Source organism: Pituophis catenifer, unplaced genomic scaffold, assembly GCF_029215685.1.
Source record: "Pituophis catenifer annectens isolate HBS135680 unplaced genomic scaffold, rPitCat1.0.hap2 SCAF_1, whole genome shotgun sequence".
NCBI lineage: Eukaryota > Metazoa > Chordata > Lepidosauria > Squamata > Colubridae > Pituophis > Pituophis catenifer.
This window is the reverse complement of record NW_027256881.1, coordinates 40,382,748-40,449,215: the sequence shown is the minus strand read 5'-3', so window position 1 is coordinate 40,449,215 and position 66,468 is coordinate 40,382,748. Positions and strand designations below refer to the sequence as shown.

At 39.8% G+C, this 66,468-nt stretch overlaps 2 protein-coding genes across 4 annotated transcripts; one reads left to right on the top strand and one right to left on the bottom strand.

The window, feature by feature from the left end:
* Positions 1 to 7,964: 7,964 nt before the first annotated feature.
* Positions 7,965 to 21,314, bottom strand: LOC139320111 (GTP cyclohydrolase 1-like). Its single transcript, XM_070948264.1, has 6 exons — positions 21,002 to 21,314; positions 17,246 to 17,355; positions 16,810 to 16,865; positions 10,738 to 10,769; positions 10,005 to 10,089; positions 7,965 to 8,190 (listed from the first exon to the last, which is right to left on the bottom strand). The coding sequence occupies exons 1-6, from the start codon at positions 21,312 to 21,314 to the stop codon at positions 8,064 to 8,066; spliced, it is 723 nt and encodes a 240-aa protein (XP_070804365.1). The 3' UTR covers positions 7,965 to 8,063.
* A 24,047-nt stretch (positions 21,315 to 45,361) lies between these two features.
* On the top strand, positions 45,362 to 66,258 carry SOCS5 (suppressor of cytokine signaling 5). Of its 3 annotated transcripts, none has more exons than XM_070948235.1 (2): positions 45,362 to 45,521; positions 62,575 to 66,258. In XM_070948235.1, the coding sequence occupies exon 2, from the start codon at positions 62,587 to 62,589 to the stop codon at positions 64,168 to 64,170; it is 1,584 nt and encodes a 527-aa protein (XP_070804336.1). In that variant the 5' UTR covers positions 45,362 to 45,521; positions 62,575 to 62,586; the 3' UTR covers positions 64,171 to 66,258. The 3 variants fall into 3 exon arrangements, with proteins under 3 accessions (XP_070804336.1, XP_070804344.1, XP_070804353.1); XM_070948243.1 differs by having other exon boundaries at positions 45,375 to 45,390; XM_070948252.1 differs by lacking the exon at positions 45,362 to 45,521 and adding an exon at positions 45,927 to 45,990.
* The last annotated feature ends 210 nt before the right edge of the window (positions 66,259 to 66,468 follow it).

The window sequence follows — 66,468 nt, the reverse complement described above, 5'->3', positions numbered from 1 at the left end:
TTGTAGAATTCAGCAACCGAAAAGGAAAAATTCGTTTTGGGAAAAACAGGTTGCTTTTCCAGGTATGGTATGCAGGCTTATTATTATAGCCACATATAACATAACCATTGTTTTATTCCTCTGACATAAGCAATATTATGCAAATCATAGAAAATATGTAAGAAGTAATAATTTAAAAAACTAAAGGAACATGAGTCTGATCTAGTTCACATCAATGTCAGGTATCAGGTTTTTTGAAAATGTGTTCTGCAGAATTCTGGGATTCTGCAAGATCTTGATGAGGTTCTATAAGACATTAAGAGCCAAATAAATTTCAGTTGAATACAGCCAATTTTCTATCACAAAAGTGTTGCTCTCAGGATCAGGAATCCTGGGATTTTTAAATTTAAATTACAGGTTTTATAGCCTGAAAAAGTTTGAAGCCTTGCCTTATAACACTCCAGGCTCTTCTGTTCTTGGAAACCGTTCTTGCTTCTACAATATTAATTTTTCAATTTCATATATTGCCTTTGAACTTCTCACCTCCTTTACAGGATCTTATCAACTCCATCCAACCAAAATTGTCTTATTTTCCCTTTCCTCTTGACCTATGCAGTTTTATTAATTCGTTTTGTAATTTAATCCTTATTCAATCCCTTTATGATGAAAACATCTCAACATACCAATACATCTTTCGTATTCAGCCCACATTCTGTCCCTTCTTGTTTTGCAACATATCCCTCTTACCTATTCCTTTCTCATTCTATTCAACTTATTTGATGTTGATATGACACATCCAGGTTTTGCTTCCATATAAAAAGGAGTGAAAGCGTGTCCAAATGCTATTGTGTTTATTTCTTTAGACCCGTGGTTCTCAACCTTTTCTTCACCACGGACCCCTCTTTAAATACCTTTTATGGGCATGGGCCCCCAAGACTTAACTCAAGGTTTAAATCATAAAATTTCAACCAGCCTTCGTGGACCCCCTGTGACATCGCAGACCCCCAGGGATTTGCGGACCACAGGTTGAGAATCACTGCTTTACACAAACATTTCTCACAACAGCTCACATACTGCTCACTATTTTTCTTCCAGCATTTACATTTTTAAAATATCTCAGTTTCCTCATTGTTAGTAAACATTCTATGAAGAAACACACATTCATATACTTTATATGCATAATTTGCCATCGTTCATTCCATTTTCCCAGTCAAAACAACCTTCATCCACGATATATTACATTTCAAAACTATATTCCTGTTTGTGTAATACAATTTTAGAGTCACTGCAAATAATGTTTACTGTAATAACAGGACCTGTTAAGTTTTTAATATTTGCATTGCTGGCTTGAGGAAGCAACTTTAATATGAATTGGGAAGAGGAGGAATAACAATAGTGCAATCTAATGGTCAAAAGTGGAGAGATGGTTTGGTAATGGGAAGAGTTATGTCCTCATTCAGATATAACTTTGAGCCATTTTGCAAGCTAATCTAACTCATAGGTTGTTTTGAGATTAAAAGGGAGAAGGACATAATACACATTATTCTGCTGGATACAATAAAATAAAATTTAAAAACACTTAATAAAATAATTATTCATTTAAGCTTTAGAAAGCCTTGGATCTGCTTTTCAGTTTGGAAAACAAAAAAATCTTAAGACATAATATATATTTCAAAGAGCCTTGGTGGCGCAGCAGACTAAAGTGCTGATAAGTAGCACCAGCTGCCTGCAATTACTGCAAGTTCAAATCTCACCAGGCTCAAGGTTGACTCAGCCTTCCATCCTTCTGAGGTAGGTAAAATAAGGACCCAGATTGTGGGGGCAATAAGCTGATTTTGTATATAAAAGAACACAACTTAGGGGGGTGGGGCGAAAGCCCTACTAAGCAGGTATATACAAAAGTATGAAGGTTATTGCTTAACGCATTGTAAACTGCTCTGAGTCTCCGGAGAAGGGCAGCATATAAATCGAACCAATAATAATAATAATATTTTTTAAAAAGCCGTTGAGAAAGGAAATATTACAGGTGCAAGGTGGTACCCAGGTTCTATCTGCCATATGCCATGGTCTGGTGATTCAGAAGCTTCTTTGCAGACTAATTTGTTTAGTCTGTACAAATTGTACAGAAACATCCTGCAATAAAATTGCATTTAACTGATTTGATCTTATGCTGATTTAATGTAATAATAATATAATACAGCTAAAAATAAGAGGCAAGGAAACACAGCAATATGTGATGAGATTTTTTTTTATCATTTGAATACAATGGCACTGCTTAATAAACTATATTTTTAAAGATGACAAATCAAGCAGAAATGTAAAATAGATTTTGTATTACAAACATTTTATACTTGCAGAATATGATGATCTAAATAAAGTAGCTATGTGCATTTTAGCACCACTTTGACGCAATCATATTAATAAAACTACTTTAAAGAACTTGGTAGCTAACAGAAAAAAGAGAGGCCCTCACATTTATGAATAGGACAAGTGTTTCTGGTGGCTAACATGTGCAGTTCCCGGTGTATGGCTATGCAGGCAGACACTCTTGTAAAATATAACAGTAATATAACAGTAGCCCTATTTTCCTCTAGCAAGTAAATTGTAAAAATATAATTATATATTGAGAGCCCTCCCCTTCCCACAAACAACACAGTTTTGCATTTAAGAAATGTCAACATTTTTTGCATCTTTTTTGCATGGAGTCTATAAGGCACATTTCAAGTTGTATGACAGTTTTTCTGAGGATAATACAGTAATGTTTACAGTACTTAATAACACAAAGATCTAAAGGTCAAAATGGGGATAGCAAAAATACTTAATATTTTTTGTTCCTACTCAGAGGCGGGTTTCAGCAGGTTCTGACCAGTTCTGGAGAACCGGTAGTGGAAATTTTGAGTAGTTTGGAGAACCGTTAAATACCACCTTTGACTGGCCCCACCCCCATCTATTCTCTGCCTCCCAAGTTCCAGCTGATCGGGAGGAAATGGGGATTTTGCAGTAACCTTCCCCTGGATTGGGGAGGGAATGGAGATTTTATAGTATCCTTCCCCTGGAGTGGGGTGGGAATGGCGATTTTTCAGTATCCTTCTCCTGCCACGCCCAACAAGCCATACCACGCCCACCAAGCCACAGAACCGGTAGTAAAAATTTTTGAAACCCACCACTGTTCCTATTGTTGTTTTTTTAAATGCCATTATGCAAAAAGTAACTGCAGTTGAAAACTTTTCAACCCCAAAATCGATATTCAGCACTCTCCAATATGTCTTAGAGCAGTGGTCTCCAACCTTGGCAACTTTAAGACTTGTGAACTTCAACTCCCAGAATTCCTCAGACAGCAAAGTCAGCAAAGCAAAGCAAAGCTGGCTGAGGAATTCTGGGAGTTGAAGTCTTAAACTTGCCAAGGTTGGAGACCCATCTTAGAGGTCCTCTATGTCCTCTAAGATATACAGTATGACAAGTTTCCTTCCACCTGTTCTCAGAATAAGACTATATACTAACTAGCACAATCTGCTTCCCAAATTTATCCCCTGGATTAAAAGTGCTCAGGACTGCTAACCACAGGCTGGCTGAGCACAGCAGCATAGCAGATATCTTAGTTTCAACTGTGAAGGAACATCCCTTCCAACACTTGTTCAATAACGTGAGAGGATGCTATTGCATTCATGTTCCACTGATGGCCTCTACAGATATATTTGGATGGCTACTGTGGGAAAGAAAAGCTAGACAAGACAGTGTTTTAAATCTGATTCAATCTGATTCTTACATTCCTAACATAAATGCTGTAGCTCTACAACATTTGAAAAGTTGAATTTCACTTGGTTGAATGTAGAGTGACCTAGGTTTGAACTGACAATGCAGCATAACTCAAAATATATCTTGGTAGATTCAAAAGAATTTTTTAAATGTGCTGAAGTCATTCACTCTACAATTCTTAACATCCTTCTCCTCCTATAATTCCCAAGGTTTCTTAATCCTAAATCAGTAGTTTAAGCTGCTAATTAAAAAAAATCTTTGTGAAAGGCAGATGTATTCTTTTGACATCAATAAGGGAAGTATGTATGCCACTATACATGACCAATCCAGGGGTGAAATGTAAAATTTGTTACTACCGGTTCTGTGGGCGTGGCTTGGTGGGGGGTGGGTAATGTGACTGGGTGGGCGTGGCCAATTTTTTTTTAACTTTTCAAAGCATTTTTTCTAATGCTTTGAAAAGCCTCTGCCAATCAGGCAACTCAGCTTTTTAAAAAATACCTCTCTGACGATCTCAGCTGAGTTGTCTGCTTGGCAGAGGCTTTTCAAAGCATTAGAAAAAATGCTTTGAAAAGTTAAAAAAAAAAAAAAAAAAGGCAGGCAACTCAGCTGGGATCGTCAGAGACTTTTCAAAGCATTTTTTTTACCACCTCTTCGGCCAAGAGGTTGCAGAAAAAAATGCTTTGAAAAACCTCTGAGGATCCCAGCTGAGCCGCGCGATCATCAGAGGCTTTTTTTTTTTTACTTTTAAAAGCATTTTTTCGTCAGAAGAGGTTGTAGAAAAAATGCTTTTAAAAGTAAAAAAAAAGCCTCTGATGATCGTGCAACTCAGCTGAGCATGGTGGGGGGGTGCAGGGATTTTTGCTACCGGTTCTCCAAACCACCCGCCGCCATTGCTACCGGATCAGGCAATCCATTCTGAACCGGGAGCATTTCACCCCTGGAAGAACATATATAACAACTTGGACCCTAACACCCATCAGTGTTGACCAATGAGGCTGATAGTAGATGTAATCAGAATGTCTGGAAGTCACCAAGATGAGGAAGGCTGGTATCTAGGAAGTTGCCTTACTCAAGGCAGATTATTATCCATCTAGCCAAATACTATGTATTATAACACCTTTCCAGTCTCGAACAGAGAAAATGCTTCCAGCCTAATATTTGATGTTTACACTGAACATGTTGTACTTGGGATGATTTACTTACAAAAGAAATGTTTTTGCCCCACTCTCTTTTTCATATTTGAAGTCATTATATCAAGGTCTTAAATCAAAGACCTTTTTTAATCAGCCCTATCATATTGAGGAAATGGACTGATCATCTAATATATATAACGTTTTACCAGGCACAGATGTCTCAGAAATCCAAATACTCATTCCTTTTTTTGAAACTTGGCATGATTAATTATGAATTAATCATAATTAATTCAGGAAAAAATCAAACCACATATTGTGCAGCACACATGAAATAAATCAGTATTCTAGGCTTTAGGTTCTAGGCTTTTTCTCCCACTTTAATAGGTATTTGGCTACTTTTGTTTTGTTTTAATAGTTTTGGAAGGCACCCTATTAACATATGGTTCTGTTTAGCCAGGGAAATACTGGGTCCTGCCTAATCAGTTTCATTCATTGCACGAAATGTTAAATAATAGTTTTCTTTTTTACTAGATGGCTTCGAAATAAATTGGCTTTAGTATACCATACCTCTTTCTAGATTTATAATTGCCAAGAATAAACATCTTGCCCTTTATCCCCTAGAAAGTGGAACTTGTTAGGACACCAACATTCTTGTGGTTTTCTTTAAAAAAGGGAGTAGCAATAACTGCAAGCTAGAGGTAGCCCTGTGAAACTTAAGGAATTATAACAACAGAGAAATGCCCTGCATGAGATTTATGTTTTTTAGTTTTACTATTTTGCAATCATCATCTATTTTTCTCCCTATGGCTTTGTTTTCAGAATGACTTCACTGGAACCCTAGATCTCCCCTAATCTCACCATCCAAACTTTCAAACTGAGAGTACCAAAACCAGCCTTCCCCAACCTAGTATCCTCCAGATGCTTGGACTAACTCTCTTAATCCTAAAACAATATGGGATTTAAAGTCTAGTATCTCTGATGGGCTTCAGATTGGGAAAGCAGATCTTATACAATTTTCATTTGGGAAGTGGGATAGGTCTCGTATTTTATTCTCATTTGCGGGGAGGGCCTTCTCTGTGGGAGCCCCAGCCCTGTGGAATGAACTGCCCCCGGAAATACGTAAGATCTCCGACCTCCGGGTGTTTCGTTGCGCATTGAAGACCCTGCTGTTCCGCCAGGCCGGGCTATCAACATAATGATTTTAAATTGGGGTATTTTAAATTTTTGGGGTTTTAAACCGGCCAAATCTATTTAATTATTTTAATTTTTAATCATTGTTGTGTCTTGTGTTTTTAAATTGGCTGTACACCGCCCTGAGTCCTTCGGGAGAAGGGCGGTATAGAAATAAAATTATTATTATTATTATTATTATTATTATTATTATTATTATTATTATTATTAGTTAATCTTTAATGAGATTCACAGCCTTTGAGGCTGGTTAATAGCTCAGCAGCTCGAGTCCTAACCAAGGACCTAGGAACTGTTAAGGTATCGTCGGAGGATGTAAGCTGTTCCGAGTAAGGTGGTTTTTTGTAGAGTCAAAATGTTCAAGTCCAGCAAATTTAGAATTTCTAAATAGCGGGGTAGCCCTTTGGGTATTGCTCCAAGGGCTCCAATTACAATTGGGACAACACACAATTTCTTTTTCCACAGTCGCTCAACTTCAATTTGCAAATCCCGGTACTTTGTGATTTTTGCTTGCTGCTTATCTTCAATCCGTGCATCACCAGGTATTGCAATGTCAATGAACCATACTTTTTTTCTTTTCAACTATTGTTATGTCAGGTGTGTTGTGGACCAAGTGCCTGTCAGTCTGAATCCTAAAGTCCCACAAGATCTTGAGTTTCTCATTCTCTAAAACTTTCTCAACCTGATGTTCCCTGTGGTTTTTGCTGTACTCAAATCCAAACTTCTGGCACAATTTCCAGTGAATGATCTTAGCAACACGGTCATGGCGTTGTAGGTAGTCAGTTTGTGAAATTTTGCTGCACCCACTGATCAGGTGGTCGACTGTCTCATCTTTCTCATTGCAGAGGCGGCATTTGCTGTTGGTGGTAACATGCTGAATTTTTGCCTTCATGCAGTTTGTGGCTAGGGCTTGTTCTTGAGCTGCCAAAATAAAGCTTTCTGTTTCTTTTTTCAGTACTCCTGATCTTAACCAGTTCCAAGTTAGTTTATGGTCAGCTTTGCCTTCAATACTTTTCAAGTGTTGGCCATGCAGAGCTTTGTGTTTCCAATTTTCAGCTCGCTGCTCAGTTACTTCTTTCTTATATTCTGCTTTTGTTTTAGTTGTCTTTAAAAGGCCTCCTTTATTTACTTCCTTAATCATTGGTTCTTCACTTTTCTGGATGTAATCATTCAAGCTGCGTTTTTCTTCTTCCACAGTCTGCTTTACTTGTAGGAGTCCTCGACCACCCTCTGCTCTTGGTAAATATAATCGGTCAACATCACTTTTAGGGTGCAAGGCATGATTCATTGTCATAAGCTTCCTTGTTTTTCTGTCCAAATTGTCTAACTCTATCTGGGTCCAGTCAGTTATTCCTGCAGAGTATCTAATCACAGGTATAGCCCAGGTATTTATGGCTTTTATGATGTTTTCTCCACTCAATTTGGACATTAATATCTTACGAATTCGCCGAATGTACTTGGCTGAAGTTAATTCCTTGACTTTATTATGCATTAAGTCAGAGGCTTCTAAAATCCCCAAGTACTTGTAGCCTTCTTCTGATTTTACTGCCTTCATCATTTCTTCATTCTCTAGTTCTATTATTATTATTATTATTATTATTATTATTATTATTATTATTATTATTATATCAAAAGATGCAAGGAGATCTGTGCGATCATATCATATATGCTGCCATATGAATAGAATCAATTTATTGGTATCTGCACTGCTTGGGTAATATTTCAACACAATTCTTGAGTGTCTTTCCTCAAACTTACACACCTCAGAAGTGCTAGGTATAAGTACTGCCATTCCCAAGGGAGCCAATTGCAGAAGGCTATTAAGGGTGTTATGCAAAAATGGGAACAAAGCTGTGATACAAGTATGAACTCTGTTTTCTCTCTCTCTCTTTTTTTTTAATTATCCAGCTTCTAAAATAATGGCTCATATAAGGCAATTATAATCATCAATTGTATATGCTCCAAACCATTGATATATCCACAAGCTGCTGCTGCTGCTGCTGCTGTTTAATTCTTGATCAAGGCAAGAAATTCCTCCCTTGCTTTTGAATCTTCCCGGAGGATGCCGAGCATAGTGCTAGTGAGTGTTGTGCTGTTCATTTTCTGAACCCCCCTCATGATCATGCACATGTGTCTGTCAAAAAATGTTAAAAGAAGCATTTTTAGAACATTAGCAAACACTGTGAATCCAACAACATTCAAGCCTCAAACCCTTGATACAAGTCTGATTTAAAAAACAATAATAAAACCAATAGCAAAATTAAATATAAATTCTAGGACTACATTATCCCAGAATGTAGAAGCATGCATGTATTTTAATATTCTTCCTAATATAAAACATTTTTTTAAAAAAGTAAAGGAGAATATTTGTAGCTCAGGGTTGACATGAAGGGTCCTTGATGCTCTCTGAGCTTGTTTGTTTTCTTGCAGATGTTTCATTACTCAAACTAGCACTGATTAACACTGATGATATTACCTAGTTTTGGTAATGAAACATCTGCAAGAAAACAAGTAAGCTCAGAAAGCATCAACAATCCCTCATTTTAAAAAATCCATGTTTCCTAGGAAATCTACAGTATCTTGGTGACACCACAGTTCATATGTAAGGTAAAGGTAAAGGTTCTCCTTGTACATATGTGCTAGTCATTCCCGACTCTAGGGGGCGGTGCTCATCTCCGTTTCAAAGCCAAAGAGCCAGCGCTGTCTGAAGATGTCTCCGTGGTCATGTGGCCGGCATGACTAAACGCCAAAGGTACACGGAACGCTGTTACCTTCCCACCAAAGGTGGTCCCTATTTTTCTACTTGCATTTTTTATGTGCTTTCGAACTGCTAGATTGGCAGAAGCTGAGACAAGTAACGGGAGCTCACCCTGTTATGTGGGACTAGGGATTCGAACCGCTGAACTGCTGACCTTTCAACCAACAAGCTCAGTGTCTTAGCCACTGAGCCACCACTTCCCTTTACAGTTCATATGTAGGACTACTTAAAAACAAAGCTGAGTTTGATAGAGTTCAATGGAAGTCATTCTCAGATGACATATTTTCTTATTATCAGATATAATAATAAAGAATGGATAATTGCCCCCGATACTCTTGTTTCCATGATAGAAGCCTATTCTGGATCAAAGTGTTTTCCTTCAGTGAAGGAGCACCAGATGAAGTAAGATCAATTGTGAAAATGTTGAGATTTGCACTTCTGGGTTGCATAGTAATACCAGGCTACACACTTTGACACAAAACTGGACTCACTGAATACACACACTGTTCCACTGTAAATATATTTCTATTCCTGTACTTCTATGCTTTTGAAGCGCTATTGCATTACTTTTCAATAGTACTGAAAAGGAAATGGAAAGGAGAATAAATAAATTGGTAGTACAGTGGTTTAATGCAACCTGTTATTAACACAGCTGCCTGCAATTTCTGCAGGTTCGAATCTTACCAGGCTCAAGGTTGACTCAGCCTTCCATCCTTTCTAAGGTAGGTTAAATGAGGACCCAGTTTGTGGGGGCAATAAGCTGACTTTGTATACAAAAGTATGAAGGCTATTGCTTAACGCATTGTAAGCCGCCCTGAGTCTCCGGAGAAGGGCGGCATATAAATCAAATAAAAAAATAAAAATAAAAATTGAGAGCTACCTGGATAGCGCTTACCGACCAATTCAACCCTTACACACACACATTAGAGAAAAGTTTTGAGGGGTCCTTGGTCCAAGAAAACAAGCTCAGAGAGTAGTTCAACTCTGAGCTACAAATATTATCCTTTATTGGAGAATAATTTTACAATCTGGATGTTAAAATGCTTCCAGTAATGGGGCACCCAATTAACACTCTGCACAAATGTCTTCCAGTGCAATTAGCAAAGTGGTGTGTGTTACTCCTTGACTGATTACAGCAGAGGGAAAGAATTACAAATTCAACTAAACCAAATAAGGAAAGATGAACTTACGAGGCTTCTATCACCACAGCCACTCCAACAGGTTTCAGAACCTCAGTAATTGCTAAAGCAATCTGTTTTGTAAGTCGCTCCTGGACTAGAAATCAATTAGTGATTTATGAAAAATTAGTCAGAATGAATTGACAAAGTAAACGCAAAATTGTTCGTTAAGGATAAGGCATACAATTCACACTGGACTGAGTCGGGTCGAAATGTCTTCAAAAAGAACTTTTAATCCAATAAAAGAGAAAACTGTGAAGGAAGGGAGAGGCTTCCCTTCTTGCACATTCTGTCGGTGGAAACAAAACTCATCTATTTCAGTTGCTATTACAAATTTTGAGTTTTTCAATAAAAATAATAATTTATTTAAACAACTTATATAGATCTCCCATCCTGTGGCACATATATCTGGGTGGCTAACAATAATAAAACACAAGCAATGAAATCAATGCAAAAATTAAAAATCCCTGGAACCTTTGCCTTGGGTTAGCACAAGTTTATGTCCTGCCTTAAGTTATTTGTTTCTGGAATGAAAACTTGAGTTTTCAGTTTCTTTGCACACAGATCAACTTCTGGATTTCCATTCAAACAGGCTAATTGGAGAATGGAGCCTTTCTCCTGGTCAGATAAAGTTGATGATATTTTACAGAGAACTGTCAATGGGTCCTGGTCTGCCTTTAGCCCATCCTGCTTTATGAATTGTGGAATTTATTAAGCAGAGCACAGTGCCAGAAAAAGTACTAACCTTGGAGCCTTCTGCTAAACATTTCAACAATTCTGGAAAAAGGAGAAAAAAAGATGCATTAATGAGAGAGGGGCATTGATGGAAATGCAAATCAGAAAGTGATTAAGTTTGGAGTTGTTCGGATACCAAACAAGGAGAATATTCCACAGCAAAGAAGATAGAAAGGAGAGAGGAGTAGAGCGTAGGAAGAGGAGAGGGAGGGAGAGAAATGGAAGAAAGGGAAAAGGAGAGGAGGGAAGGGTAAGGGATAGGAGTAGGAGAGAAGGTGAGTAGGGGGAAAAGAAGAGAGGAGTGGGGGAAAGGAAGGGGAAGTAAGATGAGGTAGGAGTGGAGGGAAGGGAAAGAGGAGAAGAAGAAGGGTTGTTGCAAAATGAGGGAAGAACAGGTAGAAGAGCAACTCCGAATGTAATTAAAATGCCTTATTTTAATGCTTTCTTTAAGGAAAACATGTATATGTAGGATTAATTATGTATAGTAATTATGTATTATATGGACAGGGTTCTGGGTAGGATTAGTGCCGCCACATGTTTATTGGACCCGTGTCCCTCCTGGTTGGTACTGGCCTCTTGGGAGGTTACACGAGGCTGGCTCCAGGGGATTATAACTGCTTCTCTGAGTGAGGGTGCCTTTCCTGCCGCCTTGAAAGAGGCAGTGGTGTGGCCCCTCCTCAAGAAGCCTTCCCTCACTTCCGGTTTGCTGCTTGTCCCCGCTGGACGCTCCTTCGGGATCGTCGAACCCACTGCCTGTAAGAGCCGCCTTTTTCAGCAGAATGGCGGCTCGAAAAAACTCCGTTTCCATTAGGAAACGGAGATAGAGCCGGCTGGGGTGGGTAGAGTCCTCTGCCTAATCCCAAAAGTTTTTTATTTACTTTTGGGAGGGAGCGGAAGAGACTCCCCGTATCCCCAGCCGATGCTCCGGGCTCTGGGAAATCTCTGCTACACGCAGAGCTAGGGGGCAAAAGCAAGCCTGTAAATCTGTCAAATAAATTAATTAAAGAAGATATGAGTTGGACCTCTGATCCTGAAGCGCAAGTATTCTTTTTATTCTATTTTGCCTAAGAAGTGAAGTGAAGGGAAAAAAAAGTTTTTTTTTTAAAATGGCGATTGCTGCTGCGGCTTGAAGAGAGGCTGAAAGGGAAACTCCTTCCGTTTTCAATTACAAAGTAGCGGAATGAATATTTTTGGCTGTAACTGAGGCAAAATCTCACTCTCACTTCTGTTTTTTTTTTTTTTTTTTTTCTTCTATTTGAGGATCTGATATTGATCTTGGTTGGAAAAAAGTTGTTGTTTTTTTTTTCTCTCTTTTCCAGTAAATTTTGTCTGCGTGGAAAAATGGCACTGAGACTTATAAAACTAGACAAACAGGCAGTGGGGGGGGATTCCCCCATTAATAAATTACATCAACAAGTTTTAACTCTCCAGTCTCAGAAACCTGACTTTAATATAATAGAATTTCTTCTTGAGGAGATTGTAAGAAGGGATGAGATTGTGAATCAGCAACTTGAAAAATTTAAGTTGGAAATTAAAGAAATTGGTGAATTGGTGAAATCTAAGTTTGGCTTTTTGGATCGAAAGATTCTAAAAGTAGCTAAAGTCTTAGCAGACTTTATGACTCAGTTGGAAGCAAATACTAACTCTAAAATGAAAGAAACTGAGGAGAATTTGGATGACAAGATCCAAAAAATTAAAAAGGATTTGGTAAACATTCAGGATAATAGTTCAGAAGACAAACTTAAAATGGAGGCTGATCAAAAGTCTGTTAATGAAGAAAATGTACAATGTACAAATGTACAACAGAGGATTGAAAGAGAAGTTTTAATGATCCAATACAATTTTACAGAATATGCAATTAGACTGAGAGGTTTGCAGGAAGATGACAGAGATGATTTAAGGAAGATATCCTCTGAAATTCTGGCTGGGATTTTAAAGGTTCAACCTGATGAAGTGTTTTGCAGGATTGACAGAATTTATAGAATAAACTCCTGGTTGGCAAAACAAAGGCAATTGCCTAGAGATGTGGTGATTTATTTTACAGACAAAGAAATTAGAAATAATATTGTCCAGAATTCTTATGATTCTGCTTTGCAATTTCGTGGAAGAAAGATTTGGATTTTTAAGGAACTCCCGCCCAAGATGTTAATGGAGAGGAAGAAATTTGGTTTTCTAGTGAATGAGTTAAAAAAAAGGAATATTCTATTTAGGTGGGACGTCCCAGTTGGTTTAATATTGAGATACCAAGGAGTAAGATACCAACTGAATACTGTCGAAAAAGCGGAAGAATTTTATCAAAAAATTTTAAAAATAAATTTAACATCTTTAGGCATAATACAGGACAAGCAAAAGGAGTTGGAAATAAAGGGAAAACATCAAATTACAGAGGCTGTGGTAGATAAACTGTCTTTGGACTCTTTGGATACCCCAGCTGGACTGTCTATAAATTTGAGAGCAGTGTCATCTGATTCTAATGTGATGAACTATCAACTTACAGACAAGTGCGCAAATCAATTAGTTGATATACAAGTGATGGAAAAGACATATGAGATAATAAAACAAAACCAACAAGATCAATCTACAAAGCAGAATGACAACCGAACAGCTGATACACAACTTGTAGGAAGGAAATCTGGATGGAAATGCAACCCGCAAAAGAAAAAGAAAAGAAACAGATCTCGTAGAAATAGTAGTTTCTAAACCAAGCAACAGTGAAGCCAGGGATTTTAAAAAAAATAAATGAATATGTGAAAAGATATTGGAGGCGAATTATTGTTTAACACTATCTTGAGGAAAGTGGCAGATCTCTGCAATGCCGTGATTTTGGGATGTGGAAAGAGCCTTATACTGTTGGATTTGAACTATCTATTTTGGATTTCTTTTACCGATAAATATATTATATCTATTTTGAGTTACAAGGCAAGAGAGTCATGCTGGGGCATGCAGAAGATCTGGCTGTTACCCACTAAGATGATGGGGATTTATAATCCTGATGAAAACCACAATTACAACTATATGGAATATAATTATAATGTCACTCGGATGGTTGTTTTTACTTTTATATATACATGAGGATATTCATTATTGATGGGGGCAGAAGATGACTGAAGATTTTGAATAAACTGTTGCACCAGGATGCTATGTTACCCTATTATGGATGACGGATTTAATAATCTAGTGGAAAGACATCAAAGAAGATACTAAATGAATTATAAATTTAAAGTTATTGTCTTTTCTTTTTTTTATAAAATGGAATGTATATATAGACATATGTATATTTTAGCAGAGTGGGCAGTGGATTATATTTAGAATTGTAGTGCATGGTAATCTTGCAGGAAACTGGGTTGAAATAGGTTAGTTTAGTGATTGATTAGTTTAAGAAAAAGGATTTTTAAGTTATATATTTCGGGGAGTGGAAGAATTGGATAGAACTGAATAAATGTTAAATTTGGAGAAGGCTGCTTTGAAATGTTAAATTAATATATATAAAAGTAAAGGTTATGTTGTTGTAATAATAATAATATTTTATAAGTTTGGGGGAGGAGAAAAAGGGTAGATTGTGAAAAGCGGAGAAAAGCGGAGTTATAAGAATACTATGCTAAGGGTCAGTATTTTGAGGAGTGAGTAAGGGTATGGTAAAATATTATGTAATTAATTATGAATTAGTTTATTGTTGTGAAGAAGAAGTCACAGGGGGGGATGGGTGGTGAGGGGGGGTTAGGAAAGAAGGGAGGAAAAGGGGGAAAAACTTGTATTCGAAAAACTTTTTCAATAAAAAAAAAAAAAAAAAAAGAAGCCTTCCCTGGACCCAGCTGAATTAGCTAACTACCGTCCGGTCTCCAACCTTCGTTTTGTGGCGAAGGTTGTTGAGAGTGTGGTGGCACGACAACTGCCCGGGCACCTGGATGAAGCTATCTATCTAGACCCGTACCAGTCGGGCTTCAGGCAGGGGCACAGCACAGAAACGGCATTGGTCGTGTTGATCTCTGGAGGGCTCGGGACAGGGGTTGCTCCTCTGTCCTAGTCCTATTAGATCTCTCAGCGGCTTTTGATACCATTGACCATGATATCATGCTGCAGCGGTTGAGAGGGTTAGGAATAGGGGGCACCGTGGTTCTCCTCCTTCCTCTCCGACCGCTCGCAGTTTGTGTTGGCAGGGGGGCAGAGGTCGACCTCGAGGCATCTCGCATGGGGAGTGCCACAAGGGTCGGTCCTCTCGCCTCTTCTGTTCAACATTTATGTGAAGCCGCTGGGTGAGATCATCCGTGGTTTTGGGGTGAAGTGTCATCTGTACGCTGATGATACTCAGCTGTACATCTCCACCCCAGACCACCCCAACGATGCCCTTGATGTGATGTCTCGCTGCCTGGAGGCCGTGCGGGTCTGGATGGGGAGGAACAGGCTCAGACTCAACCCATCCAAGACCGAGTGGCTGTGGCTGCCGGCGTCCCGATATAGTCAGCAGGTGCCATCGCTGACCATTGGGGGTGAATCTTCGCCCCCCACAGAGAGGGCTCGCAATCTGGGTGTCCTCCTGGACACACGGCTGTCTTTAGAAGAGCATATGACGGCCGTGGCCAGGGGGGCCTTTTATCAGGTTCGCCTGATCCGCCAGTTGCAGCCCTTTCTGGACCGGGACGCCTTGCGCATGGTCACTCATGCCCTTGTCACCTCCCGGCTGGACTATTGTAATGCTCTCTACATGGGGCTCCCCTTGAAGAGCACCCGGAGGCTCCAACTGGTCCAGAATGCGGCCACGCGGGTGGTTATGGGCGCAACTCGTTGTGCCCGTGTGACACCCCTCCTGCGCGAGCTGCACTGGCTCCCAGTGGTCTTCCGGGTGCGATTCAAGGTGTTGGTTACCACCTTTAAAGCGCTCCATGGCATAGGACCCGGGTACCTTCGAGACCGTCTTCTGCCACCAATAGCCTCCCACCGACCAGTCCGTTCCCACAGAGAGGGTCTCCTCAGGGTGCCATCAGCCAAGTTATGTCGGCTGGCGATACCCAGGGGGAGGGCCTTCTCTGTGGGAGCCCCAGCCCTGTGGAATGAACTGCCCCCGGAAATACGTAAGATCTCCGACCTCCGGGTGTTTCGCTGCGCACTGAAGACCCTGTTGTTCCGCCAGGCAGGGCTATCAATATAATAATTTTAAATTGGGGTATTTTAATTTTTGGAGTTTTAAATCGGCCAAATTTATTTAATTATTTTAATTTTTAATCATTGTTGTGTCCTGTGTTTTTAAATTGGCTGTACACTGCCCTGAGTCCTTCGGGAGAAGGGCGGTATAGAAATAAAATTATTATTATTATTATTATTATTATTATTATTATTATTATTATTATTATTATTATTATTATTATTATTATTAGAAAATGTACATTTTATATTATGTGTATAAGAAATAAAACTGAAAAACTTTTCCAAAAAAAAAGTGATTAAGTTTGTTTATAATTGATCTCAGATGTGATAGTCATCAATTATTTTTACCTCGGTGATATCTCAGTGTGAAATATATATATCCAACCATGTTTTCTGAGTGCAGAGTTAAAACTCATCAATATTTCTCCTGGCTCCTGCCAGCTGATAGCTGCACTTTCAATGCCTGAAATTCCCTATAAAGACACTATACTGTAGCTCCCTTCAAGCGTTTGCCTGAATGAATGAGTGCTTGAAAATGGGTAAAGAATAAAGCTGTGCACAGTTGGGCGGTGCAAGTTCTTCAACTTCAAAGGAGAAATGGAACTTCTGTGAACATGGGTGCTCAAATATCAACTGACAGTCATTCCTTAAAATAGCTACATCTTTTCCTGCAATTGCATGGCTGTCATCTATCATTGGTAACCGTGCATTTCATAGCTCAACTATGAAATAGTTGTGTATGATGAAGTATTGTGTGATGTACAGTATTCCTCCCCAGTGTCTACACCCATTTACCTTTATGGATATTTCAAACAACTCTCATATCTAATAGCTATTCCATATAAAGAAAATCAGACACATTCATACCGTAATCTAAACTATCTGTTACTGTTGCCTTATTGAATAATGATTTATTACACAGAAAAAGAGTAATAAATACCTTGCAAGTTTACTTAATCCAACTACTTTTTTCCTTGGTAAATATCCAATGTGTACCTGCAGATATTAAAGGAAGATGAAGAATTATTAGTATATGCGTTCATGTATTAATATTCAATCCATGACTGCCTGTATTTCATGCTATGAGTTTTTCAGTTGAACTTAGAAATCAGTTTTCCACCCACATTTACTGTTGTACTCTACATTCAATTTCTCAGCATTACAGTGAAGAAGAAACTGAATATGTAACTGAAGCCCATTAATTTCATCCGGAAAAAAATGTTGCTGATACTGCTGTAGAAAATTAGTATAATTGATTATTACTCAGTTATTCTGCAAGGCATGTTACAAATAGCAACAAATTTGTTCCATTTATTATATGGTTCAAGATTATGGACATAGAATTCAACATGAGTCAATGTTTCCACTGTCATTACCTTGCCAAAGAAAGGAACCAAGTGATGTTCACAAAGAGAAAACATATCAATGCCTTTTACGATAACCATCTCATCATGGTCTTCATCGAAAACAGCATCATTGAGTATCTCTGGAAAAGAAAGAAATGGAAGAACATGATTTTTTCTCTAAATTTTATCCTTTACTGCAGAATAACTAAACAAGTAAACTGCTTGGCAGGCCTGAAGATGCAAGGAGAAAGATGACTGCTCTATAGCAACTTGCTAGATTCTTTACAAACTATTTTTTTCTTGCTCCTATCAACACTTTATTTAGGCACTTAATTCACATATAAATTTTATTTTTTCTGACTTATTTGCTTTATCAATTTTCCCCCAATTCTCTGTCTGGTTAAAGTATAAACCGACATCACAATCTGGTTCTACATGCAGCAAAATTTGAATACGATTCCCATATTTTTCTGGGCCTGGTTCCATGATTTTTATTTCTGCTATTGACATCATTAATTTTAATATTTATTTGAGGGACTGCTATGAAATTATGTTACCTGGAAGCTAAACTAATTATAAGGGATGGCTATTTAAAAATTTTAAATTATTTTAACAAAATTATTTAGTTCTTCAGGATTCTTAATTGAAATCTCCATTTGATTTACCAATGAAACTGGAAATATTATTCCCTTAAACAAAATTTGTTTTTTCTTTGCCATTACAGTTTTTGAGATCAAATAAACTAAGCTTGGTTTACCCCATTTACGTTTTGTATATGTATGATTACTGCAAGCAGAATGTACAGAGCAATTGCTTTTAATAATTCATGAATAGACAATTACTAACATTCTTTAGATTTTTTTAAATTTTCCAGAATAGGCAATTCTAATGTATGTGTTTTAATTCCATTACTGCAGCACTGGCAAATTATCAGTAAGTAAAGCCAATTTTAAGGATCATGAGAAAGTATGCAAGTGGTACAAGTCAAAAAGTGTTTTATTTATTTCCACTTTGGTGTTGCCTGACTCCATACCAATTCAGGGCTGTTCACACTATCAAAATAAATGCAATAAGATGAATTTAAAAATGACAATGTGGAAAATAAATCAAATGACAAATTTGGTCTGCTGAACACCCTACCCTTTTTCTAGAATCATATCAGAATCAGAGCCATCTCGCTCTCATGATAGACCTCATTCCAGAGGGTAGGTTGGAATAATTGCATTTTTGCAGTTATCCTTATAATTGAAAAACATTACAGAAATGTACAAAACACTATATTGGTTTTTTATAATGAAATTGTGTAGAATTAGGAGGCATGTTTTATAGCAAGTCAGACAACTGAAGTTGTTTCCTGTTTTGGAATGGAAAAAAAATAACAAAATATAAATTCATGATTTGGTAGTGATATTACATAATCTTATATGATAATAGTCAAGATGTATCAAATCAGGCATATTTCAGTTTTTCTAGATCATTACATGGCAAGATATTATTGTTAAAATGTAAGCTTGTAAAGTGTTTATTACATTGACAAATCAGGAAAATCCACCACTAAAACATATGCCAGCAAATTCAGAAGACAATTTTCTAGATGTCTACTCAGATGTCCTATTGCCAGAATGCTTATTTCTGTACAGACCTTCTGTACAGAGCTGTACAGAGGTGAGGGCTGGGAAGAATGGCTATAAAGCAGCCTATGAACCAGAGTGTGCAAATGAACTAAAGTAGGTGGAAATCTGGGAGTCCATCTGAGCAGTGGAAGCCATGAGGTAGGAGGAACATGCCTAGCTCTACCTGGTGTACCATGCAGTCATTCATAGAAAAGAATGCAGTAAAGACAGGCATGGGTGCTAATGCTATTTCTCAATTGGTGTACTGTAATCTGCTCTACACAAGCTGTCCTTGAAAGCCTCCTGGAAACTTCAAATGGTGCAAAATGCAATGGCCTATGTCAGTGATGAGTAACCTTTTTGCCATCGTGTGCCAAAAGCGGAGGGAATGTGGGGGGTTTGTACGCGTGCGTCCCACACCCATGATTCAATGCGCCCCATCCCCCCGCTTATGAACACACGACCCCCCCCCCACGCTCCCCACGCTTTTGGCCGGTGGGCCCGGTAGGCACATTTTTCACCCTCCCCAGGCTCCAGAGCCATTCTAGGAGCCTGGGGAGGGCGAAAATGGCCTCCCCCCCCAAGGAGGCCCTCTGAAGACTGAAAACAGCCTGTTTCCCGACTTCCAGTGGGCCTAGAAGGCCTGAAAATCAGCTGGCGAGCATGCACATGCATGCCGGAGCTGAGCTAGGGCAACGCTTGCGTGCCTACCAATATGGCTCCGTGTGCCACCTGTGGCACGGGTGCCATGGGTTCACCATCACGGGCCTATGTGCTTACAAGTCAGACCCATTACTGTCATATAATACCATTACTATGGAAATGCAGTGGCTATCAGTTAATTTCCAAATGCAATTCAAGACAGGGTCTGGCTATTCTGGGTAGAACCCAATATGCATGAAAAGATAAGTGAGGGTAACCCATTTATTAACATGTTTGGTAAAAGGAAATATGTAAGTGGGGACTCTCTTTGGATGACCCCCCTCTTATGGAATAGTGTGCACCTGAAAGCAAATGGCCCTTCTCTTACAGCCTTCCAAAAACCTGTTAAAACATGATTAATTCAGAAGGCCTTTGTACATATAAGATTTTGTTATAAGAAAGATGCAGCACCTTAATATTGGATCAGCATACTAGAATTATTTATTCTTTATTCTTTATGCTTATTATTTTATTATATATTGTATGCCAGCATTTTGACTGTAAACTGTCTAGAAGTGAGTAATAATGAAGTAATAAAAATAGTTCCACAAATAAAGGAAAAGAGACACTGGCAAAGTTTTATGACTTTTACCCATCATCAAACAACCTGGACTTTTGAATTATGATCAAAAAGACCTATAAGAAGACTATGCATACATATAATCATCAGGAGACTTCTGTTCAATTGTATCTAACAAAATTAATAATTTAAACTACAATATCTACCTTATTAACTTTAAATGGCAAATCACCAGGTCCACACTGATTCTGAAGAAGTAGTGTACTAAAAGCCAGCCAAGAACAGAAAACTGCAGAACACAGCTTGCTATCATCTATAATTCCCAACTAAAATCATTCAAGTACATCATGAACATCAGCCATTCCTGCTATGGTCGATATATTTGCTTACAGGCAGCTGCCTGATCTAAAACAGCTATTAACCAGCAGCAACAGACTATTTCACCCTGTTAAAGATGCAGGAACCAAATGCTGTGGTGAATCCAGATCTCAGCTCTGCCTCCTACCTACTCTGATAATATTACTAACTGTAATTTATTAACTGTATCCCTAGCATCAGAGGCACATTTACCTGTCCATCCTTCAACATGGTATATATGCCATCATCTGTAAGTAATAACTCACTGCTATTGACTGGACAAACTACCCAATTTCTACACAAAAAAAAATGAATGCAATATGTCATCAAGAATGGCAACGTTCAAAAATCAATGTGACTGCTGCAATTCTCACCCTTTGAGGATACTTTGCTGCTGACCTCAAAGCAAAAATTAATGAGAAAGGGAATCATGATTTCAGCACCAAACAGCAGAGTTAGAACTGATTAGAAGGTGTAACACTATTTCTCAAGGACCAGACAAAGTTTGCCTCATAGATGCCAACTAGCTACTTCATGGAAGAACATCTGCTGCTTTGTGGTCTTTCCTACAAGGGATTGAAAGGAGCGACTGACCTTCGACGGTTTCATAGTAGCCCTTGGTGAGAAACTGCATGGCTTTGGCCGCCCTCTGAGGCGTCAGCAACAGCCCTTGCCTCCCCGGGTTTTCGCCCAAACCCTGGAGGATGGTGGCGTAGGCCGCCTCCAGAACCGGGAGTCGCTCCAGTTCTTCCGCTTCCCGAGCGCGCTGGCCCTTCTCGTCCACCGTCGGACGCTGAAACTTCAGAGACGTTCTCCGCATCTGGCCGTCGCTCGGGACATCGAAGAGGCAGCTGGGATGCAAGTCCCCGTTTTGGTAGCCCTGCAGGTTCAGCTGGAGCGGTTCCATGGCCCGGCGCTGGCGGCGGGCGCGCGGCAGGGACCGGGAGCGAGGCGGGAAGAACAGCGGGGGCACCGACAACACCCGTGGATTGGGGTTGCTCGGGGTTTGCCACCGCGGGCGCCGGTGGGAGGTGGAGACCGCGCTTCTAGGACAGGTGAAGCGCTTTGATGCAGGGGGTGGGGAAGGGGGAGAGAGATTCAGAAGGGTTGCAACGGGGTTTGGCGTGAGCTTTGTGAAGAGAAGGCTGCGTGTGTGTCTCTGTCCCTGCTCTTCTCGCAGGCTGGGGTGACTGAGCCCGAAGCTTCTGGTATTTATTGCGCCCCTCGATCTTGTTGATCAGCTCTTCTCCGTCAGAGGAGGTCATCTTGGGACTGTCAGCTGGGCGAGAGGAACTAAGGCGCCCATTGTCACCTGGCGCCCCCCCTATTCCTGCTTGCTCTAATCGGAGGAAACGAGCATAGGTCACGAATATTAGTCACGCCGTCCACGCGGATAACCCACGCAGTCTTTCGCCTTTTATCGGCCAGCAGTCTCTTCCCCCTCCCCCCTTCACAACAGCTCTTCCATCCTTCCCCCTCTCCATTTCTGAGCTCCAACGTGCTGACTTGCTCGGCCTGCAGTGGCGTTGGCTGCAGAGGAGCAATTCACGTCGCATCGAAGGTGCTTGAAGCTGGGATGAAGCCAGTGGTGGGATTCAAGTAATTTAACAACCGGTTCTCTGCCCTAATGATTTTTTCCAACAACCAGTTTGCCGAACTGCCCAGAAAGTTAACAACCGGTTCTCCCGAATTGGTGCGAACTGGCTGAATCCCACCACTGGGTGAAGCCCATGTCTGATGCATGCATTGCCTACTGGGCGGATGGAAGAGGCTCGTGGGGGGTAATTTCAGGGCCCCGTTTTGGGCTTCGGGCGCCGTCCACTGCAAAAGACCTCCGAACCACGAATGTCAGCTATTGTAATGTGTCGGAGCACAGCGTTTTATGTCCAGTCTTGTAGCTGTTGGGCTGCCTTGGCCCCTTTCTGAAAATGGATGGGCTAAAGCAAACTTTTAAAATGTTAATTAAAAGTTTTAATGGGTATAATTAAACACTGATAACAAGATTTCTTTTGAAGTAGTTTTTCAGAGCTGTCACGGCTGAAATTATGGCTTAGTTTAACGCATAGGGAGTATGCAGCCTTTTGCTGTATTAAACTTCTCTTTCTCATCCACTTAGAGTCAAATATCTGAAGGACTAGGTAAAAGATATGCCTGTTTATTGTTTCACAGGAAAGAACTAGAGCTAACTGATAAAGTTTATAAGAAAGTACCGGTAGGTAGGGCTTAGGAGATATTTCTAAAGTGAAGAGCTGTTTTGATATCTTGGTGGAGGACAAAAATCATTTTATAAGTAGTACTTAAGTAAAGGTAAAGATTTCACCTATGCAGTGGGGTCTGACTCTAGGTGGAGGTGCTCATCTCTGTTTCTTAGCTGAGAGAGCCAGCGTTCTCCAAAAACATTTCCGTGGTCATGTGGCCAGCATAACTATATGCCAAGGAGCACACTTTTCCCACCAAAATGGTACCTATTCATCTACTCGCATTTGCATGCTTTTCAACTGCTAAATTGGCAGGAGCTCATACATTGCACAGTGCTCGGGTCTCAAACCCTGGCTGTCAACTTGCTAAGTTGACAAGCTTAGCATCTTTAAGTGCTGAACCATTGTGTCCCCTTCAAACAGTTACTAAATGGCTAAATCTTAATCACAATGTCTTTTTATGTATAAACATTTCTGCTTTCATCATTGGTGTTCTCCGACTACCCATCCCTTTATCAGTTTTCACATTCATTTTGAAGCATGTGCTGCTACAGCATTTAAAGCATAAAATCCCTTGAGGTTATTTGGGTTGAACATCCATTTCCTAAACTTTCTATAACTATTTTAATAGAGCTGTTGTCTAGAAAAGTCTCAGTTATAAAGGTAATTCTGGGAATTCAATTTGTGTTTTAGAGCAACTTTTCCAACACCAAGTTCTCTAAGGGCATTGGTGCTACAATTCCCTTTTTTAAAAATTCAATTTCAAACACATCATTTCAACCAAGTGACTCTGAATGATTTATATAATCCTAAAAGTATAAAACAGTTTAAACAATTAAAACATCCAAAAAATAAATAGATACAGCAGCCAAGATAGTTAACAATAAAGTCAAGAAACAGGAAACCTTAACACATTCCAAGCCATTCTAATCTCCGAGAGAAAAATATTCTATAAGGCAGGGGCTATACCAGGGAAGGCCCATCTTCTAGTTCTCACCAGTCAACACTCTTAAGCAAACAGGATCTGCAACATATCCTATCTCTTAGATCAGGGTTGTCAAACTCATGTCATCATGGTGGCGTCACATGTATGGGACTGGCGTGGCCAGTGTGTGACGCATCAGCCTGAGGGCCAGGAATTTGACAGCCCTGTCTCAGATCAAGTTGGACAGGTAGAGACTCTTGGGAAAAGATGGTCCAGGTCAGAAAAGCTGTTTTAGATGGACATGCTCAAAGATTAGAAAACGTGGAAGATGTGTGTTCATTTGTCTATTTGTTAAGGCTCCACATTTCAATTTGTTTGTTTGTTTGCTTGCTTGCTTGCTTATGTCCCTCCTTTATTATTTTTACAAATAATTCAAGACCATGAATGTATCCAACACACCTTCCACCTCCTCTTTTCCCCACAACAACAACTCTGGGAGCTGACAGAATGATTGGCCCAAAGTCAACTAACTGGCTTTAATGGCTAAGGCAGGACTTGAACTCACAATCTCCCGCTTTCTAGCCTGATGGCCAAACAATGCTGTTTTTCCAATTAAGTATAGAAATAAAGTTTGGTTAAGCAGATGCCTGAGCGGAATGAATTTACTTGACTACAATTTCTTTAAGCAAATGGTAGATGGTAGATCTGGAGTCTCCTATAATGTGTTGGGAAGTCCTTTGTCCTGCCAGGCCTACAATGTAACATTGCTTTCAGTTGAATTAATTTAATATCCATCATGCTACACAATTCACATCAAGAGATGAAAAAAGAAAATGTTCCCTATTTTATTTGATGTTTGACTGCAAGTCCGTCCTGGACGCACGGCTGTCTTTAGAAGGGCATATGACAGCCGTGGCCAGGGGGGCTTTTTATCAGGTTCGCCTGATACGCCAATTGCGCCCCTTTCTGGATCGGGATTCCCTACGCACGGTCACTCAAGCACTCGTCACCTCTCGTCTGGACTATTGTAACACTCTCTACATGGGGCTCCCCTTGGGGTACACCCGGAGGCTCCAACTGGTGCAGAATGCGGCCGCGCGGGGGATTATGGGAACGACGGGGCGCTCTCATGTGACTCCTCTCCTGTGCGAGCTGCATTGGCTTCCGGTGGACTTCCGGGTGCGCTTCAAGGTGTTGGTGATCACCTTTAAAGCGCTCCATGGCTTAGGGCCAGGGTACTTACGGGACCACCTTCTGCCACCAATAGCCTCCCACCGGCCAGTTCGCTCCCACAGAGAGGGCCTCCTCAGGGTGCCGTCGGCCAGACAATGCCGGCTGGCGACCCCCAGGAGGAGAGCCTTCTCTGTGGTGGCACTTACCCTTTGGAACAATCTGCCCCCAGAGATACGAGTGATCTCCGACCTCCGGACTTTTCGTCAGGCCCTAAAAACTTATTTTTTTCAGTTAGCCGGTCTGTCTTGATTTTATGGTTGGTTTTAAAATTTGATATGAATTTTAAATTGATAAATTTTAAACTATGGGCCAAATTTATCTAATTATTATAAATCTATTTTTAACTGTAACTTTATGTATAAATGTTTTATTTTGGCTGTTCACCGCCCTGAGTCCGAAAGGAGAAGGGCGGTATAGAAGTTTGAATAATAAATAAATAAATAAATAAATAAATAAATAAATAAATAAATAAATAAATGAATGAATGAATGAATGAATGAATGAATGAATGAATGAATGAATGAATGTTAGGTTAAGAATACTGTCCACATAGAAATCAATGTCTCTTATAACATATTCTGCCCTCCATTAAGTTAATGGATAATTATTTGCAAAAAAGTAGAATGTTGAACAAAATTCTCATTCTGAATTTCAACAAATATGTGTTCTTTCAGATTATCCATTTCATTTGCTATTGCCCTCAACGGTACTCTGTTTCTCTATTCCAGAGATGCCACTGGCAGTCACTGTGTATATCCTTTACCTACTTTAAGTTATTTTGATGAGCGTGTGTGTGTCTGTGTTTGTGTGTGTTATTCAAATGCAACTGTTAACTGTGGATTCATATTGTGGGGTAGGTTGGACAACAGACAAGTAATAAGTGTGTTTCATATCTGAAACAATGCATGTGTCTGTCTAAAATAGAGTACGGATAAACACTATTCAATTCAGGGTTTAAAATTATGTACCATAGCTTTATCACCAATTACCGTATTGTCCTTGTTATAGGATGGAGAATTGTGGAACTTGGACTAAGCAAAGGAACTGCTGGGCTCAGATTTGCCACCTCCTAAAGTACTTTTGTCATTTAAATAATGGACCCCAGACTATCACTGTATGACTTAAGAAAGGAGAGATTAAAGGTGGCCCAACTTGATATATTTCTCATTCAAAATGGATATGCTCTGATTTTGTCACCTTTGAACACACAAATGTGAGCTGCAACTACAGTGTTTACAAGATTACATAATGCAGGTAGCACACTGATCAAAAGAGTAAGTTCATATTTCCATAAAATAATGTGGTCTGAAATTGTTTTATATTGAATCTGCCTTTTAGCAATATGGTACATGTGTGTAAAATTAGTAACTTATATATTTTCAGAAAACCCTACATCAATCCCCCATGTGAGTCTTCATATGGCTTATGCATTTGCCCTCAACCATTGTGGTGACCCACCCATTGCAATGACTGATACCTACTGGGGCTCTATGCAGAGAGTAAAGAGACTTGCTTTTCTATTTACTTTCTCAAAAAGGCTGTAATGACATGAATTTATATGTGGAGAAGTCTCACAAATAAAAGACCTTTTCACGCAGGAGGTAATAGCAAAATTTGGGAAGAGGTAAATGTTTGGCAACTTTACAGAGAAGCTCTTGTAAGTGCATTCTCTATTGTCAATTACGATGTTTTTTTTTAAATTATTATTGAGAAGACAAAAGAGTGTTTCCCAAACATTTGATAAGCCACAATTCCTTAGCTAATTTTTTTATTTTATTTGACAGGTCACAAGTTGTGGCAGCGTACACCAAAGTAAGTCAGCTCTGCGTGCCAGATTTCACTTTATCCTTCAAATGCACTGGCTCTAAGCAAATCGATTTATGTGCAAAAAGTCATCCAGAACACGCTAGGCATTTCTTTAAATAAGCGCAAGACTTTTTTTTTCAATTTCATCTTGTTTTATCTTCTGCATACATACCAAAAACATCCATACAATTGGATGTTTAATTGTCCATACGATTCCCACCCTCCAAAACACAAGTAAATAAATGTACTTACCCATAAAGACTCCTATTTATTAAACCAAAAGCTGTGAAATTGTGGGGTTTTTTTTCCAAAACAATTTATACTTTAATTATAGAACGGCACATAATATGGGCCTTTTTCACTCTCATGTATTCCAAATAACAGAGAATGGAGGATATACAGATAGCTCTCATTTAATGACTGTTCAACACCCATTCAAAGTTATGTTGTTACTGAACAAGTGGTACTTAAAACTAGTGTTAGAAGTTCCAGTTGTCCCAGTACTCCCACAGTTACATGATCGTTTGGAAACCAGTTCGCACTTACGATGATTGCAGTATCCTGTGGCCAGGTGATCGCCATTTGTAATCTTTCCTGCTAGCTTTCAACAAAACAACACTGGTAGAGAAAATTGCAAGTTGCTCTGGTAAGATGCTCACACTTTCTCCCTCCTGGCAACAGTCACCCTGGCCCTGCTATGCTCGTGCCACACCAACCACCCATGTGCCCCTTCCCACCCAACAGAAGCCACTTCCGGCCCCATACCATGCCACCCATGCACCTTCCCCAACACAACAGCAGCTACCTCTGGACTCTATGCACCTTGCCATAACTTGTGGACCAACTGCAGCCACCCCCAGGTTCACCATGCCAGCAACCCATGTACCCTCCTTTGCCTGGCAGTAGCCACTTACCCACCTGCCTGTTTGCAAGCCAGCTGGGACTTGTATCTTATTGGAACCTCTGCATTTTAAGCAGATCCACTCGCTTGGAGTCTTGTCTGTAAGTTGTAAATACAGCAAAAATTAAGGCAACGTCTCTTCAAAGAGTCTTCACCAGAAGGATGCAATGTTCTTGGCCAGCTGAAACTGGAAGCTTCATCACTGGGGAAGTTGAAAGGGTATAACAATACCATTAATCCCACCCTTGATGTAAGAGGAACAATGCAGAAAATTCATGCTGATCAATGCCATCCAAACTACAGAAGCATAATAAAGGTAGTCCTCAATTTACAACAGTTCATTTAGTGACCGTTTGAAGTTACAACGGCACTAAAAAAAGTGACTGATGACCCTTTTTCACACATACAACCATTGCAGCATCTCCATGGTCATGTGATCAAAATTCAGAGGCTTGACAACTGGTTCATATTTATGATGGTGGCAGTGTCCCAGAGTCATGTGACCAACTTTGGCAACCTTCTGACAAGCAAAGTCAATGTGGAAGCCAGGTTCATTTAAAACAGTGGTCAGCAACCGGTGGTCCGCGAGAAAATTTTGGTGGTCCGCAGAGAAATCGTTGCTTTTCTCTCGAGGAGCCCAGCCAAGTTTTCCTGGCGCCGCTCACGCTTCAGCATTTTGACTCCCAGAGACAGGATGAGGTCCAGTGGTGGGTTCCAACTGGTGTTACCACTGGTTCTCTTTGCGCACGTGCTTTGCGTGCAATCGCCGCATGCATGCTCGCTTCCCTCGCACACGCGCCAAACTTGTGCTCTGCGCAAGCGCATTAGGTTTCTGTCCAACTGAGGTGCGGCAATCCACTCTGCCGTGCATATCAGCTGGGCTAAAAAACAAGAAATAAAGATAAGTATAACGCGGGGCGGTGGGAGGGCCCAGCTGCCGGTCAAAGAGAACTGGTACGGTGACATCACATCATCACCACTACCGGCTCGCCAGTACCGGCCCAAACCAGGAGCAACCCACCACTGATGGGGTTCTTCAGGCAATTAGCTTGGCTACCTGTTAGCAGGGAGAAGCAGTCGGAGTCAACCCTGGCTTTGCTGTCCATTGCAGACGCTAGATCGGCCCCCTGCAAACTCTCGTCTCTCGAGCACTCACTAAAGCAGCACGGGAAACTTTGGCTGGGCTCAAGAGACAAGAGTTTGCAGGGGACTGATCTGCTTCTCTCTGTTGTAAGTGCTTCCTGGACGCAGTTTATCGCTCTGAGCCCCAAGGGCCCCCTCATCAGTCCCCTGCAGCAGCTCCCCTCCAGCCGGCAGGTCGAGCCCAATGCTGGCTCTCGTATGCCAAGCCAAGCCCTTCGTCTACTTCAAGCCATCCCCCATCAGGGGACCCCCACCAAGCCCTCACCACCCCTTCCATCCTTCTGCCCCCAGCCAGCCTTTTGGATGAGGTGGAAATACTGGATCTTCAGAGGTTGGGTGGCTATGGCCAGGAAGAAAAGGAAGAAGAGCAGCAGCGGTTCCAGGAGGAGGAGGAGGAGGAAACCTCCTGGAGATATCTTTGAGGTATTTTTGCTTGACTTTTCTGCCCAAAGCCGACTGGCTCTTTCCTCTTCTTTCCCTGTGGCTCTTTCTGGAAAAAAAAAAAGTCCCCTTCCTCTTTTTGTACCCAGCTGGTGCTTTCCAAAACTGTCTTTTCCAGTGTTAGCTGCCCAAATCCCCTTTGACTGTGATTTTTAAAAATTATTATTATTTACATCGGCTGTCCCTTTCCGGACATCTCCGTTTTTCTCACTGATTTCCCCCACCCACCCACCCCCCGGCACCATTACTTTCCCAAGTCCTCCATTTGCTTCCAACCTGCTTTTTTTTTGCCTGTGCAATTTAAAAACAAAGATTTAGAAACACTGGGCTTTAAAGACTTATCTTTGTATTGGATGGGTGGATAAATCCCAGGCATGAATATGTCTATACATTTAAAATGGGAATGGGAAATTCTTAAAAGAAATTTAGCATGAAGCGGGGGAACTGAGATTTGTTAGCTTTGCTTCCTTTGCTGCATTGCCTTGGTTATGTTGTTCAAAAAATAATAATGATGCACCGGTTAAGATTCTAGGTTGATGCTGATTAAATTTAAAATAGGACAGTTATGAACAGTGTACTGTAATGTAGGGAAGAAATGATAAAATGGAAAAAAGCTGTAGTGCTTCCTGGATGCGGTTTACCACTCTAAGCCCCAAGCGGCAGGAGACAAGGGCTGCTTTGGTGTCACCAGCTGGCGCAAATATACCACAGAGAAGGCAGAATGCTGATGCCATGCAAATGCAAGTAGCACTTCGCTCCTGCACCTTCCAGCCATCGCACCGCCACTTCGGCCCGCTTGGGCCGCCCCCCCCTTCTTAACAACACCACTATCTTGTTCCGGCCAGCAAAGGCTGCACTCCCTTTTTGCACGTTGCACCACCTGCAAAATTGCACATTGCACGTGCCACCCCCTATGGTGGAGATTTCCAGCCCTATTCTAGAGCTGTGGTAGTCACAGGGCTGGCCCTTTGGTCATCCCGGAGCAGCTCTTCCACCTGGGTGCACCGGCCTGCAGGGGAGCTACCAAGTGGTGGGTTCCTCCCGGTTCGGCCCGGTTCCCCTTAGCCGGTAGCAGTGACGATATGACATCACCAAACCGGTTCTGGCCTCCCCACCTCCCCACCCCACCCCCGCGTTATTCTTACCTTATATTTGCCCCCACCCCCAATCTATTGCTGCCTTCTGAGTCCCAGCTGATGGCTAGAGAGGAAAAAACTGTTTAAACTCTTGCCGCGGGGCTTCAAAGGGGTGATCAGTGTTAAAAGAAAACAAATGAGTAGACCGGTGCCTGCAAAAATAAATGGGTAGACTGGTGCCTGCAAAAATAAATGGGTAGACCAGTGCCTGCAAAAATAAATGGGTAGATCTGTACAGCTTTGCAAGCAGTTAAAAGCCTGGTAAACCAGTTCCTCTGCTAAATCCTAAATAATTGTCACATGACCATCAAGCCATGCCCATAAAATAAGCCACGCCCACAGAACCAGTAGTAAAAAAAATTAGAACCCACCCCTGGAGCTATCTGCTCCCCAACAGGCCGATGCACTTGGGTGGAAGAGCTGCTCCGGGATGACCGAAGGGCCAGTCCTGTGACTACTACAGCTCTGGAATATGGGACTGACTTTCCCACCAATGTCAGCAAGCCACCGTCAGTCTGCCTGTCTTCATTTTCTTTCACTCAGATTGATCAAGCTTCTTAAGAGAAGGAACACAAAAGAGGTTTCCAGGTGTGTGCCTGGACTAGGCACTTTCTTTTGGGCCTCCCACCTGAAGGCCTCGCAGAAGCAGACAGGTAGGCCCAAAAGGCGGCTGAGCTTCCCCCCCCACCCCCCAGTGGTCCACGGGATTTAAAATTATGAGTTTGGTGGTCCCTGAGGTCCAAATGGTTAGAGACCCCTGATTTATAACTGTGTTACTAACTTAACAACTGTAATGATTCATTTAACCACTGTGGCAAAAGAAAAGTTGTAAAATGAGGCAAAGCTTAATTAACAACTGTCTCGCTTTGCAACAGAAATTTTGGGCTTAATCATGATCGTATGTTGAGGAATGCATGTATTGCAAATATGATGGTATAATGTGCAAGAAAAATACAGTGAGAGAAGGCTGGGATTCTTCCACGTTTCTATGGCGATCTGGGGGACAAGATAGTTCTTCTTTTAGGCCTAACAGCTTTAACTGTATAAAAGGACTGCTAGTATTGCCTAGCAGTCACAATAGCAGATGAATCTTTTGGGAATATTTGTCTTTAATTCTAGTAATAAGAGAATGAGAAGCACAGATATGTGATGCTTTTACATATGACTAATTCTTATGAATTAAAAAAAAACCTTTTTTATAGACTTGACCTTATTCAGTTAATGGGAAATAAATCAATTCAGTTTAAGATGACCAAGGCCAGACAGAATGGATTATAGCTATTTCCTTTCATATTTCTGAAATCACAGGAGTAGGAATCACAAGGTCTTCCCATGATATTAACCCTGAGAAACCATCCTTGCTTATGGCAGCTTCATCCAATTGGATGCCTTCCCAATATGCTTGGAGTACAACTCCCCAAATTTCCATTTATTAAGGTTTTTTTAAAAAAACAAAACAAAAAAACCTGTAATTTTGGTTTTATACCTTGTTAGCTACCCAGAGTTATTTGATTAAGGTTGGTAATCATACAAATGTTCCTAAATAAAAACAAACAAACAAGCAAATAAATAAATAAATAAATAAATGGGAAGAAGGTTTCAGTTAGGGTTAGGAGAAGGTGTTTATTTTCCTTCTGAGCATTCCAGAAGAAAATCTATAATCTTATATTACAAGCTTTCAGAATGACATAACTACACTAGTCTTGAAATATAGTTCCTTCATTACTCTCCCATTAGCATCAGAGGAAGGAAGGAAGGAAGGAAGGAAGGAAGGAAGGAAGGAAGGAAGGAAGGAAGGAAGGAAGTTCTAATTCCAGAATTCCTTTACGGGCTGTTCTACCAATTTAAAAAAATCAATTTTTCCTATTTTTTATAGATGCCTGCAGATCTGTCTGTCTATCTGTCTGTCTGATAGGTGAGTTATACTTTTTCAACTGTTAAAATATATACAGCACTATAGAAATAAATGAAATTTTAATTAATGTCACACATCTGAGAAAACAGAAAAGAATGCCAGAATTTTAAGTATAAAGTCACCTGGCAGGATTGAGAAGTCAAAGGGTTCTGTGCTTGGAATTAAAGAAAGCAAAGTCAAATCTGTACTTCCCTGGCTTAATAAACTCCTGTTACTGATGAAAAAAAGGCTTTAAATCTTAAAAATCAGGCAAATGCAAGCACCTAAGTCAGTGATGGCTAACCTTTTTGCCATCGTGTGCCAGGAGGGGAACGGGCCGGGGGAGGTTCACACGTGTGCATGCCCACACCCATAATTCTACGCGCCCCGCCCTGCACATGCGCACACAACCTCCCCTCCCCACTGCTCCTGGTACGCAATGGCCAGGTAGGCCCGTTTTTCTTTCTCACCTGGCTCCAGATCCTCTCTATGCATCTGGGGAGGGCAAAAACAGCCTTCCCCACTCCCTCGGAGGCCTGAAACAGCCCATTTCCCAACTCCCAGTGGGACAGGAAGTGACAGTTTTTGCTGTCCCCAGCCTCCAGAGCCTCTCTAGGAGTCTCTAGGAGTGTATTTGCTTGCAATACCTCATGATGTTTTGCTTTTCTCTGTAAAGAACTGTTCACACAATCCACCTTGCTTGCTCTATTCCTTTACCTCATAAGTGCCGTGCATGTGTTGTTCAGGGCTAATACACAAATGCCACTGTCACACTTCCCCTGTTCTGTTTCTTCTTTCCATGGTTGCAGAGAGTCATCTACTGACTAAAAGGGTAACTGTTGCATTTTCAAATGACTTTGCAAATTGTGGAAATCTGCCTGGTATGAAGTCAGATGACTAACGCAAGTATGATGTGTTTTGCCTTTTCTTACTATCAGCTGCTGCAATCATAACTGATTCTAAATGGCATGTACAATAGATAGATTAAAAGAATAGCCTTACATGTTTTTATAGCGATATAATTTTTTACATATTTTAATAATAATCTGAGGGACAAGGCAGTTAGTTATTCTTTTGAGCCTAACAATTTGAACACTATAAAGGACAGTATTGCTTAGCACTCACAACAGCAGTAACGTAAGACATGTTGTTCTAACATCAGCATCTGTTCTGTTATACACACACACGTGCATACATGCTAATAGGTCAAAAATTTGGGTCCATTGTACATTTTGTGGAATTGCCACAGCTGGAGAGGCTAAGTAAACTGAGATAAGGAATTTAGAAACAGGTGACTAGGCTACAGGCACAGCCCAAGACTTTAAGTAAAACTAACTGTAACTAACACTACAGTGCAATACTTACATGTTCTTGTTTCCTGTGCAATGCTTGGTTGATGATCTCTGGAGGGCTCGGGACAGGGGTTGTTCCTCTGTTCTGGTCCTGTTAGACCTCTCAGCGGCTTTTGATACCATCGACCATGGTATCATGCTGCACCGGTTGGAAGAGTTGGGGATGGGGGGCACCGTATTACGGTGGTTCTCCTCCTTTCTCTCCGACCGGTCGCAGTTCGTGTTGGCAGGGGGGCAGAGGTCGACCTCAAGGCCTCTTATATGTGGAGTGCCTCAGGGGTCGGTCCTCTCGCCCCTCCTGTTCAACATTTATGTGAAGCCGCTGGGCGAGATCATCCGTGGCTTTGGGGTGAGATACCACCAGTACGCTGATGACACCCAGCTGTACATCTCCACCCCAGGCCACCCCAACGATGCCCTTGAAGTGATGTCCCAGTGCCTGGAGGCTGTGCGGATCTGGATGGGGAGGAACAGGGTCAGGCTCAACCCTTCCAAGACTGAGTGGCTGTGGCTCCCGGCATCCCGATATAGTCAGTTGACTCCATCACTGACTATTGGGGGCGAGTCGTTGGCCCCCACAGAGAGGGCTCGCAATCTGGGAGTCCTCCTGGATAGGCAGCTGTCCTTGGAGGAACATCTGACGGCTGTAACCAGGGGGACCTTTTGTCAGGTTCACCTGATCCGCCAGTTGCGGCCCTTTCTTGATCGGGATTCCCTGTGCATAGTCACTCATGCCCTCGTCACCTCTCGCCTTGACTACTGCAACGCTCTCTACATGGGGCTCCCCTTGAGGAGCACCCGGAGGCTCCAACTGATCCAGAATGCAGCAGCGCGGGTAGTGACGGGAGCAGCCTGGCGCTCCCATGTAACACCGCTCCTGCGCGAGCTGCACTGGCTCCCAGTGGTCTTCCGGGTGCGCTTCAAGATGTTGGTTATCACCTTTAAAGCGCTCCATGGCATAGGGCCTAGCTATCTTCGAGACCGCCTGCTGCCACCGACGATCTTCCATCGACCTGTGCGCTCCCACAGAGAGGGCCTCCTCGGGGTGCCATCAGCCAAACAGTGCAGGCTGGTGACCCCCAGGGGGAGGGCCTTCTCTGTGGGAGCACCTACCCTCTGGAATCAATTGCCTCCAGAGATAAGGAGAATCCAAGACCTCGGTGCCTTCCGCCGTGCCCTTAAAACCTTCCTTTTCCAGCAAGCCGGGCTGGCCTAATTTTTTAAGTGTTTTTAAGTGTTTTGTTTATTGTTTTTAATTAATGGGGCCAAATTTATATATGTATATTTTAACTGTATTTTAATATTTGTACTTGATGTTTTTACTTGGCTGTTCACCGCCCTGAGTCCTCAGGGAGAAGGGCGGTATACAAATTCAAAATAAAATAAAATAAAATAAAATAAATGCTAAGTTACATGTTGAAATGGATTGGAAGAAAATTCAGGGTAGACAAAAGAAAATGCTTCTTCACACAATGTTTATCCATATATATAATACCAATGCCATGCAAGAGGCAAACTATATGCTTGGGTTGACACCAGGGGTGAAATGCTACCGGTTCGCACTGGTTCAGGTGAACTGGTATAGTGGCCGTGGCGCAAAGCTCCGCCCATCCACCTGAACGTCATTACTTCCTGGTTTTAACCAGGAAGTAATCTGTTTTTGACCCTCTGCGCATGCGAAGGTTTTGCGCATGTGCAGAGGGTCCAAAATTGCACATGACGCGCAGAGCGCACACTTCCAAACCGGTAGGGAAGGTAAGTAGATTTTACTCCTAGTTCACACACTAAATCATAACACACTATATTTGGTTTTGACTTTGTATCATGTAAGGATCCAACTTCTGAAGTTTATAGACTCTGGCTTATGGCTTAGTGTGCTATATGAATGTTAGCAATTCCAATTTTTCAATTAAATAACTGTTATCTCTCCATTAAAGAGGTTACTGTACTGCTCTACTAGCTGAATAGGGACTCCACTGCCTTCTGCACTTTAGCCTTGCTGCTAAAAAAAAAAAAAATCTGCAAAGGATTCCCTAACCCTCAAAGCCTCCAGCTTGAATCCCTACTCAGGTTTCCTCAGGAGATTTGCACAACTACCATTGCTGTACACCTGTCTTGGTCAGCTGTAAGAGAGGCCTGGTTTTGATTCCCTGGGGATTACTAAGAATGCTTTCACTGACAGACACCACATTTCAACAGCATTTAGCACAACATGATGCAAAAATGTGGAAATGTAATATGGGAAAGGGAGAACAGGAGCCGTCATGCACTTCTGACCATAGAAGACAAAGAAAAAGATCAGGTGGACAATGGAAGAAGTCATGAGGGGGACACAAAGATTTGGATTAATAAATTAAAGTTACACTATGACATAAGATAACTTTGGTCTATCTTAGTTCTAAGATTAATGGCATAGTGTCTGCAGGAGACCCTTTTCAGGGTTTTGCAGTCTGCCTTCTTTACAGTGCTGAGTGATAGGAAAGTGCAAACAGCAGCTGAAGAAAAACTAAGAGGTGGCTGCACTGAATGAACTTTATATCTGTTCCTTATGAGCCTTGATGTATCAGGAACATTGAGATGGGAGAGACATCTTGCCAAATTAAGCCGTGCCAATAAATCAGATTTGAGGAGAATTGGCAAAATGTCATTTGAAGAGTCTTTCATCATTGGGCTCCAGCAAGCTTTTCTGGTAGAGGACTGGTGTATCCAGATATAGACACCATTATATAATATAATGGTGTCTGTATCTGGAAGATAGTGCCCTGATACCTGACCAAGAATGTCACACTTTGATTCCAACTGATTTCAATGTCTGCTAGTTCACAGAGTGATTAACATGACTAGATGATGCCATCCAAGGACTATCTTCTTTGCTTGTCACAAGCAACTTTACAGGCATGGGGGGACGTATACAAAACAATGGCCTAAATCCAATCTGAGGGTATATACCACAAGTCTTCAAACTTGGCAGCTTTAAGACCATATATATCCCTCTCTCATCAAGACATATCTATCACAGGAGAATAGTAATTTACGAAAGTATATAATATACCAGTATCCAAAGATATAGCTTTGGTTAAAAATTCGAAAGAAACTGGGATTGCTTCTGGAGTCAAAACATAGAGTAATACCTTACTTCCTTATATCATCATCCAAATTATGCATGCTTGTTTTAACCTAAAATATGTTTAATCCTCTTTGCTATTGAATCCTAGGAAGAACATTTTATTTTGTGGTAACTGGTGATCTGAAACGGAACACAAATTGTACAAGGAAGATAAAAAAAATATTCCTAATATCCTCCAGTCTCTGACCTTAGATGGCAGGAGGTAGATGGGTCTCTTCCTCCCCCCTCTCCCCCAAGCCTGGCTAATTCAGCATGAAATACTAAGAGACAAGAATTTATTGTTCAATTTGCAGCCTGGTGATTGAAGAGCAACTGTATTCATTTCAGGAGCAAGCTCTAATTTTAGAGCACAGCTGAATGTGCTGATGAGAACAGGCAAGCACTGGAGAACTAAAATGTACCATTCTGGAAAGCAAATTGAGCTTTAGCATCTTCATCTCCATCTGGGGCTGTAAAAAAGACCAGGCCTTTCCTGATTCTCTATCCTAGCTAGATTTGTTGTAATGATTGTGAAAATATTCTGGGTTGCAGAAGTTAGGCAATGGAGGCACTTGAATGTCCTCTTATAGAATGCAGTTTTGCTCCCTGACAGTAATTTGAAAAAAAATGAGAAGTAGGTTTATACCGCCCTTCTCTGTAAGTTGCCCTCCAGGAAATTGGTTTTTTCAGAGGAAAACTCAGGGCCGTAACAGTCTACTGCGTGAGATCAAGTTATTTCCAAACACACACACATACATTTGCAAGTATGTCTTCAAGTCTATTGTTTCTCAACTTTGCAACTTTAAAATGCGTGAACTTCAATTCCCAGAATTCATCAGCATGCAAAATTCTAGGAGTTGAAGTCCACACATCTTAAACTTGTCAACGTTAAGAAGCACTGTTCAGAGACTGAATTGGCTAAAAGGCAGCAGGAACACTTAGTGAGTTCAAGGCAGAATGGTAGCCACAGCTCCGTCATCCAATGGTGATCACATGACCTGAAGATGCTGCAACTTGTGTAAATATAGTTTGGTTGTCTGAATTTTGATCAGAAGACTATGGGGATGCTATAATGGTTGTAAGTGTAGGACCAAATGTAAGTTACTTTTTTCAGTGCCACCGTAATTTCAAACAGTTGCTAAAAGAATGATTGAGAATTACCTGTAGTGCTAAATGAGTAATTACATCAGAACTGGTCCCCGCTGCCTTGAAAGAGGTGATGATGTAACTCCTAGTGGATATCCCTGGACGAGATACTTCACATCAATTTTCTATCATAAATATCCTTTTCTTGGGCAAAGTCCTTGAAAAAGTGGTGCAAGTTTATCAGCATTACATTTTTGGGAGGATATGGATTATCTGGACTCATTCAAAGCAGTTTACAGGCTTGGTTTTGGCACCAACACTTTACTTTACCCTGCCAGATGACAATTTCCCTCCGTGCGCTATTGATGTTGATGGTCCGTAGTGTATTCTACAGTAAAAGCACGTTTTAACTTGTTGGTTTTTGGTCTTAATCTGCTTGCTGCAGTTTTTCTTTAGTACTAAGTATAAAAGTGTAAAAAAATTCTGAGAAAGAGTGTATGAGTCATAACTGATTATTCATTTGTTCTCTTTGCTATTGAGTACTGACAATATAAATTACAGGGAATTTTGTGTTTCCAGGGGTAGGCCTATTTCCTGAGTGTTCTTTCATTTTACCACATAAAAATGTAATTGTTTCTGGCATGAAAAAAGGCCAAATCTGTATACAATGTTTAAAAAGAGACATTTCTCATTAACTGCTTTAAATGAGACAATATTGATTTATAAAAACATTTTCCCAATATATAACACTTTATAGTATACTCATTGGAAATATTTTCTACCAAGAGCTCTCCTGGTCTGGAAGTAATAGAGTAAAAGGGATTTTGTTTGTGAGGTCAAAAAACTAGAGCACACCTCCCTTTCTCCTCACATTTTTTGCAATTGCTTCACCTCAGAGCAAATGGCTGCTCTAAGCTCAAGGAAAGCTAGGCTACATTTGGGTTCAAATCTCATGACCTTTTGTACCATAGCTTTTGGCTTTATTGGTGGGGATGGTGTCTGAACTCTGTTCTGAAAGTTTATTTTGCTTTGCAAACCATGATAGGAAGGGATAAAATGGCATGCAAAAGCCTTCTGGGTATTGGTGCTCCGCTTCTTCCAGGGAAATTTGCTTGACATAATTTTCTTGCATCAATCAATTTACGTTGATTTAATTTCTGTCTGATGGTGTTCATTGTATAATAGCATATTGTTGGGTTTTTATAATTTACTGATTAGAATATTGATGTGATTTTTAAATAACTTACTAAGCTATTCTGATCATGGTTCAGAACAAGTGCATAGACTTGGTTAATAAAATGTGCAGTTAATTTTCCAGATTAATTGCTAACTTATATACGTTTTAATAAGACCACAAGATTGGAAGCCAAAGAATTGAGAAAAATCAACAAAGAACATTAACACTGTTATCTTTATTAACCACTTGTATGAGTTTATCCAACAATATGACTTGAAAACAGCAAAGAAAGCACAGTTCAAGGATACAATACTATATACCCATGTTTTCCCAAAAATAAGACCCTGCCTTATATTTTTTTGAAACCCGAAATAAGCACTTGGCCTTATTTTCAGGGAGGTCTTATTATTTTGGGGCATGTGGAGCAAGATGGGGTTCCTCTTGCCATCTTACCTGATTTCCAACTCTGCATTTAAATATTTTCAGGGAGGGCTTATTTTCAGGGAGAGGCTTATTTAGCACATGCGCTCAAAAGCCTGATTGGGCTTATTATCAGGGGATGTCTTATTTTTGGGGAAACAGGGTAGATACATTTCTCTGACATGATCCTAACAATTCAGTGGTATTTACTTCTGATTAGATATACACAGCATAACTCTAGATCAGGGGTGTCAAACTCGATTTCATTGAGGGCCGCATCAGGGTTGTGTTTGACCTTGGGGGACAGGGGGCGTGGCCAGATGTGGCCAGCTTAACATCACTCATGTCGGGGGCGCTTCTGCTGGCCCGAGCGCTCTGCCATAGAAAACGGCCTCCTGAAACCCTCTGCCAGCGAAAATGGAGCTTGGGAGGGGCACGTTTTCAGTGGCAGAGGCATCGCAAACCAGTCCTTCACTGTTTCCAGGGTGGCCCCACTGGCCAGATCTAAGCACCCTGTGGGCTGGATCTGGCCCCCGGCCCTTGACTTTCAAACTCCTACTCTAAATGAATTAGGAGAATCCCAAGTTAAATCATACTTCAACATTTACTGGATTTATTTGGCAAACCACACACAATTCAATTTTTCTCTGCCCCTATTTGCAATTAAGAGAATATTGTAAATCTACTTGCTTCAGTATAATTACAAGTCTAATTGCTTCAGTATTTGAAGGGATATGACTTATTGAAATACTGCATCCATCCATCCAGTATTGTAAACCGTACATCAACCTTCCCCAGTCTGATTGATCCTGTTGGTTAATAATTCTGGAAACTGAGATCTTAGCACATCTAGAAAATAGCAGATTGGCAAAAGCTGCTACAAAACCTAGGTAGGAATGTGTAACATTTATCTCAATAGAACTTACTTTTGAATGGCTAGGCAAAGAATTGCCTTTAAACAGTTATTCTTATTAAGATATGAACACTTAATTGTACAAATGACTGAGTAACATGCCTCAGAGGATAGAATGTTATTCAGTCATTTGTACTGAAAAACCATACAAAACCATACCTGTCGTGGACACAACATTCCAACATTCTGGAGATGTTTCTATTTTTAAACTCTTGAGATTGGGCAACATGTACATTTACCTAATCCTGCCACCACACGTCTCTATTCCAAGGACACACTAAGGTCAATATTCATTGGACTCTATCAAAAGGAAGTAGTTCTGATCTTCTAATTAACTTATAGTTGTTCATGATATCCAATTATGGAGAAAAATGAGAGAGATTCAACTGAAGACAGACTGAATAAACAACGTTCCCTTTAATTTTATGACTACATGGATAAAATAGTGTGTCTCTACCCTATTGCTGAGCACATTGTAAGCCGCCCTGAGTCTTCGGAGAAGGGCGGCATATAAATCAAATAAAAAAAAAAAATTGGGAAAAAAAATGAAACTTACCCATTCTTGCTGTATATGAAAATGTAAGCAATTATCCTTAAAAATTAAGCAATCATGTTTAAGAATTGACTGATTAGTAATATTTATTCAACATATGCAAGCTGCAAGAATCAGAAACTACCCTCAACAGTGCTCCTGAAAATACAATATAAAATAAATACATTTCAAAATTACTACTCTAGAACTCTATCCAATTGTGAAATTCGTGACCAAAGGTACAGAAGATGCTTATATAAATTATATAAATAAGCATAAGAAAGGGGGAAAGGACACATGCTTATTGCTAACAGTTTTCTGTTTAGATTCCTAAATATCTCAGTCATTCTTTAAAACAATTACTATAGGTAAACTGTATTCATACTTAAATAGCAGATATAATTTTTGTTCCACTAGATGGCACTATAATTGCCTTTTAAACACTGGCCTGATTTAAACTATGGACAAACACAAAATTCAAAACCTATAAAGATTAAAATTGCTTGAATTATAGAATCCCATCCTCAAACAGATACCATCCCATCTACAGAAGTTGAACGGATTGGCAATTAAATATTACTTCAGCACAATTAGGTGAGCATTCTCTACTGTAGCTAAGGATAGAAGGCTAATTTGTGGGGGAAAAAAACAAAAAATAGAGCAGCTACTGGTAGGTAATACCATAGGTCTGTCCTCCAATACTTCAGCACTACTTGATATCCTCCCCTAGTTGACTCAGTCTGCTTCACTGTAGGGCTCACCCTAACATAATCTCTTGTGTTTGGATCAGGGGTGAAATGCTCCCGGTTCGGGCTGGATCGCCTGATCCGGTTGTGATGGCGGCGGGTGGTTCAGAGAACCGGTAGCAAAAATCCCTGCCCCCCTATGCCCAGCTGAGCCAGGCGATCAGTAGAGGCTTTTTTTTTAATTTTTAAAAGTATTTTTTCTACAACCTCTTCCGCCAAAAAAAATGCTTTTAAAAGTAAAAAAACAAGACTCTGATGATCGTGCGGCTCAGCTGGGATTGTCTTTGAGGTTGTAGAAAAAATGCTTTTAAAAGGGTCTGATGATCCCAGCTAAGTTGCCTGATCGGCAGAGCCTTTTAAAAGCATTTTTTACAACCTCTTCAACCAAAGAGGTTGTAGAAAAAATACTTTTAAAAGTTTTTTTAAAAAAAAAGTTGGCCACGCCCACTCAGTCACATTACCCCCCCACCAAGCCATGCCCACAGAAGCGGTAGTAACAAATTTTACATTTCACCACTGGTTTGGATCACATTAAATTTAGAGTTACTAGTGTGCTAAGAATGATTCCCATGAAGACTGCCATGTTGCATGTAGCAAGTAAATTCAAGAAAAAAAATCAGATATGTATGGTACCATCTGCAGACAGAACTGAAAAAAATCTGATCTTCCATATCCATCTCACTCAGGTCTTACTCATACTGCTTGTTGGTAAAATATCATTTCTTTATAGTATGCTGGATGACAATAATTTTGGAATGGTTTTTCAAACATATAAGGTAGCTATATAAGATTTTTGCTTTCTTTTTTTCTTCCAATGCATCATATCTTTGGAGTTGCTTGAGGAGGCGGCGAGGACGGTTTCTTCTTCTCAATTTATATATAAGATGTGAAACTGAATCACACTGATGAATATTACAATGTAGCCACAGGATCTACCTCTGCTTTTAGGAGCACATTTTTAGGATTTTTTAAATGATCAACTTCAGGGGTGTCAAACTCAGTTTCATTGAGGGCTGCATCAGGGTTGTTTGACCTCAGGGGGACAGGGGTCGTGGCCAGGGTGGGCGTAGGCAGCTTGATGTCACTCAGCAAGGCTCTGTTTTCGGCTGTGATGACCTCCTGCAGCCCTCTGCCAGTGAAAATGAAGCTCCCTTTTCGCTGACAGAGGCACCACTGGCCGGTTCTTCAGTGTTTCCAGGGTGGGCGCCTTCTATCCTTCCGAAGTCGGTAAAATGAGCACCCAGATTTTTGGGGCAATATGCTGACTCTGTAAACCGCTTAGAGAGGGCTGTAAAGCACTGTGAAGTGGTATATAAGCCTAAGTGCTATCGGTATTGCTTTAACAAATAACTTAACTGTAGTTTACTCGGATAGCTAAAAATGCAAATGGAAAAAGGGGCTATGATTAAATATCAAGACCACCAAATTAATGAAGGGCAAGTATAAAAACTAGTGTTAAAATTGACAACAAAGATAGCGAAGGATAAACTATCTGCCCATTAGAATCAACTATACAGATAGTCCTTGATTTACAATTCATTTAGTGACTGTTTGAAGTTACAACAGCACTGAAAAAAGTGATTTATGACAGTTTTTCACACTTATGACTATTGCAGCATCCCCATGGTCACACGCTCAAAATTTGGATGCTTGGCAACTGACTCACATTTATGACAGTCACAGTGTCCTTGGGTCATGTGATGACCCTTTGCAATCTTCTGTCAAGCAAAGTCAATGGAGAAGCCAGACTCATTAAACTGTTACTAATTAAACACCTGCAGTGATTCACTTAACAACTGTGGCGAGAAAGGTTGTAAAATGGGGCAAAACTCACTTAAATGTCTCACTTAACAGAAGAAATTTTGGGCTCAATTGTGGTCGTAAGTAGAGGACTACCTGTACAGGAACCAACAGTCAAGACACTGCAGACTAATATTTGGTAGCAATCACAAATGCCTTTGGGAAAAAAATATTCAAATTGTGCTCTCACACCTTCTTTTAATGTAATTTAATATACATTGTCACCTCCTCTACAAAACACCAAAACTAACACAAATGAACAATAAAACTTTGGGAAAGGTGGATGTATTGTAACAGAAAAACTAAAAGATCCTTCACATCAGGGGTGGGTTCTACTTACCTTTACTACCGGTTCGCAATGGGATTGCCCGCACGTGCTCGGTTTGCTCGCACGCCAAGCTTCTGTGCATGCGCAGAAGCTTCTGCGCATGCACAGATTGCCTATGAGGACATCCAGGGCAGTGGGCGGAGCCTCCTGCTGGTTTTACTACTGGTTCTTGTGAACAGGTCTGAACCGGGGGCAACCAACCACTGCTTTACACCTGTGGAATCTATCTGCACCAGAGGTGGTATTCAGCAGGTTCTGACCAGTTCTGGAGAACCGGTATCAGAGGTTTGGAGAACTGGTAAATACCACCTCTGACTGGCCCCGCCCCATCTATTATCTGCCTCCCAAGTCCCAGCTGATGGGAGGAAATGAGGATTTTGCAGTAACCTTCCCCTGGAGTGGGGAGGGAATGGAGATTTTACAGTATCCTTCCCCTGCCAAGCCCACCAAGCCATGGCCACAGAATAGGTAGTAAAAAAATTTGAATCCCACCACTGGTCTGCACCTCTGCTTTGTCTGGGAAACCTTGCTCTAGCAAAAACACTCAAATTATCTTATTATATATCTTGTGGCAACAAAATCACCTTCATATTTTGTGATTTGAGTTTTCTGGGCTTTAGGAAATCAATGCAGAGATAATACAGTAATCAGATTTTGAGGGGTTGGGGGGGGAACAGGAAAAATCCACTTTTACAGAGAACAGAATGCTTTTCTCTTGAAACCAAACACCAGGTTCGCCATAGAATTTGGATCTCAATAAAGATCGCAGCCACAACGGCGAACACCGCTTTCCACTCGAGAACAGTCCCGTGATCCGCACAAAAAAGACGAAACCCACTCGTGAACCTTTTCCTAAGCAAGCGACCTTTCCTGAGGTTATAACAACTTCTCGCCCGCAGCTCCTTTCATAGCACCAACTGGGTACCGAGCTTATCTGGATGCCAACCACGGGCACGGTGGCAGGGGAAAGGGCGACGTTTGCCGGCCTTTAAAAGTTTCCACCCCACCTTTCTATTCCTATTCGCAATGCATCACGGGTTTTATGCAAACGAAGCTCCGCCTCGCTCCGAGGCCGTTTTCGCCGCGATTTCCTCAGCTTCGCTAAATTCTCTGAGGGCCTATTTTTGCTAGGAAACGGCAACCCCGTTGACACCATTCGCTTCTTCTTTTTTTTTTTTTTTACCCACGACCTCGGGTCAATTTGAGACTGAGCGTCACTGTCTTCCGTAGAGCTTGCAAAACAAAAATACAAAAGGTGTTGGCGGGTATTGTTGCAGGACGAGAAGGAGCCCGCTTCACTCAAGGCGCTGAGATTTGCATCCGAGCGAAACACGTCGCGTTACCATGACTACTGTATCTCCAAGAAGGCCTCTCCTGCCCCGTCATGCCAAACCGTGAACCGTCTTCCCTGTTTCAAGATGGCCGCCCCGCCAGCCTCCGTTCTACTGCCGGGGATCCCGCCCTCCGGCTCACTGAGGCGGCTGACAAGAGTGAAAGAGAAATGTCGGCCAGCCTATGGGAGTGGCTTCGATATCTTCGCCAGGATTGGCTCTCCGGTTTCTAACGGGGGAATGATGAGGGGCCCGCGTTGCTATAGGCTGCGCTGTGGCTGCACCGTTCCCCGCTACCGAGAGTAACGGTTGGACGAAGGAGTGAGGGAGCCGCTTTGTGCGATTGGCTACGCCGCTGTCACTCCTCCGCCCTCCCCCGTCAGTGCTGGTGGTGCGCGCTCGGTTTCTGGGCCTGAGGCGGGACTGCTGGTCAGGCCGCGCTCGGAAGGGGTCCGCATTATCTTCGCGGCAAGGGACGGAGGAGGAGGAGGGAGCTGGCGGGGAGACGCCGCGAGGTAATGCCGGGACCCAGGAGGGAGCTGGCGCGGCGCTGAGAGAACGAGGCTAGCGGGGAGAGAGATGCGCTGGCCTTGCAGGTCCGCGCCTCCAGTTGCTGCCTCCTGCACTGTGTGCAGCCGCAGCTTAGGTGGGTGAATCTGGTTAGCTTCGAGCTGTGCAGCCGGCAGAGGAGGGAAGCTTCCCTTCCCGGTCCCCTTTTTCTTTGAAAGGCCCGTCTTCGGGGTGTGTGTGTGGAAGCGAGTGACATTCCTCGGCTGCCGCTTCCCGCCCCCGGAATTTAAGGAAAAGGGGACGACAGGAGGATGACCCGCAAAAGGGGGGAGTGAAATGTACGCTCGGTTTTTATTCTATGAAGCCCAGTTGGGGGGATGCGAAATGAGTAGTTTTCCGGATTCCTTGGGGAGATTTATCTAAGTAGCTAAATACAGTATGCGGGGTTTCTTCTACGAAGTTTTTTTTTTTTTATAAAAAAATATTTTTTACAAATTTTTTTATTTTTTATAAATTTTTTTGGGGTCTGGAAACTCAGAAAGCCAGTTTGTAAATTCTTGTTCTAGCTGTCTCGTCTAAGTCTTGCGACTTCAAGGAGAGAAATGGTAAATTAATAATTTTAAGGATCATCTTAATTGGGAGGGAAAAGTAAAATGTATGGCTCAAAGCACTAGGAATTCCTTCATCAGTTTGCAAGTTAAAGCTGTAAGCAGATGGGTGCCTTAAACTGCAGTTCAGGGTCATGGGGAACTGAGGCAAAAGATGAATTAAAGAGCATATTGAATGTTTGCATAGAAAAATATATTTTCAGCATTTTACCCTTATTTGATGAGAGAAGTTTTTGTTTTATGACCTTGATGGTCTATGTTGTCAAGATGGAGACAATTACAAGCAAATACTTGAAAAAAAATTGAACAGATTTTTTTTCCCCTTCTGAACACGTGTCTGAAAACTACTTCAAATTTCAGTAATCGGTAGAGTTCAGTTACAGATTTGCTGGCATCTTTTTCTGATGGACAGGAATTCCCGTTAACTGGTTCAGTTATTCATAGCTTCAAAAGTGTTATGCCACTAAACTTAGAATATGAAGAATGTTGTATAGTACCTGGAAGCTGTTCTATGTATGATAGATGGGCAAAGGTGTATGTGTAAACTTAAACTGATGAGGCTATGGCCATTGATTGTTCCTTCAGGCTGTAATTGTTGTATATGAGCACACGAAGTTGCATGTTTTTATCTGTATTGCACATAGTACAGTTTTGGACATAATGGAATCAGCTCTGTTCTTTGGATAATCATTTTTCCTGTGCCAAAGATGAAGGTCACTCACAGAATTGTTTTGAACGGATGACAAATATTGTATCTAAGTTCACTAAAGATACTACTATATACATACTTAAGAGTGGACAGTCAAGAAAACAAACAAGTGAATCATTGAACAAATCAACCCGGAATTCTCACTGAAGGCACAAATGTCAGCCTTCTGAGGTAGACTGAAATACAACCAGATGAACTAATTCTAATTTATTGTAAATATGTATTAACCAAATCTTGGAAGTCTGAAATTACATTCGTCTACTCCTGTCTCCTTTACAGCCCAAGAAACTAAGGTAGGGTCTGTTGTGGGCCTCTTGCCTCACTCACATCCTTGCTTCAGGCCTTTTATCTGATGCTTCCCTGGTCTCATTTCTTTGCCTTGTCTCACAAAGTCTTTCCCATTACATTACACAAATGACCAAGCTCAAATTATGTTACTTTCACACATTATGTGAAGACCTAGTTCTCTATAGAAAGATCTAGTGCTGGGAAAGGTAGAAGGAAAGAGAAGAGGATGACTAGCAGCACCTTTGAGCTAATGGACCAGGTTAGGGATAAATCATCCTGCAGAAAATCTGTGTGGTCACTAAAATTCAGAGCACAGAACTTCCAATTCAGTTAATTCTAAGTTCTATGCTCTTGTGCATTGACTTACTGTTATTGTCTTCATAAATGTTGATAATGTTCCCTTTTACTTTTGGAATCTACAATTTATATAATAAAGTTGTTCCTTAAATCTTACTACAAGTCAAAATTTCTAAGCCAGGTCTAAACTAGGCTCTTTAATTTCACTGTGACTTATTTACATCTGTAGACATGAAACTGTTTCCTAAACATTAGTCTATCTTGCTCAGTTTTACCTGTTCTGATTACTAATTTCTTTTGAGGATTACAGATGTGAATTAGATTAAAAATTTAGAAACATATAAAATATTCATTGAATAATATTAGAATCTCCTTATTGCCTTTCTCTGTAGTAATAGGTATAATCCATTACAAAATCCTTAGCTGAAGAGTTAGTTGAGCCAACTAGCTTTTCTTATTGCAATATGGAGATTACAATACAGACAAAAAGATTTTTACACAGAACAACCTCACTGGATTAACCATGTGGTGATGTATTAAAGCATTTTTCTAGGATAAAAAATATAAAGGAAATACTAGAATCTGAGAATAGCAACAGATGACAAGTATGGTGTTTTGCTTATCTTGCAAATCAGTCATTGCACTAAATTAAGTAATCTATGATTTATGAGCAATATTTTTCAGATTTTTATGGATGGTTATATCTATGGTGGTGATAATGAAAGATGCAAAATAGGAGGGATGGAATTTTTACAAAGAATTTGTTTTGTGTTTATATTATAGTTTTCATGTACTTTCCACCTTGAAATAGTGGAACTTGAAACTAGATTTTACAATGTGTCAAAAAATTACTCTTGGTACCACAAAAAAGTTTAAAGGAACTGAAGATTGCATACTGATTTTGCTGAACTTAATATTACTTGATTTTAAGGTACAGTAAAGCTACTGAAAGGAAAGTAGAGTTACAGTAACTTTCTGTGAATTAACTAGATTCCTGAAAGACTTACTTTACATAGTAAAAATTGTACTTTCCCCTTAGTTCTTACAATGACATGCAGATAATTCATAGATAAAACTAGTTCTAGAAACACTTCAATTAACTAAGTGAATCCATGAGATGCAAATACTATAATGTTAAGTAAAACAATGAAGTTTAATATTTGTATTGGAAAATCAGGTGGTAAATCAGGAGAGAAAAATGTTGTTTGGCATTCATGTGATTTGATTTTATTGGGATATTTCTAAATCACTATTTGTTATGGTAATTCAAACCCTTCAGTTCAAATACTAAAACAATCACAGTTTAGATTTCTGATTTTATTAGCAGTCTACTTTTTTAATGGAAATTGGAAAAAACAACAATCCAAGTTTTTAGGCTTCATACAAATATAACATCAGACTCTTGAATTTATACTACATTATTGCCTGCATGCTACTTGGTTTCACAAAGAGTCATACTATGCCATTACTTTTTTTGTATAAAGTAATCTTCTGAACTCAAGTAGTTTTGTCAGCAATTTTAGCGATAAAATTCATTCTGATATTTTTGAATGTAGATGTGGAGGAAGGTTTGAGTTTGACCGAGAAACATTTTGTATTATATCTAACATGTTATATAATATATGTAGCATATAAACTGGATTGATTGTAACATATAGTAGAGATTTACAGCAACCAGGATTCAAAGGACAAAAGATGATTCAGGGCATGTGTGGGCATACATGTACAGTGGTTAAGAATATATTTTATATTGATTAATAAATAAAATCAGACTTTCCTTTTTACATCACTTGCCAATTACAGGGGATAGCTATACAAACCCCAGGAAAGATGCAGCTGCTCTAAGGTGTTCCAAAACACATTTTGGCTTTGAAATATGGTTTTCTGCACAGTCTAACACATTGTAAGAGAGGTCACAGTTTCCAACTTGCTAGTAATAGATTTAGAGCCAAAGTGGTTAAGTGCCAGCATTTCACTAGTAATGCCAGGCAGATGGGTTGAGGAAGTTTTGTCCTCAGTTGACTCAGCTGCACTTCTTACTATTTTGGTGTTGCTGAGTTCTGTACTGGCTAGATGAATTGTTACATTTTACAATATTCAGTTTTTATAGGTGATAAAGGCATGCATTTAAAAATAGCCAGGATAAATGCTGATTCTTTAAACGTGCAGAACTACGCTGCATTATAGTTCTGTGTAAAACTAAAACCCTAACAAGCACTCGTGCAAGACTGTAATCCTAAAACTATAACCTAGGGAAAAAAGTCAAAATAGACTTAATTCTAAATAAGCATGAAGAATCTACAGTTGATAATATGTTTACCTTATTGTAAGTCTCTTTGATTGGTTAATTAGGAAAGTAGATTAGAAGAAAAGAAAAAGATAGAAAAACTTTTGGTTAATGTTAAGGTCATGTCTGTACTAATTATAGCAATGTTGGCGAACCTTTTCGGCAATGAGTGCTGAAATGGGAGCAAACGTGCGGGGGAGCACCGGAAACTGGAAGAGCAGCCACTGAGTGTGCATGCGTATGCTGGGAAGATGATCTTCTAGTTTCCGGCATGCGCACCGGGTGGCTGTTCTTCCAGTTTCTGGTGCTCCTGTGTGTATGAAGACCAGTTAGCCGGCATGCCGGTACCTGGAAGAGCAACAGGTGACGGCTTGCGTGCCCAGGGAGATGGCTCTGCATGCCATTTCCGGTGTGCATGCCATAGGTTTGCCATCACAGAATTATAGTGTTGAAGGAAGTGATGGACAAACTTCAGTTATGCAGTTCGAGGGGTTCTTAATAAGTACAGAATAGTATTATGTTGTTTCAACATGCTGAAAAGAAACAATTAAGAAAAAAGAGAATTGTGCTCTCTGCCTCCTAAATTCAAAGCTAATTAACCTCCAGACTGTTTCTAATATTTAACAAAATATAGCCAAGAGACAAATTCTTGAACTTTAAAACTTGCATACTTTATTGTTTCATTTTGGCTAGTCCTAATAAATGTCTTACCCAATTTGGGAATTTTGGATTTTTTTTAATCCACAAAGTTGATTGATGTTACCACATAAGAACCTAAGCAGTCCCCTTCTGGATTATCTGTTGTTAAAAACGTTGCATCTCCCTCTTCTTCCTTCCTTCCTTCCTTTAATGAATGCTTAAATTTTCTTAATATTCTCCCCTCCCCTATATTTTCTATAGATGATTCTTGTTAAAATCAGGTTTTCCTTTTTTGATACTTGATAAGATTTTTTTTCCTTTGAAAGATCCAAATCCCATAGAAGGATCAAAGGCCATCTTCCAGATAGTCTTCCTCATAGTTTAAACAAAGTTTGGATCTTAGTGATAGAAACAGAACAGTCTGTAAAAAGAAGGTCTTGAAGGTACATAACTTATAATTGAGTTGTGCATGTCAAACCACATTTCACAGACAGAGCCATAGTAAACTAAGTCGTTGAACTCATTCATGCTCCTATGACATAATTACATATATACAATTTCTAGATGACCAGATATCTTTTGAGTTTATAGGCATTCTTGGAATAAAATGTAATACTGGAGATTGAGGCTTTGATTTATAGCATGCTATATTTGCATTTTTAAAAAATGATATTAGAAATTGAAAGGATTTTTTAAAAAAATGTATTGTTGATAACTTATTGGTTCCAAGTGGCATCCAGTTGGTAACTTTAATCATGCAATGCTGATTTTGCTACTTTTATTTTAGCTACTTTAGATAGTGGGGAGCAATGCAATCATTTTTAATCTGCTATCAGAAACCTTCAGTCTGCTCATATATGATACTTAAATATGTAATTTTGTGGGGGTTTTTTTGTTTTTTTTTTGCAAGAGCAAGTTGCTGAATTCAGGGAGACCTACAGTTGCAAGAAAAAGTATGTGAACCCCTTGGGATTACGTGGAGTTTTGCATGAATTGGTCATAAAACGTGCTCTGAACTTCATCTAAGTCACAACAATAGAAAAACACAGTCTGCTTAAAATAATACTACACAAATATTAGATGTTGCCATGGTTTAATTGAACATAACATGTAAACATTCACAGTGCAGGGAGGAAAAAGTATGTGAGCCCCTAGCCTAATGACTTCTCCAAGAGCTAATTGGAGCCTGGAGTGAGCCAACTTGACTCCAATCAGTGTGATGATATTGGATGTGTTGCTGACAGCTGTCCTGCCCTTTAAAAACACACACCTGTTTTGGGTTTACTGGTTTCAAGAAGCACTGTCTGATGTGAACCATGCCTCACAGAAAAGAGCTCTCAGAAGACCTACGATCAAGAATTATTGACTTGCATGAAGCTGGAAAGGGTTACAAAAGTATCTCCAAAAGCCTTGATGTTCATGTGTCCACAGTAAGACAGATTGTCTACAAATGGAGAAAGTTTAGCACTGTTGCTACTCTCCCTAGGCGTGGTCGTTCTGTAGAAATGACTGCAAGAGCACAGCACAGAATGCTTCATGAGGTAAAGAAGAATCCTAGAGTATCAGCTAAAGACCTACAGAAATCTCTGGCACATGCTAACATTTTTGTTGACACATCTACAATAAGGAAAACATTAAACAAGAATGGAGTACATGGGAGGACACCACGGAGGAAGCCATTGCTGTCCCAAAAAAATATTGCAGCACATTTGAAGTTTGCAAAAGAGCACCTGGATGTTCCACAGCACTACTGGCAAAATATATTGTGGACAGATGAAACCAAAATTGAGTTGTTTGGGAAGAACACACAACACTATGTGTGGAGAAAAAAAGGCACAGCACACCAACATCAAAACCTCATCCCCACTGTAAAACATGGCAGAGGGAGCATCATGGTTTGGGGCTGCTTTGCTGCCTCAGGGCCTGGACAGATTGTTGTCATTGATGGGAAAATGAATTCCAGAGTTTATCAAGACATTTTGCAGGAAAACGTATGACCATCTGTCCACCAACTGAAGCTCCGCAGAGGATGAGTGATGCAACAGGACAATGACCCAAAGCATACAAGTAATTCAACAAAAAAATGGCTTCAACAGCACAGAATACGCCTTCTGGAGTGGCCAGTCAGAGTCCTGACCTCAACCCGATTGAAATGCTGTGGCATGACCTGAAGAGAGCGATTCACACCAGACATCCCAAGAATATTGCTACACTGAAACAGTTTTGTGAAGAGGAGTGGTCCAAAATTACTCCAGATCGTTGTGCAGGTCTGATCTGCAACTACAGGAAACGTTTGGTTGCGGTTATTGCTGCCAAAGGAGGGTCAACCAGTTATTAAGTCCAAAGATTCATATACTTTTTCCTCCCTGCACTGTGAATGTTTACATGTTATGTTCAATTAAACCATGGCAACATCTAATGTTTGTGTAGTATTATTTTAAGCAGACTGTGTTTTTCTATTGTTGTGACTTAGATGAAGTTCAGAGCACATTTCATGACCAATTCATGCAAAACTCAACGTAATCCCAAGGGGTTCACATACTTTTTCTTGCAACTGTACTTCTGAATAGATTCCCATTGGGATACATTGCTAATTGGACAGATTCAGCAACTTTTTATTCTTGGATAATACTGATAGATTTATTTCCTTAAGATTTGTCAGTTGCTTTTTTTTTTTTTTTTAGCAAAAATGGAAAATTTGGGCCCTTACATAGTATTAACAAACATATTTGTTTATAGAGAACATATCAGTTCTGTATTTAAAAAAAATAGTTTAGATAAGTTTCAGTTTTCTGAAACCACAATTTTAAGATGAAGTTTTAGCTTCATTCAGTTAATGTTTAGTTGGATAATCTTATTTTAATAAATAATCATATCAGTGTGTTTTGTGAATTTGATTAAGTACTAGGTCACAATTATGGTATTAATGAAATTTTATTTACTACAGATAATACTTGACTTATGACTGGTCATTTTATGACAATTCAGAGTTATAATGTCCTTGGAATAGGTGCTGTAGGACCTGTACAACTAAATTGGAAAACTGTCACCCCCGCCTAGTGGTTTCCTGACCACATTTTGGATGCTTGGCAACTCACTCACCTTATCTCATCTCGCCTCACCTTACCTGGCCTTACCTTATCCTATCTTTCATATTTGTATGGCTGCCCACCTCACAAAAGCATGACTTGGGCAGCTTACAAACAAAATCAATATATAAAAACAATCTCCCCATCTAATGGGTCCAGCCTCCCTGCAGTTGGATAGTAGGGCTGAAGAAACCCATGGTAATTAGATGTCATCTGATCATAACAAGGGAGATACCAAAAGCTCCCCCAAATCACATAGCCATTGCCACAACAGATCCAGTGTATGCATTGGCTATTGTCCCATGTCAGGCTCTGGTTAATCTGGAATAGATCCATGGTCATTATGGTGACCATGCACCCCTGAGCCACTTCAGATCCCACTCCTTGAAATTGAAGTTCCCCAAATCTGGAGAATTCAACTGCCAGCCCAGAAATGTACTCAAGAAGCTCAAGCAGGAAAGTTACTGTGCTGGGGGACTGGTACAACAGCTGCAATTCTGACTAATTCCTAGAGCCCAATTTAATGAACAGAGTCTCACATCTGATGACCTGTAGTGCAATGCTCCCGAAGGCTGTAAGAAATTCCTGAATGACATTCACCACTCCTGCACCAGCTCATGACATGCCCAAAACCCAGGTGGGCATATCTGCAAATGGACTTGCTCCCCTTCTTGGCCCAACCAGGTCTCGGTGATACCATGTCAGGAAGGCCCTCTAATCAGTGATTAAATCATTAATTAGGTAAAAAGACCTATTTAAGGTAGGGGAGTTCACAGTAGTCTGCCACTCTACTGCAATCTTCCCCGGTCTCTGGCACTGTCCGCACTTCCAAAGCCACAGCATCCCACAACAAAACAGATGGTGAGCTCCTTAAACACTACCATCTTTGTCTGTCGTCCAGCCTACTCCTCCAGGAAGCAGCCCAAACAGGTTCTTTCAATAGCAGATCACTCAGGAAAGCCAGACCAGTCTGAGAAAGCTGTCACCAATTTTTTAAAAAACTACCTAGATCAGGGGTGTCAAACTCAAGGTCCATGGGCCGGATGTATTCGAATCCGGCCCATAGGGCCATCCTGGTTTACCCAATTCAAAGAGGAAAGGTCAGGCCAATGTAGCTTTGGCCCGGTCTACCTAATGCGAAGAGGCCAGATCCACCCAGTTGGCCACGCCCACCTGGCTCCCCGAGGTCAACCACAGCTCTGATGCGGCCCTCAATGAAATTGAGTTTGACACCCCTGACCTAGATCACAAATGTGGCAAACATTATTGTCAGAGTAGGCATGGTCAGCACCATAAAACAAAATACACTGCCATCCTCCAGCACAATTCTTCAGCCCAAAAAATCCAAATCGAGTCAAGCAATCCAACTTCAGCTATTTCAATTTCCCTTCAAGCAAATGCCACTCCAAAAACATCCCTTGAATTGCACATGCAGCATATAGCTTACACAGCATACAATTACAAGAACAATTGCTCCAAAGCTTCCACACACTCCACCATCTCAACCACTCTTTCTCAATTTTACATATTTATCTTGATAAGAAGTCAAACGAAATGTTCTACCCTTAAATGCTGATAGGAAAGGACCTCTAACTGAAAAGCACAAACTTTTTCCACAGTATCTTCTAATGCATAAGTTGGAGAGCAGAAATTTGCTGAGCTTTTTATTTTCTTAAATTGGTTCTCTTCCCGTTGGTCATTTTTGGTCAGATTTTATAACAGCTGAAACTTGGAAAGCTAAAAGTAAGGAAGAATTGAGAGGAGAAAAAGCAGGAAAGGAATGAAGAATTCAAAGGATTGAGGGACAAATTGAACAATGGGAAAATAAATGTAAGGCTGTTTAAATAAAGTTTTGTTTAAATGGTTATATAGGTGAAAATATAATCAAAATAAATTAACAATAAGGCATAGTGTCACTGGTACCAGTGCTTATTTAATTAGTAACTATAACTATCAAACTTTATTTTTAAGCCTATAAACAATTTTTAAAATCGACACTGTTCACATTTAGTTTTAAACCATCTTTTTGACAAGTTGAAGTATGTTTTTTTAAAATATATAAATAAAATACATAGTTTATAAATTGCCCTGATTTTTTGTAATGCTTATTGGGAAAAATTTCTGCTCAGTACTCTTAACACTAGTGCCTGTCTGAATTTTAAAAATTAACAGAATTACATTGTATGAATTGGGCACTTGGAAGTTCTAGTGCTATGTTAGAGGACTTAATCATTTAATCTATAATAATGGATACTTTTCAGCAAGGATAGAAAATGTCTCTATTCAGGCTTTATTAATCCCTGTAATGGCGAATATATTTACCCTGTTTCCCCAAAAATAAGACATTCCCTGATAATAAGCCCAATCGAGCTTTTGAGCGCATGCGTTAAAATAACCCCCCCCCCCCCCGAAAATAAGCCCTCCCCGAAAATATTTAAACACAGAGCTGGAAATCAGGTAAGATGGCAAGAGAAGCCCTATCTTGCTTCACATACCCCAAAATAATAAGACCTTCCTTGAAAATAAGGCCAAGCGCTTATTTGGAGGTTCAAAAAAATATAAGACAGGATCTTATTTTTGGGGAAACACGGTAGATAAACTTTTCTATTAAAATGCAGTGCAGAATTCTGTGATATTTGAAATCATTTTCCCAGTTATATATATATATATATATATATATGCTAGAATTTATTAAAAAATTAAAATATTGACTGTGCCAGGAGTTAGCTGTTTGAAGCTTTTCATATTAAAATATTTGAACAAGGAGTTTTAAAAATTGTGAACATTTTAAATCCTGCCATTATCTAAGAAGAAGGCCAATTGAACCCAATAATTCCAGTGAGAATACATCTGTATTTTTAAAACACACACATACAAATAGAGCAAAAGAAGAAGACAATTGCAAAGCATTTTCTTACATGTTAAGAAACCTGGCATGGAAGCACTCATTTAAGTCACTAGTGGGTAAGCTTGTTTTGAAGATTTATTTAAATAAAATAATTTTCAAGTTAAAGTTATCCACTAGGTAATCATGAGCACCATGTTGTATATGAAAGTTGGTGGTCTTTAAACAATTTTATCTGTTTTGTTCATAATCCCTGTTTGTAGGTTTGTTGCTAATAAGGACTAAAGTTATTTGTTTTGTATTATTTTGACTTATCCAATAGCATAAAAGATGGGCAACAAATTTCCTTAGTTATCCAACTAGTAGATGTTGATACCTGGTAAGGGACAACTAAAACAAAAATGTATATATGATGCTGATCCTAATGCGGGTGATAATGTGTATGTTCTTGTAGTCTTCGGCAGCTATATTAATAAAAAGTAGAGGAAATTGTTTTAAGGTTGATTGGCTGTAAAACATTCAGAAATTGAAAAAAGTTTTTATTATTCATCTCTAACAGAAAAGATGTACAGGTAATTCTTGGTTAACAATCACATATTCAGTGACTGTTCAAAGTTATGACAGCAGTGAACAAGGAAGTCTTGTGACTGGCCCTCAAAGTTTTGGCCTTCCCAATACCATACAGTCACATGATCGTAATCTGGGTTGTGCTTAATAGGGTTGCAGCATTCCACAGTCACAGGATCACCATTTGCAACCTTCCCTGTTGCTTCCCTCAAGCAAAGTCAATGAGGAAGCTAGAAGGTTGCAAGTCTCTTCCGTAAGACTCCCTCGCCTGGCAGCAACCATCCCTAACAGAGCTACACTGGCCTCATTGGCCACTTACATACCCTCTCCAGCCAAGCAACAACCATTCTTAGTTTTGCCATGGCTCACCAGTCAACTACACATTCTACCCATCTGACAGAGTCACTTACCTGTTTGCCAGCCTGCTTGTAAATATTTGGGACTTGCAACTTCCTGACAGCTTCCCCAGTGATTTTTGCTTGCTAGAAGCAAAGTTGCAAAGAATTCTTCACCTAATGACCTGTGATCCTTGCTTAACAATGGAAACAGAAACTGCCAGGATTGCATTATTAAGCAATGTAGTCATATGATATTGTGTTTTACAACCATGTTGCTTTATAATAAAACATTTGGTCCCACTTAACTGTTATTAAGTGAGGACTACCTGTACCAGCATCAGTGAAAGCATGCATGTGGGTTTTCAAAAAATAGTTCTTTATATCATTTCAATATATCATAGATTTTCTAAAATACCATTCAGCACTTTGTTTCAAAGCAGTAGATGAATCTTACAGCAACGATGCAATAAATATATAGCATATGTGAGAAAATGTACAAGGTACACCATCCAGAGAAACTCGTTGAGATTGGCAGCTATAAAAATGAAATTAAAAAAAATTACTGTCATACACAAATATCAGAACAGGTGCTAGAGGTATCTCTTACATCTGTCTAATGGTGCTATCTCCTTCACTTCCTTATATGTTCTGATCAGGCATATTGGCCTATTGTTCTTTCTTGCTCCTTGTCTAATAGAAGCAATTGCTTTGGTTTTTTGTTTTTTCATATAGTTCTGTAGATGTTATGTCAGATAGACCTTATACTTAAGATTCTTTATTTTTTATTTTGGAAAAAAGAACATACAGTGCACTTTTACAAACACAGATATAAAAAGAAAAATAAACCTGTGTGAAAGAATTGGGTTTATATATGAATCTGTTTATGTGTGTGTGAGAGTGAGTGTGTATAATATTTTTCTGAATGTGCAGGCTTCAAACTCTGCCATTCATAGTCTGCATCTTCCCTTAGTACCTCCTCTAGTACTAAGGACTAGTACTAGTGCTAGAAATAGTGTTTTTAAGAACAAAGCATAGTTCATCTGGAACAAACCCAGAAATGGAGACTAGATAGGATTGGGGTTACTATCACATTTGCCACCTTTGATTAACATGAAATGTACCCCAAAATCTGAAAGTAAGTGAAACAATAGAACTGTTGCTTCAGAAAACTGGGTTAAATTAAAACAATATTAGGAAAGCTATATATTTATTTATGGAAAAAAAGGACTGAACCTGTAGTCATATGCCTTTAAGCCAGGGGCATCAAACTCAAGGCCCGCAAGCTGGATCCAGCCCACAGGGTGCTTAAATCTGGCCCATGGGCCTGCCCTGGAAACATTGAAGGACTGGCCCACGGTGCCACTGCAAGTGAAAATGGAGTTCGGGAGGGCCGCACGCAGCATCCTCAAACTCCATTTTCACTGGCAGAGAGCTGCAGGCAGCCATTGTGGCCGAAAACGGAGCCTCAATAAGTGACATCGATCTGGCCACATCCACCCTGGCCACACACTCGTGGCCCCGAGGTCAAACACAACCCTGATGCTGCCCTCAATGAAATCGAGTTTGACACCCCTGCTTTAAGCTGTCTAGCTAAGGAAAATTATTATAGAATTAATCTTATAACATTTGTATTTAATTTTTTTTTAAAAAAAATACTTTATTATTAGGCTGTGCAAGAGCCCTTACTCACTCACCTATCATAGTTAGAGGAAGGATGAGGCAGTTCCTACAAAGGAGGTGGTACAGTGGGAGCAATTTAGCCATTGCCCCAGAACACAAGGCAAGTCCAAGGTGTTAAGACCAGAGGGCTAATGGAAAACACCAGCTTTCCTTCTTGTGGGGTTCAGTTACCTGGAAATAAAATTTGTTGAATATAGCTGCCCTGTGGATACACATTCAAAAATGTGTATTATGAATGAATTAACAAAATAATTCTGTGCATTTATGTTCAGAAGTGTACCCTACTAAGTTATGTAAGGCTTACTCTAAGTAGGCTCAGAATCATAATATCAGGTGTGTTTATAACTTAGTTTAAGTAATAGATATTTCTGTTACCTTGAATACAGTAATTACTGTTGCTTTGCAGTTGGTGTTCTTTCCCGTCTGAAGCATCCCGAAGGTACCATTCTTGGGGTAGAAACAAGGTCATAGATTACTTTGCAGTGTCTGTTTGTACATGATTGCAGCTTCTCATGTGGCTTTCTTGTTTTAAATGTGATCTAAGAACTGTATTCATTATGTGCATTGTGGCTGTTATCTAAATTTGGCTTTGTCTAAGATATTAATTTTTTCCCTGTGCATGATCATGAATATTTGATGGTTGAACTGCTTAGAAATTAATAGTTTAATAACACATACATTAGAAAATAATGCAATTCCACTACTTTAAACAAATGGTCTGGCTGAGTGCCGACATATTTGAAGAATAAATATGGCAAGGAGATACTATTTTCTCTTGCTTATATTCTAGTTCACTTTATAAAGGTAAAGATTTCCCTGTCCAGTCATGTCCGATTTTAGAGCACAGACTTCATCTCCATTTCTTGGCTGAGGACGCAGTGTTGTTGAAGACATTTTCCATGGTCATGTGACCAGCATGTCTATACCCCAAAGACGCACAGAACACTGTTATCTTCCTACCTATTAATCTACTTGGATTTGCATGCTTTCAGATTGCTAGGTGGGCAGGAACAGGAGGTCACTCCATTGCGTAGCACTTGGATCTTTTATATGGGATCCTAATAATTCCATTAATTAGCAGTAGAGACCTTAATGCACACAGGGACTCCTTTCCCATCCAAACCAAAATTATTCTGGCATTTCATGTATAATATGCCTAGTTTACTTTATTTTCAGTCGTAATAGTTATGACTGAATGAAGAATTTTTTTCCAGGATGAAATACTAGCCTTTATTTCTTAGAACATTTGATCCCAAATGTATTCAGAGACATTACTGGGAAGTAAAAGCAATAGACAGCTGGAAACAACTGCTTCATTTTGAAGTTTGATGGGTAACCCAAATTGAAATGGCACAAATAACATCATTTGTATTGTTCTATAAGAATGGAGACATAGCGATGACATCATGATAGCCTTAGGAGAATTGAGAGTGACTCAGTGTAGTGGGAAGAGGTTAAAAAATGGCCAGAAGTGGTCTGGAGATGAGAAAGAGGATGGAAGAAGGCTTGAATTGGAAATGTGACCAAGCAACAAAAAGGATAAGGAGGCAAGGAATAGCAACTATGTGAACGATTTCCACTCTTCATAAACTTGTCATATTCAGTGTAGATAGAAAAATTGTGAACCACTGACAATTGACACTAAGATAGGAAGTGCCATTTGTTTCACTGTATTAAGCTTGTATATCATTTCATTTTGTTTTGCTTCTGTTGATATGTTGGGCCTTAGGCAACAGCTTTTTTTTTTTTTAAAAAAAAGACTTTTTTCCAAAGGTGCCTTTTCAAGAGGCAACTGGTCTTTCTGGTTTTTCTTTGAAGATGTTTCGCTTCTCAGCAGCTCTTGCTGAAGCAGCTTCTTGGATGAGAAGCGAAATGTCTTCAAAGAAAAATCAGAAAGTCCAGTTGCCTCTTGCAAAAGCACCTTTGGGACAACCATGACCTGGATGACTGAGAATCTCTGTAGACAAAAGACTTATCTTTTGCAACTAAACTGTGTGAATGGAGAGCTCATATTAACTGAAGGTGATGTTGAAGAATTGTTAAGTGTTAGGGCCTGGAAGTATGTTTAGTTAACATTGTACTGAAGATTACCTTTCGAGTTGCAGTCTAAGAAATTGGAAACATTCAAGTCTTCATATTTCAATATTTCAGGGACAAAAATCTGTGATAGAATAAACAACTTAAATAGAATACATAGTAGCAAATGTGTATTAGTATCTTTCCTACTTGCTCCTTAGATGAAATATGTTAATCAGTGTGAGGTGGAATACAGCAGCACATAATTAGTATGCATGATATATTGATACTGTAGGTTGCTGTTAAGCAAAGTAGTGCTAATAATACTTGTGAACTGAAAATAAATTCTAGTCTTTCAAAGTGTTCTATCATTTTAATGGCAACCATAAAAATTACTTACCTGGAAAACTAATATTAGAAAAGAGGTATATATTTAGTAGCCTTTTGATGTTAAGCAGCAGCTGGGGGAAAAAGCAGGCAGCCTGAGGAGTTGGCTCCTCAGATCACCAACCACTTTGTGGGTCATCATTCAGAATTCTTGCTTTAATGTACTTGCAGATGAATAGAATACTTTTTACAGGGTTTTGCTAATTGTTATCTTTTAGGAATATTTCAGATTTTAGCATTTAAGCTCCATCAGTGGGTTTTCAGGGAGCTTTTTAAAATGTCCAATGATCCAGAATTGTCTACAATTATTTTTAATAGATGATTTTGTAATTCATTAGTATGAAATATTTTAATAAACCTATCAAGTGAATGGGCTATTCAATCTAAATGTCATTATAAATATTTTTAGTATAGATATATTTTTACCATTAAAATCAGACTGAAAATTCAATTCTAATATGATTGATAGCTGTGGTTAATCAAAGTAATTCTTAAAGCATGTGACCTTTTTATACTGAAGTTTTTGCATCTATATTTGTGTCATTCCCAGTAAAAAGAAAGTACCGAGGGATCAGTGTTGGACTTTCTGTCTAAATTTTGTACATGCATTCACACACACTCACAAACACCCAGAGACAGAGACAGAGAGAGAGAGAGATGTAGATAGATATTCAAAGTCTGTCACATCTAAACTCTATATGACATGCTTAAGTTCTTGAGGGAGGACTTGAAATCTTACATTCATCTGGAAAGTACCCACCTTAAACTACATACCAATGTGAAAACCAACTGTACTCAAGTAGTAAAGTTAGGCCTGACTATTTGTACTCCTCTTGTCATTTGGGAACTTTCTGGTATGGTCACCCAAAAATTGACAAGTGACAAGGACAATAGTAATACATATCTTGTGTCTGTACCTGGCAACCTGATATTTATATGTCTGACTGAGGCAGATACTGGCTAGTTGGGAATGTGTACAATTACAGCTGCTTATTTTAGTAGCTCTAATTATTAACCCTTTTCTGCAACATAATGATGAACACTTGGAAGTACATGCTGTATACGGAGGCAGAGATGGTTTTCTTTAATCCTATGGTCCTTATGATATGCCACAAGTCAATTTAAATGTAAAACTGCACCCATTTGGAATTATTTATATATTTATTTACAGTTATATGTTGGGCATATGGAAACAGTAGTAAAGCATGGAACACTGGGAGGAAAAATTAGTGTTCTTCCCAATTAAAGTAATGTAGCTGATTTGTATTAAAGTAACACAATTATTTCAGTTGCTTAATATTTTATTGATGTTTAAGTTATAAACTGAAAATGAGATGAATTACTTTAATTTTTCTTCATGAATTAAGTATTCAGCTATTTATTCTTTATTCAGTAAGTGACTTTCCTAAATTAATTGTCTTTCTGTCTTTGTGATGTAGGTAACATAATCCATGGGTAAAGTTGGGAAAATGTGGAACAGCTTCAAGTACAGATGCCAAAGTCTCTTTAATCCTGAAGGTGGAAATAGAAATGAAAATGTAGACATAAATTCCAATAGTGCATCTGTTAGAGATAAAAGTGTTTGTGTGCCTGGTCCAACTCAGCAGCAACCAAGCAGTCCTTTGCAACTGAATCTAAATACTTCAAAAGGCTTTTCGAGAAAGAATCAAAACTGTGCCACAGAAATCCCACAGATTGTTGAAATAAGCATTGAGAAAGAAATTGACTTGAATATTGCCTCAGGAGCTAAATTTGCACGAAGGGATTCCTACTCAAGGCATGCTCCATGGGGTGGGAAAAAGAAACATTCCTGCTCTACAAAAACTCAGAGCTCATTGGAAAGTGATACAAGATTTGGCTGTTCTCACTTGCAAAGGAGGGAAAGAAGATATGGTGTGAGCTCAGTTAACGATACAGATAGCATCTCAAGCAGAACCATAGGAAATCGTTCTCTGAGGCAAAGATTGCAGGAAACTGTGGGCTTATGTTTCCCTATGAGAACTTACTGCAAACAATCTAAGCCTCTTTTTTCTAACAAAAGGAAGATCCATCTTTCTGAACTAATGTTAGAAAAATGTCCTTTTCCTGCTGGATCAGATCTGGCCCAAAAGTGGCATTTAATTAAGCAGCACACCGCTCCAGTGAGCCCACATTCTGCTATTTTTGATGCATTTGACTCCTCCTTGGCTTCTACAGAAGATGAGGAAGATAGGCTGAGAGAGAGACGAAGGCTCAGTATAGAGGAAGGTGTGGATCCTCCTCCCAATGCCCAGATACATACTTTTGAAGCTACTGCACAGGTTAATCCATTATATAAATTAGGGCCAAAGCTGCCCCCTGGCATGTCTGAACTGATGGGAGACTGCAATTCAACAACACAAGGAAGTTGTGATTTGGAGGAAGACACAACTACTCTCTGCTTGCAGTCACGTAGACAAAAGCAGCGCCAAATATCTGGTGAGAGCCATAGCCACATCAGCAGGCAAGGAGCTTGGAAAGTACATACTCAGATTGATTATATTCACTGCCTAGTGCCAGACTTACTTCAGATTACCAGTAATCCCTGCTACTGGGGTGTGATGGACCGTTATGAAGCAGAAGCACTTCTAGAAGGAAAACCTGAAGGCACTTTTTTGCTCAGGGACTCTGCTCAAGAAGACTACCTCTTCTCTGTGAGCTTCCGCCGTTACAACCGCTCTTTACATGCACGCATCGAGCAGTGGAATCACAACTTCAGTTTTGATGCTCATGATCCCTGTGTGTTTCACTCCTCTACTGTTACAGGGCTTCTGGAACATTACAAAGATCCAATTTCTTGCATGTTTTTTGAACCGCTACTTACAGTTTCTCTAAATAGGACTTTTCCTTTCAGCTTGCAATATATCTGCCGGGCAGTAATTTGCAGGTACACTTCATATGATGGGATTGATTGTCTTCCTTTGCCAACAATGTTGCAGGACTTTCTGAAGGAATATCATTATAAGCAAAAGGTTAGAGTACGATGGTTGGAGCGGGAACCAATTAAGGCAAAGTGAACAGAGTTTAGAATCCCTAGTAAACTCACATTGTGATTTTTTTGTGTATGTGTTATAGTATACCACGTTAAGCACATCAGTGTTCAGCTTTTAATGTACTTTGAGCTTATTGTGTTTATGATGCTGCCTCCAGTTAGTTGTGAATACCTCTTGAAACATGAACAGAACACAAAATCACATTTTTCATCAATTTTATTTTGCCAGTTACAAAATATGTCTACTTTATTACAATATTAATATAAGACAGCTATTGGGCATTAACTTTTAAATTCTATTCAGTTTCATAATTCACAATAAAGTAGCTTGCTAGCTTTTTTTCTTCTTGATTAATATGAGCACTTAGATACCAAAAATTGATTCCATGTAACTGCGTTCTCAATGAAAAAATATTACTTTTCATACTTCACTATCTCCTATGCCACTTTTTATATCAAAACTGTTTTAAGAGGAAAAATCATAAGTAACGGGAAATCACTATAACATGTCATTTCTATATTTTTAAATCATGTGCATTAAGTTCTGTACCAATATTTGGTTCCAGGATTGTCTCCAAATTAAAACATTTTAATAGATTAATCATGTGGGAATAATTAGATAATTAAATTTGCCAAAAATGAATATAAATAAAAAATAGTTCTAAAACGGGGGGGGGGGAATACCTTCAGATATATTGGTGATAGATGAAACTTATAGTCTAGTAAAGAGGTCCCCAATCCACAGACTGGCACCGTGCCACGCAAGCGACGCTCCATCCACGCACATATAGGATCCAGGCAGGGCGCAAAACCATGCCCTGCCGGTCTGGAAAAAATGCCTTCCACAGAACCAGTCCGTGGCGTCCAAAAACTTGGGGGGCCTCTAGTCTAGCAGGTCTCATGGATATGCAAGGGAAGTTTACCCTATCAGCACAGCAAAGGAGCAATGCCTCTTTAGATAAGTCCATATGCCATAACTTGTTTCGTTAATCAGGGTCATCTTCACTCTGCTTTTTCTAAATTAACACTTTGGTATTTAAAAAAAAATCCAGTAGCTTCTAATTAATCAACCACTGCAATAAATGTAGTGATTAAGCTGAACTTTGCTCTTAAATTTACAGTTGGAATTTGTGTTAACTCAGAAGTTCTTGGTCTGATCTGCAAGTTCTGTTCAAGAGACTTGTGGAAATGTAGTGTAACACTGAAGACTATCTGAACTAGATCTTGCATTTGATTTAATTTTTCTGATCATGGTGATCAAGGCCATTTTAATCTGGGTTGGATTATGAAACAGGCTAACACAACCTGGTCCAGGTTTCTGCTTTTCAAAATAGAATACTGCTACAGGTTACTGCATTTAGTAATTAAAGGGACTCTTAACAGCCTAACCTTATTCCCATTATTTGTAAAAGCATTGTTTCTGAGGATGCTAGTACTAAATAAAAAGGTTTATTCAAATATGGGTTATGTACTTCAATTGGTAGAAAATTAATTGGGATCTTATGAACCATTTAATTTATTTCAATTTGTGTGGCTAACCACTCTGATTTTTTATTTCTTCAGAAAGTATTTTTACATATCTGCTACAAACTGCAATACCATCTAGCTTAGTTATAGTTTAGACTGATCCAGAACAATTAATATTCTATCCCACTTCTATTTTCCTCTGATGCCTATTTGATGCATCAGAACAGTTGTATTTGTAAACCGTATAGCAGCTTTTTTATAATTTGCATATTGTGTTCCTCCTTAAGTGAAATACTTTGGAAAACTTGCTCTTTTGCTTTTTTTTTCTTTGGGAACAGAACATATCTTGTTTTGTTCTAGCTGTGTTTGCACTAAAGTTTGTATTGGAATACGGAGTCCCTTAGTTTTGCTTATGTGTCTTGTATCAGTGGGTAGTTTTCTTAGTTTCTTAACCAGTTGCGACAGTATATTCTTTTCCATGGCAGCAAATGTAAGGTGACAAACTTCAAAGCTGCATATACAAGAAAGTTATATTGTAAGCCAACAGTAACCAGTTTATCCACATGTGTTTTTCTTCTGCTTGGTGTGCCTTGTTACAGCTTTTTGTGTGTGTGTGTGCAAATAAAGTACAATATTTTCAATTTTATTCTTGTACAATTTACTATTTTATATTTGCATAACACTTCTTGGAGCTATTAACATTTTTTGGATCTTGGAAACAGGGTCAAATCTACTTGCAGCTATATATTCCATTCCTAAAGTAGCCACATGGCAAAATATATTTAATAAATATATTTATTTATTTATTTATTTTATTTTATTTTATTTTATTTTATTTTATTTTATTTTATTTAAT

Bases quoted from the DNA above. Each gene is read 5' to 3' on its own strand.
- SOCS5 (XM_070948235.1), top strand. From the start codon at position 62,587: ATGGGTAAAGTTGGGAAAATGTGGAACAGCTTCAAGTACAGATGCCAA.
- LOC139320111 (XM_070948264.1), bottom strand. From the start codon at position 21,314: ATGGAACCGCTCCAGCTGAACCTGCAGGGCTACCAAAACGGGGACTTG. The intron at 17,356-21,001 runs GTCAGTCGCTCC...TTTCTTTTCCAG, and splicing joins CTACTATGAAACCGTCGAAG to AGATACTCAATGATGCTGTT. The intron at 8,191-10,004 runs GTAAGTTCATCT...ATTTTTTGACAG, and splicing joins GCTGTGGTGATAGAAGCCTC to ACACATGTGCATGATCATGA.